The 71863-nt window shown below is 41.6% G+C and overlaps 3 protein-coding genes, 1 non-coding gene and 1 pseudogene across 5 annotated transcripts; 1 reads left to right on the top strand and 4 right to left on the bottom strand.

Annotated features, from left to right (window-relative positions):
• Positions 1-18300: 18300 nt before the first annotated feature.
• LOC110286389 (PRAME family member 12 pseudogene) lies at positions 18301-30177 on the bottom strand (annotated as a pseudogene).
• Positions 25756-25828, bottom strand: Trnak-cuu (transfer RNA lysine (anticodon CUU)). Its single transcript has one exon. It is a non-coding gene; the product is annotated as a tRNA-Lys (tRNA).
• Positions 30178-30954: 777 nt separating the features above from the next.
• Positions 30955-33898, bottom strand: Tceal5 (transcription elongation factor A like 5). The gene is made up of 3 exons (XM_021154020.3): positions 33776-33898; positions 32387-32454; positions 30955-31814 (listed from the first exon to the last, which is right to left on the bottom strand). Exon 3 carries the CDS (start codon positions 31786-31788, stop codon positions 31186-31188), a length of 603 nt encoding a protein of 200 aa, XP_021009679.1. The 5' UTR covers positions 31789-31814; positions 32387-32454; positions 33776-33898; the 3' UTR covers positions 30955-31185.
• Positions 33899-43739: 9841 nt separating this feature from the next.
• On the bottom strand, positions 43740-45262 carry LOC110287249 (protein BEX1). 2 transcript variants are annotated; one of them, XM_085838014.1, is made up of 3 exons: positions 45104-45262; positions 44713-44747; positions 43740-44345 (listed from the first exon to the last, which is right to left on the bottom strand). In XM_085838014.1, the coding sequence occupies exon 3, from the start codon at positions 44338-44340 to the stop codon at positions 43954-43956; it is 387 nt and encodes a 128-aa protein (XP_085694140.1). In that variant the 5' UTR covers positions 44341-44345; positions 44713-44747; positions 45104-45262; the 3' UTR covers positions 43740-43953. The 2 variants fall into 2 exon arrangements, with proteins under 2 accessions (XP_085694140.1, XP_021009562.1); XM_021153903.2 differs by lacking the exon at positions 45104-45262 and having other exon boundaries at positions 44671-44753.
• On the top strand, positions 44690-55450 carry Tceal7 (transcription elongation factor A like 7). Its single transcript, XM_029473347.2, has 3 exons — positions 44690-44770; positions 54313-54383; positions 54663-55450. The coding sequence occupies exon 3, from the start codon at positions 54677-54679 to the stop codon at positions 54971-54973; it is 297 nt and encodes a 98-aa protein (XP_029329207.1). The 5' UTR covers positions 44690-44770; positions 54313-54383; positions 54663-54676; the 3' UTR covers positions 54974-55450.
• Positions 55451-71863: the final 16413 nt, after the last annotated feature.

Below are 71863 nucleotides of genomic sequence, written 5' to 3'. Positions count from 1 at the left end.
ACACTGGACATCTGAGTTAATTGGTATCTGAGTGTGTGTGTGTGTGTGTGTCTGTGTGTGTCTGTGTGCGCACACACGTGTGCACCCAGCCTGCACTGGAGATGCTTCTAAATCCCAAAATGCCCCCTGACTATGAAGGGAGAAGAGGGGGCTGCAGTAGACCATTATTTTCATATACAGGAAGCCCTTAGGTATGGCTATGATATCCATGCTTTTTGGTTTTTTTTTTTTCTAAGTAATTTCTATAGTTTTGTATTCTGAAGCTCTCTGTATGAAAATACATCTTGCACATTTTTCATTGCTGTTTAGGTACTGAAGTGTGGTACTTCATTACATATGTGCATTGTGAAGTGGCCAAATCAGGGTAATTAGCATATCTAGCACCTTAAATATGTATCATTTCTTTTTGGTAAGAACATCAAAAAATCTATTCTAGGCACTTCAAAATTACACAATAAATTATAGTTAATTATACTAATTATAGTTAATTATACTGTACAGAACACTAGAACTTACACTTCCTATCTAACTGTAACTTTGCATCCGTTGAGCAACCTCTCTGCCAAGGACCAGTCTCAGTTTGGAGAGGGGTTCTGAGAGAAGGGATGTCTGGGAACTGCAAAACAAAGGACTCCAAGCCAAATAGCTTTCCAGACTGCTATCTCTGAATTCTGTTCTCTCTGGAGATCTTCAGACAGCTCTCTCTCTTTCAAGCAAGCTTTCTCTTGCTATTCTCTATTTGAGGCAGTTCTCCAAGCAGTTCTTTCTTGCTATTCTAAAAAGAAATCTCTGGGTAGCTCATCTCTTGCAATCTAGTCATTTCCTCCAGATTTCCTTTTGATTATTCTGTGAATCAGCATCCCGTGACTCCAGCCCCTTAATTCTTAGGAGACAGCAAGCACACATTTCTTCGAACATTGCAAAAGAATTCAGAGATCTGCCTGCCTCTGTTAAGCACAAATAGTAAGACAGCTGGGTGGGATTCTGTCCTGAAAGTACCATTTCTACCACACCTGGGCCTAACCCTGCTCTGTCCAGGCAGGCCCTGAACGCAAGAGTCTGCTTTTGTAAGATAAACAAAAAACCTTAGCTGCAATCACCAGTCCCTAAATCCCCTTCCTTAGTAGCTTGTTGACTCACAGCACAGCTGGTTTTGTTCCTTTATATTTGTGAAGCCCCTCATATAATTCATATTGGATCCTTATTTTAAAGAAATGATATATTTCTGAACCTGTGGCTTTTTTGAGTTATTTTCTACAACCTTAAGGGCTGTCCTGAAGGCCCCAGATTTTACCATCCTTCTGAGATACTTTTACCTCCCAAACTCGTGCTGCCTAGAATTATCATGGAGTCATCAACAGGGAAGACATTCTTCTAAGGAGGAACATAAAAATATGTACATTATTATACAAACAAGCCTTACACCCACACCCATACCAACCTGGTGGTCCTGTCCCAGGGACAGGAATCATATCATATCATATCATATCATATCATATCATATCATATCATATCCCTACCAAGTCCATGCTGGACTCAGCATCTCACTGTCTTTTATTTTAACTCAAGTGGGATCTCCAAGTGTGATTGTGGTTATTGAGCACTGGACTTGCTTGATGCAGACTGCAAGGAGAAACAAAACCAGTAAGAATAAACCAGCTGGGGCTGGAGAGATGGCTCAGAGGTTAAGAGCACTGACTGCTCTTCCAGAGGTCCTGAGTTCAATTCCCTGCAACCACATGGTAGCTCACAGCCATCTATAATGAGATCCAATGTCCTCTGCTGGTGTGTCTGAAGACAGCTACAGTGTACTTATATACATAAAATAAATAAAGAATTCAAAAACAAAGACTAAACCTATTGAAATCTTTCCATTTATCAGCAAAGTCATCCAGGAGACTAAGAGGTGAACTCAAGCACAGCAGAGGCAAAAGCTGCAGACACTTCCTCAACAGAAGTGGATCCCACTCTAGAATTACCAATATCCTTGATCTTATGATGTAGGGCACCCATATCTAAAGCTAAATTAGAATTGTCCCAAAGCCCCTTTAAATGAGACTGAATTTTAGACCAGTCATGTTCAGAGGTATTGTACTCCAAGGGGGTTACACAAATCGAACAGAACAGTGAATGACATTGCACTGAGACCCCTATCTTAATATTTTTGAATTTGATTTTACATAAATAGAACTGCTATTCTCTAAAGCATTAAGTCTACCCTGTGAAGTTCCCTGGATCAATATTCTCCTGGATCATGAGTGCTTTTAACACATGTGAGGATAACTGGTCGACATGTTGTACTGTGTGATGTAGTGGATAAGGCAAAACTAGAAATCACACTTATTAAGGCTATGACACATCTTTTAGATCTGTCGAGAGCAAAAGTACTCCTATGCAAAGCTTTTATCAACAAATCTGGCAGAGAAGGGCCAGAGAAATCTCCCCTGAGAAAAATGTGGCTGCACCAGGGCTGAGACCCAGCCCAGAGTATCCCAGGCTTTGGCTGTCTCTAGATGCTGCACACAGAGTGGGTCTCTCCAGGCCAGCCCACTGCAGATGGCTGAGAGTTTCTAGGACCTCCTCTGCTCCATCAAGAGAGTGGCCTTTAATGACTGATCATAATTTCCTTTCCACATAGCAGCAGACCTGTAGAATAGTCACTACAGGCGTGGAGAGAGGGGGTAATGCACATGTTAAGCCTGTAACAGCTTGATTGGCAGCATATTAGTGGTCAGTTGTTATAGGCCTAGAAAGGAGGCAAGGGTATTAAGGGGATCTTGGTCCTGGAAGGAGTCCTTTAAGTGGAAAGTCACCTGTGTTGCATTAAGAAAAGCAGAGGGAAGACTTGGGAATTATTTATTCCATTTGCTTTTGTAGTCAAGAAAGAGGATACCACGTTAATTATGTATCTGGGATAGGCAGTAACAGCTTGTCTGTGAAAAGGACACTGGCTTAAGTGGATAGTATTTTTTATTAATTGATTAAGAAATAATGGTTATTAATGTAGTCAATTTGACCTATGGGAAGTAGATTTGAGTGGATTCCCTGAAGCTTATAAGAATCTTTTAAAGTTTAAAACAGATAAATCACTGTCCTATCTCCATCTAAGTTTTTTTCACATCCTCTAACCTTCACAACTTGCATAACCTATCAGCCTCAATCACTTTCCTCGATTGACCTTCACATACTCTCTCAGCCTGTCACTCACTCTCTCAGACCCTCACTCACTCTCTCAGACCCTCACTCACTCTCTCAGACCCTCATTCACTCTCTCAGACCCTCACTCACTCTCTCAGACCCTCATTCACTCTCTCAGCCTGTCACTCACTCTCTCAGACCCTCACTCACTCTCTCAGACCCTCACTCACTCTCTCAGACCCTCACTCACTCTCTCAGACCCTCACTCACTCTCTCAGACCCTCACTCACTCTCTCAGACCCTCACTCACTCTCTCAGACCCTCACTCACTCTCTCAGACCCTCACACACTTTCTTCCAATATGATTTTCTGAAGCTCAAAAGAATTTTTAAACAAATTGAAAAATATTTAAACAATCTTGGGTTAAAAAGCACGGACATTGTTTCAGGTGTTCCTGTTATGAGGGAAGAACAAGCACTTAAACAAATTTAGACCAAAAAAAAAAAAAAAAAAAAAAAGGTGTGAACTTTTTCAGTTTTGGGTGAGCGAAGTTGTCCCAAGCCTCAGGAGCAAGATCCCACCCACTGTTCTCGGCCTGGCGGGGCCTTTTTTGCTGACTGGTCTTCATTTCTTTCTGGCCTAGGAGAGGAGGAGGGGCCTGCTCGACCCCCACCAGCAGTCTGCCCCAGCCATTTGCAAGTCTGTGCTAGGTCCCTCTTCCCCTGGGCTGCTTGTGACCACACAGCTCGGCGAGTGACAGAAGGAGGGGGTGGCAGTAGGAGGGGGTGCCACTCTCTGCAAACCCTGGAAAGTAGAACAGGAAGAGAAAAGACAGCTGTGCCTAGTGGCACCCCGCCGGTTGGAAACTTCGGTCCTTCCCTACTTTTTCTTTGTTATGGCACAAGCATATCAAAGCCCATCTTTAGCATCTGCTGCAAGACAGGATGTGAAGAAGAAAGGAAAGTGCCAGTTTGATTGAGCAAGTCTCTTCCCCTTAATGGGAAGGGTAGGAAGGGTTTCACAGACGGTTGGATAGTTTCTCTATTTTCTTGTTCCTCCCATTGCAAAATGGCTGTGCTCTGAGCAACACTGGAGGCTTGTCCCACACCACGGAGCGTGGAGGGAGTGGATGTAGTGGGCCAAATCGCAGGGCAGTCTTTGCTAGCTACGCAAGAGACATCTGCTCCCCTATCCAAAAGGTCTTTGATAACGTATCCATTTATTGTTATCTCCTTTAAAAGGTCTGGTTTTCTTTAAAAGGTCTGGTTTTCTTCACTTCTTTCACTCTAAACACTAGATTACTTGAACCAAAGCTTTCCTCTCCTCTGGCCTGAGTTTGTACTGACTGACCCCCAACACATAATGGCAAGGACAACACATGAACAATTCTCTATGCTGCATGAATCTGTACTGTTTTTGAGGGCGGCTGCAACATGATTTTTATTTCTCCTGTGTAGTCAGAATCAATAACTCCTGGGATTACAAGTATCCCTTGTAGGGAGGTAGATTTTTCTACCGAAAATTAGTCCCACTGTGCCTGTGGGCAATGGACCTCGTACCCCTCTGGGCATGGTCACTGGGGAGAGAATCAGGAGTTAATATGACTGAGGAGGTGGAACTGGGGTCCAATCCTGCGTTCCTAAATTTTCTTTTGATATTCTCAATTGGGCTCTACGGTCCAAAAAATGCCCCCGTTCTAGTCAATAGTCAATGTGCAGCCTCCCTATTTTCCTTTCTCCTAAAGAATAACTCTTTTCTGACCTCGTCATAGTCCGTTCTCTGCAACAAAAATTATCCTCCTAAGAGACAAGCCTTTGCTACCTGTTGCCAGTCCCATGGTGTCCAAGTAGTGATTGTCAAGAGAGTGGGGCATGTCTCGTTGTGCTTCTTAACAATCTCCTTTTCTTTTTCTCTGAGATGAGTTTCCTGTAAGCAGCAAAATGTTGGGTCTTGTTTGTGTAGCCAGTTTGTTAGTCTATGTCTTTTTATCGGGGAGTTGAGTCCATTGATATTAAGAGATATTAAGGAAAAGTAATTGTTGTTTCCTGTTATTTTTGTTGTTAAAGTTGGCATTCTGTTCTTGTGGCTGTCTTCTTTTAGGTTTGTTGAGGGATTACCTTCTTGTTGTTTCTAGGGCATGGTTCCTGTCCTTGTATTGGTTTTTTTCTGTTATTATCCTTTGAAGGGCTGGATTCGTGGAGAGATAATGTGTGAATTTGGTTTTGTTGTGGAATACTTTGGTTTCTCCATCTATGTTAATTGAGAGTTTGGCTGGGTATAGTAGCCTGGGCTGGAATTTGTGTTCTTTTAGTGTCTGTATCACATCCGTCCAGGATCTTCTGGCTTTCATAGTCTCTGGTGAAAAATCTGGTGTAATTCTGATAGGCTTGCCTTTATATGTTACTTGGCCTTTTTCTCTTACTGCTTTTAGTATTCTATCTTTATTTAGAGCATTTGTTGTTCTGATTATTATGTGTCGGGAGGTATTTCTTTTCTGGTCCAGTCTATTTGGAGTTATGTAGGCTTCTTGTATGTTCATGGGCATCTCTTTCTTTAGATTTGGGAAGTTTTCTTCTATAATTTTGTTGAAGATGTTTGCTGGTCCTTTGAGTTGAAAATCTTCATTCTCATCCACTCCTATTATTCGTAGGTTTGGTCTTCTCATTGTGTCCTGTATTTCTTGGATGTTTTGAGTTAGGATCTTTTTGCATTTTACATTTTCCTTGATTGTTGTGCCGATGTTCTCTATGGAATCTTCTGCACCTGAGATTCTCTCTTCCATCTCTTGTATTCTGTTGCTGATGCTGGTATCTATGGTTCCAGATTTCTTTCCTAGGGTTTCTATCTCCAGTGTTGCCTCATTTTGGGTTTTCTTTATTGTGTCTACTTCCCTTTTTAGGTCTAGTATGGTTTTGTTCATTTCCATCATCTGTTTGGATGTGTTTTCCTGTTTTTCTTTAAGGACTTCTACCTGTTTGATTGTGTTATCCTGTTTTTCTTTAAGGACTTCTACCTGTTTGATTGTGTTATCCTGTTTTTCTTTAAGGACTTGTAACTCTTTAGCCATGTTCTCCTGTAATTCTTACTTTTCCTTATTATCTCTTAATATCAATTGACTCAACTCCCCGATAAAAAAGACATAGACTAACAAACTGGCTACACAAACAAGACCCAACATTTTGCTGCTTACAGGAAACTTATCTCAGAGAAAAAGATAGACACTACCTCAGAATGAAAGGCTGGAAAACAATTTTCCAAGCAAATGGTATGAAGAAACAAGCTGGAGTAGCCATTCTAATATCTGATAAGATTGACTTCCAACCCAAAGTCATTAAAAAAGACAGGGAGAGACACTTCATACTCATCAAAGGTAAAATCCTCCAAGAGGAAATATCAATCCTGAATATCTATGCTCCAAATACAAAGGCAGCCACATTCATTAAAGAAACTTTAGTAAATCTCAAAGCACACATTGCACCTCATACAATAATAGTGGGAGACTTCAACCCACCACTTTCACCAATGGACAGATCATGGAAACAGAAACTAAACAGGGACACAGAGAAACTAAGAGAAATTATGAATCAAATGGATCTGGCAGATATCTACAGAACATTCTATCCCAAAACAAAAGGATATACCTTCTTCTCAGCACCTCATGGCACCTTCTCCAAAATTGACCACATAATTGGTCACAAAACAGGCCTCAACAGATACAAAAATATTGAAATTGTCCCATGCATCCTATCAGATCACCATGGACTAAAGCTGATCTTCAATAACAAAATAAATAATAGAAAGCCAACCTTCACGTGGAAACTGAACAACACTCTTCTCAATGATACCTTGGTCAAGGAAGGAATAAAGAAAGAAATTAAGGACTTTTTAAGAGTTCAATGAAAATGAAGCCACAACATACCCAAACTTATAGGACGCAATGAAAGCATTTCTAAGAGGAAAACTCATAGCTCTGAGTGCCTCCAAAAGGAAACTAGAGAGAGTACACATTAGCAGCTTGACAACACACCTAAAAGCACTAGAACAAAAGGAAGCAAATTCACCCAAGAGGAGTAGACAGCAGGAAATAATCAAACTAAGGGGTGAAATCAACCAAGTGGAAACAAGAAAAACTATTCAAAGAATCAACCAATCAAGGAGCTGGTTCTTTGAGAAAATCGACAAGATAGATAAACCCTTAGCCAGACTCACTAGAGGGCACAGGGAAAGCATCCTAATTAACAAAATCAGAAATGAAAAAGGAGACATAACAACAGATCCTGAAGACATCCAAAACACCATCAGATCCTTCTACCAAAGGCTATACTCAACAAAACTGGAGAACCTGGATGAAATGGAGAAGTTCCTAGACAGATACCAGGTACCAAAGTTGAATCAAGATCAGGTTAATGATCTAAACAGCCCTATATCCCCCAAAGAAATAGAAGCAGTCATTAATAGTCTCCCAACTAAAAAAAGCCCAGGACCAGATGGGTTTAATGCAGAGTTCTATCAGACCTTCAAAGAAGATCTAATCCCAGTTCTTCACAAACTATTCCACAAAATAGAAACAGAAGGTACTCTACCCAACTCATTCTATGAAGCCACAATTACTCTGATACCTAAACCACAAAAAGACCCAACAAAGATAGAAAACTTCAGACCAATATCCCTTATGAATATTGATGCAAAAATCCTCAATAAAGTTCTTGCTAACCGAATCCAAGAACACATCAAAACAATCATCCATCCTGACCAAGTAGGTTTCATCCCAGGGATGCAGGGATGGTTCAATATACGGAAATCCATCAATGTAATCCAGTATATAAACAAACTCAAAGACAGAAACCACATGGTCATCTCGTTAGATGCGGAAAAAGCATTTGACAAGATCCAACACCCATTCATGATAAAAGTCTTGGAAAGATCAGGAATTCAAGGCCCATACCTAAACATGATAAAAGCAATCTACAGCAAACCAGTAGCCAACATCAAAGTAAATGGTGAGAAGCTTGAAGCAATCCCTCTAAAATCAGGGACTAGACAAGGCTGTCCACTTTCTCCATACCTATTCAACATTGTACTTGAAGTCCTAGCCAGAGCAATTCGACAACAAAAGGAGATCAAAGGGATACAAATTGGAAAAGATGAAGTCAAAATATCACTTTTTGCAGATGATATGATAGTATATATAAGTGACCCTAAAAATTCGACCAGAGAACTCCTAAGCCTGATAAACAGCTTCAGTGAAGTAGCTGGATAAAAATTAACTCAAACAAATCAATGGCCTTTCTCTACACAAAGAATAAACAGGCTGAGAAAGAAATTAGGGAAACAACACCCTTCTCAATAGTCAGAAATAATATAAAATATCTTGGCGTGACTCTAACTAAGGAAGTGAAAGATCTGTATAATAAAAACTTCAAGTCTCTGAAGAAAGAAATTATAGAAGATCTCAGAAGATGGAAAGATCTCCCATGCTCATGGATTGGCAGGATCAACATTGTAAAAATGGCTATCTTGCCAAAAGCAATCTACAAATTCAATGCAATCCCCATCAAAATTCCAAATCAATTCTTCAACGAATTAGAAAGTGCAATCTGCAAATTCATCTGGAATAACAAAAAACCTAGGATAGCAAAAACTCTTCTCAAGGATAAAAGAACCTCTGGTGGAATCACCATGCCGGACCTAAAGCTCTACTACAGAGCAATTGTGATAAAAACTGCATGGTACTGGTATAGTGACAGACAAATAGACCAATGGAATAGAATTGAAGACCCAGAAATGAACCCACACACCTACGGTCACTTGATCTTCGACAAGGGAGCTAAAAACATCCAGTGGAAGAAAGACAGCATTTTCAACAAATGGTGCTGGCACAACTGGTTGTTAACATGTAGAAGAATGCGAATCGATCCATTCCTATCTCCTTGTACTAAGGTCAAGTCTAAGTGGATCAAGGAACTTCACATAAAACCAGAGACACTGAAACTTATAGAGGAGAAAGTGGGGAAAAGCCTTGAAGATATGGGCACAGGGGGAAAATTCCTGAATAGAACAGTAATGGCTTGTGCTGTAAGATCGAGAATTGACAAGTGGGACCTCATGAAACTACAAAGCTTCTGCAAGGCTAAAGACACCATCAATAAGACAAAAAAAAAAAACACCAACAGATTGGGAAAGGATCTTCACCTATCCTAAATCATGTAAGGGACTAATATCCAATATATATAAAGAACTCAAGAAGGTGGACTCCAGAAAGTCAAATAACCCCATTAAAAAATGGGGCTCAGAACTGAACAAAGAATTCTCACCTGAGGAATACCGAATGGCAGAGAAACACCGGAAAAAATGTTCAACATCCTTAATCATCAGGGAAATGCAAATCAAAACAACCCTGAGATTCCACCTCACACCAGTCAGAATGGCTAAGATCAAAAATTCAGGTGACAGCAGATGCTGGCGAGGATGTGGAGAAAGAGGAACACTCCTCCATTGTTGGTGGGATTGCAAGCTTGTACAACCACTCTGGAAATCAGTCTGGCGGTTCCTCAGAAAATTGGACATAGTACTACCGGAGGATCCAGCAATACCTCTCCTGGGCATATATCCAGAAGATGTCCCAACCGGTAAAAAGGACACATGCTCCACTATGTTCATAGCAGCCCTATTTATAATAGCCAGAAGCTGGAAAGAACCCAGATGTCCCTCAACAGAGGAATGGATACAGAAATTATGGTACATTTACACAATGGAGTACTACTCAGCTATTAAAAAGAATGAATTTATGAAATTCCTAGCCAAATGGATGGACCTGGAGGGCATCATCTTGAGTGAAGTAACACAATCACAAAAGAACTCACACAATATGTATTCACTGATAAGTGGATATTAGCCCAAAACTTAGGATACCCAAGATATAAGATACAATTTGCTAAACGCATGAAACTCAAGAAGAATGAAGACCAAAGTGTGGACACTGTGCACCTTCTTAGAATTGGGAACAAAACACCCAGGGAAGGAGTTACAGAGACAAAGTTCGGAGCTGTGATGAAAGGATGGACCATTTAGAGACTGCTGTATCCAGGGATCCATCCCATAATCAGCTTCTAAACGCTGACACCATTGCATACACTAGCAAGATTTTGCTGAAAGGACCCAAATATAGCTGTCTCTTGTGAGATGATGCCGGGGCCTAGCAAACACAGGAGTGGATGTTCACAGTCAGCTATTGGATGTATCACAGGGCTCCCAATGGAGAAGCTAGAGAAAGTACCCAAGGAGCTAAAGGGATCTGCAACCCTATTGTTGGAACAACATGATGTACTAACCAGAACCCCGGAGCTCTTGTCTCTAGCTGCATATGTATCGAAAGATGGCCTAGTCGGCCATCAATGGAAAGAGAGGCCCATTGGACTTGCAAACTTTATATGCCCCAATATAGGGGAATGCCAGGGCCAAAAGAATGGGAATGGGTGGGTAGGGAAGTGGGGGCCGCTATGGGGGACTTTTGGGATAGCATTGGAAATGTAATTGAGGAAAATATGTAATAAAAATATTAAAAATAAAAAAAAAACAATCTCCTTTTCCAAAGAGAAAGCACCTCCGGGATCGGACAGCTCTTCTGATTCAGTTCTCTTTCATAAATAGCAAGATTTGCCTGTTTAAAGCCTTTGGTATAGGGGTGGGTGGTGATGGCGTTGTCCTTAGCAAAGCTGTAGTTTCCCCCAGATTAATCCAATCAGAGCAAGTTGACTCTAAGGAGGCCGAGCTAGAGTGAGGTAGATCATCAACCGCTTCTGTTTTTAAGGTCTGCTTAATTGTGCTCCACAAGAAAAGAGCAAGCCCAGACATACCTTGACCCTCGAGGGTCTGTACCCACTTGTAAAGGTCTTTACTGACCTTACATCATCATCAGGGCTCTGTGACCCTTCTTCTGAGACCCATGCATGGACTAACTTTCTGTATGAACCTGACATCTTGCAAAAGCCTTGCGTCCATATTGACATCTTGCTTACTAGCTGCTTGTTTCAAAACCTACACGCTCATTTCTTTTTTTGATGTTTGTGAGCCACCATGTGGTTGCTGGGATTTGAACTCCGGACCTTTGGAAGAGCAGTCGGGTGCTCTTACTCACTGAGCCATCTCACCAGCCCTCATTTCTTCCATATATGAATTTGCTTGACACATTTTCATTTACCAAATTTTTACCCCATTGACACTTGAGGAGGCTACACTTTCTGGCCGTGTTGCAGGGTCAGGAACCATGTCATTCTGTCCCTACCAAGACCATGCTGAATTGTCATCCTTCTTCCTCTACCATTCAATTTCAAGGGTAAAGATGTTAGAATGAGTAAAAACAGATCCTGGCCTGACATCCACTTAAATTGATTATGCTTTTGCTACTGTATTTCTTGACATAAAAATATGCTCTACAGGATTAACATGGATAAATTTAATAACTTCTGCAAACTATCCAAAACAGCCATTGGCCACAACAACTTAACTTAAAGCAACTTATATAATGTATGTTATTCCTTCTACCCATTTCTTTTGCCTTCTGACCACTGACTGAAGTCACATTGTAAGTGATCCTGGCAAGGAACTTCCAGTTATCCAGCATGTGGACCACTGTAAAGTGCTGTGTCACAGGCACTGACTTTTTTTTTTTAAGATTTATTTATTTATTATATGTAAGTAAGTACACTGTAGCTGTCTTCAGACACTCCAGAAGAGGGAGTCAGATCTTGTTACAGATGGTTGTGAGCCACCATGTGGTTGCTGGGATTTGAACTCTGAACCTTCGGAAGAGCAGCCGGGTGCTCTTACCCACTGAGCCATCTCACCAGCCCGGGCACTGACTTTTCAAAGTCCAGTAAGTCAGTCTGCTTAGAGGTCAGTGGGCAATACTATGCTATGTTCTGGCCCCGTGTTTACTCATTCTGACATCTGTACTCTGCTTTGCCGACTTTCTACTTTGTATCTCTCCCTCATCTGAAAGGGCCATAAAATATAAAGTCAGCTTTTTAAGCACTCCAATGGTAAAATGCCAAGTTAGTAACATAGTTTAAAATTCTATCACTATAAAATGTTTAAATGAATACATATTTAAAATATAGGATATGACATAAAATGGAACAAAATAATATGCATGTAGTAAATTAGATTATATTGAAGTTATATAGGGAGTGAAAAATGACAGAATATTATTTAGAAAATGGTTCCATATATATGTATGTATGTATCTATCTATCTATGAATTCAAATATTTTATTTAAAAGTTCTATTTTTTCTGGTATAAACATAGAGTGATTTTGCTTTTGATAGTAGTTAATGTCAAACATCCACTTTCTTGTGGAATCATGGATTTGTTTTTTTGTTGTTGTTAAAAATATTTTATTTTAATTTATGTGCATTGGTGTGAGAGGGTCAGGAGCTGAAATTACAGACAGTTGTGAGCTGCCATGTGGGTGCTGGGAATTGAACCTGGGACCTTTGGAAGAGCAACCAGTAGCTCTTAACCACTGAGCCATCTCTCCAGCCCATGGGTTTCTTTAGTGACATTTCAGCTTGGCTCTTCAGTCACTTTCATTCATTAAGATTCAGATTCAAGCAACTGGTGGCACAAACTTTTAATCCCAGCACTTAGGAGGCAGAGGCAGGTGAATCTCTGAGTTCAAGGCCAGCCTGGACTATGAAGTGTGTTCCAGGACAGCCAGGGCTATACAGAGAAACCCTGTCTTGAAAATGACCCCCCAAAATGCATTGTCATATTTAGTAGACTTCATTAACAATTTCCATTTCTAGGAGAAGCATGAGGAATTCTCATATGCCCACACCACACCCATCTTTGCTTACTAGTTATGGTACATGTTTATTAAAACCAAGAAATTAATGTTTATGCACTGCTTTTAAGTAAAGGCTAGGCAAACTTTGCAAGATATTCCACTAATATTTTTGTGCTCAAATATTCAACCTAGGACATATGGATTCCTTTAATTTACCAGGCTTTTTAGTCTGCTATATTCCATTTGGTTTCTGTTGTATGTTTGCCCTTTTAAAGTTGCTATTTGTTTCTCTTTTCATACACTCTCTCTTTTTTAAAGATCTATTTATTTTATATGAGTACACTGTAGCTGTCTCTAGACATACCAGAAGAGGGCATTGGATTCTATTACAGGTGGTTCTGATCCAACATGTGGTTGCTGGGATTTGAACTCAGGACCTCTGGAAGAACAGCCAGTGCTATTAACTGCTGAGCCATCACTCCAGCCCCTTTCATACTCTTTTTTTGTAAAAGCAAACTTCTTCCACTGAACTGCATGGCTGGCAAGAAATGAATTTCTATATCTTGTCCATATTGAAGCAGAAGAGAACTAGTATCTACCAAGGATAGGGTAGTGTTAGAGATTTTGTGAATATGTGTTTTAAAAACAGCCAGAGTGATTAGTGAATATTTGAGGACAGATCATTTGAAGTTGCACAAAAATCCTGCAGAGTTTGCATACATAAATTACTAACATATCTTAAAAGTGAACTTTGTTGTTGTTGTTATGTTTAAAAAAAAAAACACGGTCTCACTATGTTGCTTTGGCTATCCTGAGACTCACTCTGTAGCCCAGGTTGGCCTTGAACTCACAGAGATCCACCTGCCTCCACCTCCCAAATGCTAGGATCAAAGGTGTGTGCCACTATACTCTGTTAAGATGAATATTCTAATATTCCATATTCTTTCCACATTTAATATTGCAAATTAGGTCAGGTGTAGAGGCATGCACCTTTATTCCTTGACAGATCTCTTTGAATCTGAAGGCAGCCTGGTGTACATAGTGAGATCCAAGCCATCTACGGTTACATAGTGAGACTCCCATCTCAAAAAATAGATAGATTTAAAAAGAACATTCTAATTACTCTCACCAACACTTTCTTATTTATAGCCTTTTCATTTTTATCAGTCACTCCTAACTCCTATCTACAAATCCCCTTCCCTAATTCATGTAGTTCATGACTTTACAAAACATCATTTTTATTTTGTGACTCAGTGATTTAAACAGGGGTATCTGTGGCTATGGTTTTCAAACACTGCATTGGAGTTTGGTGGGCTCATAATTGCATACATGACTAGTGACAATGATTTCTGCCTCCCAGAATCTATCAGTAGCCAGTACTTCTGCATGGAGGTTAGGGTGCCATGAACTCCCCCACCCCCATCTAACACTGATGGTTGGTAGGGTCAGTCATGTGCAGACAACAGCTTCTGTGAGCTCCTGACTATTGTTTGTGCTCTTCTCCCTTGCCCACTTTCTCCCTTCCCCTCTCCTCTCTCTTTCTATTGAGACAGGGTTTCATTATATAGCTCTGTCCTGTAACTCGCTAAGTAGACCAGGCTGGCCTACTTAGTGGCATAGAGGTCTGCATGCCTCTGCTTCTCAAGTACTGGGATTAAAAGCCTTTGCTACTAGACTGACCTGCCTCTGCAACTGCCCTTTCCTAGCCAGAAGAGGGCATTTTACTGCCTTTCTTACTATTGTCCAGCTCCTTCATCATTTTTTTTCTCTTCCCCCGTGTTCCTTGGGTGTTAGTTAGGTGGTGTAAATAAATGTCTTGTTTAGAATTCAGTTCTCAAATGTCACTTAGTCTCAGCACCTTCATGAGCCACAGGCATTCACTGAAAAGAGGAGCTTCTCTGATTAAGGATGAGATAGAAACATGGGTATTTTGAAGGCAGTTTAGTGCTGTGCCAATTTAATGAAAGAAGAAAAGCAAGTTCCTTTATCAGGACTATGTACATAGTGTCTTCCCCAGCCATGCCTTTCTGACCAGGTTTATAGTGCCAGATATGGGATTCCTCCTGTGGAATGAGTAGGCCTCAAATCTAGCTTAAAAAGCAGTTGGTTGGATCCTCTGGTAGTATTATGTCCAATTTTCTGAGGAACCTGAAAGGACCCAGATATAGCTGTCTCTTGTGAGACTATGCAGGGGCCTAGCAAACACAGAAGTGGATGCTCACAGTCAGCTATTGGATGGATCACAGGGCCCCCAATGGAGAAGCTAGAGAAAGTACCCAAGGAGCTAAAGGGAACTGCAACCCCATAGGTGGATCATTATTATGAACTAACCAGTACCCCAGAGCTCTTGTCTCTAGCTGCATTTGTATCAAAAGATGGCCTAGTAGGCCATCACTGGAAAGAGAGGCCCATTGGACTTGCCAACTTTATATGCCCCAGTACAGGGGAATGCCAGGGCCAAGGGGTGGGGGTGGGTGGGTGGGGGACTGGGGGGGGGAGAGTGTATTGGGGACTTTTTGGATAGCATTGGAAATGTAATTGAGGAAATTACCTAAAAAAAAAAAAAAAAAAAAAGCAGTTGGTTAGCCCCATAACAGGTATGCCATTGCTGCGCAAATGGGCATTCGTACTGAAGCTCAGAGTTCACAGCTGTGTAAGATCCTCAAAGGATTTTCTCCCTACCATCCAACTGGCACCTTGTGGCGTTAGGAAATCTAATCAGCAATGAAGCTTCCAGCTCAGTTCCAACTGGAGTTCTCTGTACTTGACAACCAAGGTATGAAGTATTCAGCAATAGGGGCTTTGATATCAAATTTTGCTGGTGCCATTTGTTGAAGAGGCTGTCTTTTGGTTTTAACCAATGTATATTTTTGTACCTTTGTTGAGAATTGGGTGGTTAGAGCCATGTGAGATTATTTTTGAATCCTCATTTATATTTTACTGTATATATGTCTGGATTTATTTATTTATTCATTCATTCATTCATTCATTTTTTGAGACAAGGTTTTTCTGGGTATCCCTGGCTGTTCTGGAACTCACTCTGTAGACCAGGCTGGCCTTGAACTGAGATATGCCTGCCTTTGCCTCCCAAGTGCTGGGATTAAAGGTATTTGGCACCCAACTGGGCACTGCTTTTATATGATGTTTTTATATCAGTACCAAGCTTATTTTATTTCTATGACTCTGTAACGTAACTTGAGACAATATATTATGATTCTCCAGCGTTGCTCTTTCTGCTTAGTATCAGTTTGTTTAGAAACTTATGTACTTCCATGTGAACCATAGAACTGAAAAATGAAAAATTAAAAATTTTCTAATAGTTCTATGAAGACTATCATTGTATTCTTGATAGTTAGTGCACTGAATCTGTATGAGACTTGTGGTAAAATAGCCATTTTCACAATATAAAACTTTCAATCCATGATTATGGAAGATTTTCCCCCTATTTTAGCATTGTCTTCAATTTCTCTTTTCAGGGTCTTAAAATAGAGGTTTTTCATTTCTCGTTAGATTTTGTTTTGTTTTGTTTTTCGAGACAGGGTTTCTCTGTGTAGCCCTGGCTGTCCTGGAACTCACTCTGTAGATCAGGCTGGCCTCGAACTCAGAAATCCACCTGCCTCTGCTTCCCAAGTGCTGGGATTAAAGGTGTGTGCCATCACTGTCTGGTGGTTAGATTTATTTTTAAGTATTTTTTAAGTTATTGTGAATAATATTTTTTTCTAAATTCTTTCTTGGCAAGTTTGTCATTGGTATATAGAAAAGGTACTTATTATTTATTTATTATTTTTACTTTTTAGTATCACAATACTGATGTGATTTCTTGTTCAGTCTCTCAGGTCTTCAAAGTATAGACAGAAATACAAATGTCCAATTAACATTTAGAAAACTGTTCAACATCCATAGCTATGAGGAAATTAAAATTGCTTTGAGATTCCAGTCAGAACCACTGTCATCAAGAAAGGAAATTACAATAAATTGTAGTGTGGATGGGAGGAAAGTCGATCTCTTATAAAACTGCTGGTGAGAGATGTAAACTCATGTGGCAACTATGAAACTTTGTATGACGGTTGCTCAAAATACTACAAATAGAATTTCCATATTACCTAGCTAAACCCCTCCTGTGTGTCTACACAAAGGATTCTATATCTAACCAAAAAGATCCTTGTACATCCATGTTTATTGCTTCACTGTTCACAGTAGATAAGAAATGGAAGTAGTGTTTCAGATGCTTATCATAAAGTTTCAGATGCTTATCACACACAATGGAATTTTATTAGCCAGAAAAATGAAATTTTGACGTCTTTAAGAAAATGGATGGACAAGGAAGTCCTAAGGATAATACTAAGGATATACTAAGTCCTTAGTATAATACTAAGTAAAATAAGCCAGACTCAGAAAGACAAATGCCATGTTTTCTTTTATATGCAGAATCTAGATTTAAGTGTCCAGTGCTTATGTGTAGATCATGCAGCTACAAGTTATCCATGGATGGGGAAGAAGAGTTAAGGAATATTGTTACTTAAAACCAGAAAAGAAGAGTATTATGAGAAGAAGGCAACCCACAATTGTGGATGGGGTGGCAGTAGAGAGCAGTGGGGTAGGACATAAAAGGAAGTATGTATAATGAAGCCACAACAAAATCCAATAAATTGTTTACTAGTTTAAAAAATTGATATAAAAGGGATCTGATGCTTTCTTGGGTGCACAAGCGGACAGAACACTCCATTATGAATAAACAAACAAATATTCTGTTTAAGAAGAAAATATGGATCAACACAGCACCTTGCCTTTTGTTTGTCTAGGAGTGTGTTTATTTTGTCTTCTTTTGAAAGACAGTTTTGTTAAGTGCAGTTCTTGGTTGAGAGGTTTTTCTTTTTTTTTTTTTTCTTATTCGAAACAGATTTATTAGAACCTATGAGAAATTATAATGGTAACAGTGGTGGTAGAAGATAATATCAGGCTGCTGGACCTCCCCAAGAAAGAGATACAGCTTAATAGTGATAACAGTCTAATACAAAAATACTCCAAGATTAGTCAGATTTATACTTCATAAAAATATATCCATATACTGTAGAACAGTAAGGGGAGAGCCAAAAGGTGAATGCCATCCACAGGGAGAATGAAACAGAGCCCTCCTATTCAAGTCCATTATGCTCTTTATAATGTCCTCTCTCTTTAGCCCCTTCCCTACTTCTAGGGTCCCTCATACTCGGAAAGTGCTGGAATGCCGGCCTACAATTTTCAGATATAGCTGCTGTTCAAGGGTGTGTCTGTACTGTAGACACTAGGCTGAAAATAAGCTCATGGTTTTCCATCTCAACACAACTACCTCAAATCAGAAGAATTTGACTGACATTCAAAGAAAATGAAATAATTATCTTTCCAAAGTACATCCAAAAATGCTTGAATACATATGTTCTATAACACTAATGAGTCTCTTGAGACCATTTATCAGAGCCCAGCAATGACCTCTCCTTCTTAATTGCTCAGAAGATACCATGCCCTCCAAATTATAAATGAGGAATTCATAATTAGGTAAACATGTCGTACTCACAAAATAGACCTGCTTTGGCTGCCTTACACCCTTGAGTGTGTTCATAAGCTCAGAACAAAGTTGTACAAATCTGTCTGGAATAACACCATGATGGTCATCATAGACTTCAACAGGGGCAGGGTACTTCTCCAGGGTCAGCTGTGTGAGGTTGGCAGTATGCTGCTGCAGCTTCTTCAGGCTGCCCATGGAAAATGTGTTCGACACAAATTCAACTTCAGTGAGCTGAGAACACTGTCTCAGCACAGGCAGAAGGTCATGGATTTGGAAGTCCGTGAGGTTAAAGCACTTCAATTTTAATGTCTGCAGAGTAGCTGTCAGTCTTTCTAGTAGGCTTCCTAGAAATCGATGACTTAAAGACTTGAAGGTGGTGTAACTAATGTCCAGGTATTTGAGCTGATGGATGCTTGGACACTGGGACAGATACCTCATGTCTGATTCTGAAAGCCTGCAATAAGTGATAGCAAGGGTCTCTAATGGATGCTCAAAGCACCTGAGCATTAGGTCCAGGCGTTCATTCAGGAAGTAGACATTATTCAAATGGAGATGCTGGAGTTTGGAGAACTCTGAAAAGATCTCTGTAACAATACGGGCTTCCTCTAGGTCCCTAAGGTCAGCAGGTCTCCTGGTGTTCATGAAAATGAGTTTCTGGAGGTTTTTCATCTGGCCCAGGCCATGGGCTAGCAATGCAAGTTTATATATATTCCAGTGTGTGGACTTTATTGCCAATTCCTGGATTGAGGCTACATAAGAAAACTTCAAGAACCACAGTTGGTTACAGGGAAGGCCCGTAAACTCCAGCTTCTCACAGATCACCTGTATCCCATCTTTTCTCTGCTCGGCCCACCAATGCAAATAGTTTAGGTATTCAGAATGACGGCAGTACTTGAGGGAAAGATTCATTTTTATAGTCATGGTCTGTTTCTCCCCTAGGATGTGATGATTTCCCACTGGTTGGTTCTCTTGCCAAAGACATCTTGAGAGCAGACTTCATGAAGTAATCCAGCCCAACCATCCCAGAAGTCCTGGTGGGCATTTCCCAAATCAAGCACTTGTAGGTTCCACCTGCTAGGTCGATCCTTTTGTGACATCAGCAAATCAAGGCCATCTAGTACAGCTTTCAGGGTCTCCAGGAGATTAATCCCACTCAGAGCTCCCACAGGAAGGAGTGGGAAGGGCCATGCTGCCACCATCAGACTCAGGATCTTAGGTTGTTTGCTGGTGAATGCATCCTTGAAGAGTGGTGGGAAGAGTTGCACAGGCAGGTTTGGCAGAGCAGAGATGGTCAAGGCTTCATCTTTCAACAGACTTCTTCTTGCTAGCTGCTGAAGTGTTGGTGGGTCTTTGAAGCTCATCGTAGCTTTCAGGTAGGCAGATGAGTCTGCAGTCCAATTCACAACAATGTTCCAGTAGTAGCTGTGAATGGAAGTCCAAGGATCTAGCAGTTGCTCAGTCCCACATGGCAAGCAGGCAAAAGAGGGAGCGAGAGGTTTTTCTATATGACCATATATATCATCCTTCTTACTTCTGGCATTTATTGTTTGGGAGATAAGCTGGTCGCAAATGTACAGAGGTCTTCCTGTAAGTGGTAAGTTCATTCTCTCTTGCTGCTTTCAACATTTTTCTGATTTGACCTTTGGTAAAGTTTGGGAGTTTTCAGATATTATTTAGATTTCTCTCTTCTCTTTCTGCTCCCTTTGGTACTGTGCTTTATTGGTATAACTTATGGTGTCCCACATTTCTCTGAATTCTGCTCATTTCTCTTTCTTCTTTTATTACTATTATTAATACTTCTTTATCCCAACTGTAGTTTCCCCTCCCTCCTGCCTTCCCAATCTCTCCTCCTCCACACACCTCCTCCCTTTCTCTTCAAAAAACAGCAGGCCACCCATGGGTATCAACCAAACATGGAGTATCAGGTTGCATTAAGACTAGGCACCTCCCCACAGTGTTAAGGCTGGATGAGGCAACACAGTAGGAGGATAAGGGTCCCCAAAACAGGCACAAGAGTCAGAGACACTCCTGCTCCCACTGCTAGGAGTCCCACAAAATGCCAAGCTACACAAACATAACATATATGCAGAGGACTTAGGTCAGACCCTTGCAGGCTCCCTGATCGGCAGTTTAGTTAGTCTCTGTGGGTCCTTATGGGCCCAGGTTAGTTGATTGTTGTAGTCCTTGACTTCTCTGGCTTCCATAATCTTTCCTCACCCTCTATAGCAGGATTCCCCTAGCTCTGCATAATGTTTGGCTGTGGGTCCTATCAGTTGCTGGACATAGCCTCTCTGATGACAATTGGGTTAGGCACTTGTCTTAGTCAGGGTTTCTATTCCCTCACAAACATCATGACCAAGAAGCAAGTTGGGGAGGAAAGAGATTACATTTTCAGCTTGCTGTTCATCACTAAAGGAAGTCAGGACTGGAACTCAAGCAGGTCAGGAAGCAGGAGCTGAAGCAGAGGCCATGGAGGAATGTTGCTTACTGGCTTGCTTTCCCTGGCTTGCTCAGCTTGCTTTCTTATAGAACCCAAGACTACCAGCCTAGGGATGGCACCACCTAAAATGGACCCTCCCCACTTGATCACTAATTGAGAGAATGCCTTACAGCTGGATCTCATGGAGGCATTTCCTCAAGGGAGGCTCCTTTCTTTGTGATAACTTCAGCTTGTTTCAAGTTGACACACAAAACCAGACAGTACAGCACTAATCTATGAGTATAGCAGAATATCATTAAGAATAATTTCATTGACCTCTCTCTCCCTCTATCCCCCTCCTCCCTCTCCCTCTCCCTCCTCCCTCCTCCCTCCTCCCTCTCCCTCTCCCTCTCCCTCTCCCTCTCCCTCTCCCTCTCCCTCCCTCTCTCTTTCTCTCTCTCTCTCTCTCTCTCTCTCTCTCCCCTTCTCCTTCTCTCTCCCTCTCTCTCCTTCCCTCCCCACTCTTTCTTGCTAGGATAAATCCTAAGCCTATCCAATCTCTGTCTTGGGCTATCCAATCTCTGTCTTGTTCTTAGACCTCCAAGCAGAGTCAGGGGTGTGCTCCCTCTTGGGGCACCGGTCTCAAACTTGATCAGTCACTTGTCCACTCACACAATTTCTGCACCACCTTTACAGGAGCACATCTGTAGGCAGGACAAATTGTGAGTAGAAGGTTTCATGGCTGAGTTGATGTCCCAATCCTTCCACTGGAAGTCTTGCCTGGTTACAGGAGATGGCCAGTTCAGGCTCCATATTGCTAGAATTTCTAGCTTGGGCCTCCCTCTGTAGATTCTTGGGAGTTTTCATTGCACTAGGTTTCTAGCTCATCTCTGCCCTCCTAATACAAACGATAAATAGGCTGAGAAAGAAATCAGGGAAACAACACCCTTCACAATAGCCAAGAATAATATAAAATATCTTGGCATAATTCTAATCAAGCAAGTGAAAGACCTGTATGACAAGAACATCAAGTATTTAAAGAAAGAAATTGAAGAAGATGTCAGAAGATAGAAAGATCTCCTATGCTCATGGATCTGTAGTATTAACATAGTAAAGATGGACATTTTACCAAATTCAATGCAATCCCCATAAAAATTTCAACGCAATTCTTCTTTTAGTTTTATATTCTTCAGATTACATAAGCTCTTCCAATCCAAACATTCACTATTCTTTTCTTGCATTAACTCAAATCCAGTTGAACTCTTGTAGACTTTTTAAATTTCAGTGTTCTTACTTTCTAGATTTTCCATTTGGTCTTTTAAAAAATATGATATCAGTCTCATCATAAATAGTTTTCTGTTTGGTGTAACATTGTCATTATACTTGCCTTCATTGCTTTAATAACAGGGTTTAAAAATTGAGACATCTGCAGGATGTGATATTTTATGCCTTTAATCCTGGCATTCAGAGAGACCTATTTGAGTTCAAGGTCAGCTAAGTTTATATAGTGAAGTGCTGTTTCAGAAAGAAGAAAAGATGCACACACCACAAAGGCTCACATACATGCACATGCCCGTGCGCGCACACGCACATACACAAACACACACACACACACACACACACACACACACACACACACACACAGAGAGAGAGAGAGAGAGAGAGAGAGAGAGAGAGAGCTGTATATTGTCTACTTTGAAGACTTTGCTAAATTCAGTGCCTTGTCCCTTTCACAATCTCTCTTGTTTGCAACTTGATTCCTCATGTATGGTCCATACTGTCTGTTTCTTTGCATTTGATTTGAAACAAGAAATTTTAGGCTATGTATTATTCCTTCAGAGGTTTATTATCATTATTTATTCCCCCAGCTTCTGGCAGTCATGTTTATTCCCCCTACCCTCTGGCTGTGTGGAGCGGCTCATGTTATTCCTTACAAGGCTCATTGGGTTTAGACACAGATAATTTGTGTTTTTGTAACCCTGTCTTTGATTTGCTCAGTCTGTGAAACACCTGGCTGCAATGCACCACTAATTGCAGGATAATTTATAGTTTTCAACAGTGCACTTAGGCATGAAGAAGTCTACCGATTTTCAGATTCATGGAATTAATTTTGAACTCTTCCAGAATAGATTTTGAGGTCAGTATTTAAGATCTGTTTTTTTTTTTAATCCAAGAAGGTTATACTTAGTATCTTTTTTATGCTTAGTATCTTTTGTTGGTCTCCATTAATAACACTTACCTTCTATCTTTGACAAATCTACTCCCTCTTACATCTTCTTCAATGCAAACATCATTTCCCCCCAAGAACCTTTAGCCATCAAGTGTAGCATACCAGGGGGCTGGAGAGATGGTTCAGTTGTTAAGAGCACTGACTGCTCTTGTCCTTGCTAGGGGACCCAGGTTCAATTCCCTGTACTCACATGGTGGCTCAGGCTTAGGCTTGTAGCCACCTAAAACTCTAGTTCCTAGAGTATATGATGCCTTCTTAGGATCTTAGGATCTCCACAGGGACTGGGCACACAGGTGGCAAAGAGACATACATGCAGAGGTCTCTGTTTTGTTTGTTAATTTATCTATTTATTCCCTTCTATTAAACACAGATCCTTTTCTCATACAATCTGAATACATTTTCCTCTACCTCTACTCCTCCCAGTTTTTCCCTCCCCTCCCCTCCAGCTCCACTCCCTTTCTGTCTCGCATTAGAAAAGAACAGGCTTCTGAGAGATAACAGAACATAGCAAAATAAAATATAAGCTAAAACAAAACACTGTCACATCGAAGGACAGGAAAAGATAAACCAACAGAAGAAAAAGAGACGAAGAGAAGGCATAAGAATCAGAGGCACACTCGTTCCCACACTCAGGAGTCCCACCAAAGCACTAAACGGAAAACTGTAGTATGTCTGCAGAGGACCTGCTGTAGACACATGTAGGCCCTGTAGTTTCTGCTTCTGTCTCTGTGAGTTCATATGATCTTTGCAACAACAAACTCCCAGATTCTCTGGCTCTTAAAATATTTCTGTCCCATCTTCTCCAACAGTCCCTGAGACTTCATAAAGGAATGTTTTGTGAATGTATCCATTCGGCTGATCTTGCTAACATAACACTTTGATTGGTTGTGGTTTTCTGTAGTGTTGCAAAGATCAGTTTCCTTGAAAGGGTGAAGACTATACTATCTGTGACTATTGGGACAAAAGTTTAAATTGTTCTTTCGAATTATTCTGGTTTAGTAAAGTGGTTATAGGTTCTCCTCCAAGATCCACTATTTCACTAGCATTGAGTAGTTAGCTAGATTTATAGTACCAGGCCTGTTTGTTCTCTTGATGAGCTGCTCTTAAGTCCAATTAGATAGCTGTTGATTACCACCAACGTATGTGTGCCACTCGTTCACCCTTAGAGTTATTGTGTCATGCTGGTCATTTTTGTGGTTCCTGGATGTCATAGCTGGGTAGGACAGTTAGTTGCCTTCCTCTGGAAGCTTGAATGCCACCTTCTGGTACCATAAATCCGAATCCACAAGAAACAGGCATTCTTGTCAATTCCACCTCAGGGGCTCCCTGAGCGTACCTGAAGTATATGGTGTCTTCAGCAATAGAGATGTAGTTTCCACCTTTGAGGGGGGCAGGAAACAAGGTAAATCGTAATAGCCTGGATGTTTTGGGAGTCGCTTGGACATTCCTGACCAACAACTCAAATGAGAGCTTCCCATGCCTGGTGTTGAGGTTTTTGTTAGACGGTCTTTGCCTCTGGAATGGAATATTGGCTTCCCAGATAAAATTTTCTTAAAGTCTATATTTATACACAGATTTCCATTTGTGTTTTAGATATTTTAGGTAGATAGTTAATTATATAATCCCTTATGACCTTTTTCAGACATTATTATTTTACCTTCTTGTTGCTTCTTCTGTATTTACCTCTCTTCTGGTCCTTAGATGGAGTCCCATTCTTCCCTTCTCCCTCTGCCTTATGTATTTACCATACACCTCTAAAGAACCCACATTTCGGGGCTGGTGAGATGGCTCAGTGGGTAAGAGCACCCGACTGCTCTTCCAAAGGTCTGGAGTTCAAATCCCAGCAACCACATGGTGGCTCACAACCATCCGGCTCACAACCATCCGGCTCACAACCATCCGTAACAAGATCTGACTCCCTCATCTGGAGTGTCTGAAGACAGCTACAGCTACAGTGTACTTACATATAATAAATAAATAAATCTTTAAAAAAAAAAAGGAACCCACGTTTCCCTGGTCATATTACTTGTGCCCTGCTATCCCCATCTCTGGTCCCCAAACACTCTACCCTAGTAAAAGCAACCCATGTTGCTTTCCTGGTTTCTGCACTTGTTGCAGGCTATGCACTCATATCACATTGTTCTGCTGAGAAATAACTTGCGATATTCATCTTTCTGGGTCTGCATTACTTCACTCAATGTAATATTTTCTAGTTGCATCTACTTAACCCTCAGATTTCAGGATTTCCCTTTTCTTAACTGCGGAATCCACATTTCACTATACATTTGTTGGTTGAAGGACATTTAAGTTGTTTCTATTCCCAGAAACTCTTTCTCATTTTTATTTTTTTTACACTCGATCCACCCTCCGAAAGTTCCACTCTCCAACAGTTCTGCATCCCTTCCCTGGCCCCACCCCCATCAGTTCCACTGCAGTTCCACATCCCCTCCCAGCCCCGCCCCCATCCACCCTCCAACAGTTCCATATCCCTTCCCTGGTCCCATCCCCATCAGTTCCATGGCAGTTCCACATCCCCTCCTGGCCCCACCCCATCCACCCTCCAACAGTTGCAGACCCTGAAGTCCTCTTCTGTATGTGCGTTGGGGACCTAAACGGACCTAAACGAAAACTAAACCGCCCAACGTGGGGCTCGAACCCACGACCCTAGGATTAAGAGTCCCACGCTCTACCACCTGAGCTAGCTGGGCAGCTTCTGCTAGAAGATCTTCAAGTCACCCTTTGATGCTACGTCCAGGTAACTGCAGGCATAGGAAGCACACAGTTTAACAACTCTCACCACTTCCTCACTGAGCAGTCACAAAAACATTCACTCACTATTGTATCCTATCTAATCCAGTTGTGGATTGCTGTTAAAGTGCCTTTTAAGGTTTGGTAGTGACAGAAACAGTACATTTGGTCATTTTTTTTTGTCTGCTTGTTTGTTTTCGTTTTTAAGACTTTCCTCTTAGGATACAGTACATACAACTTTTTCAAAAACCCTAAAGGCTCAATTAGGCAATAAACTGAAGATTAAATTTAAGAACACTAATTAGGAATTATTAAATTAGGGCTAAATAAACTTAGATTTCAACTTAGGCTCCTTTCCTTACCTGTATGTGACTTTGTGTAAACCATTTATCTTCTTTTGTTATTGTTCATGTAGTCAGTCTTCACAGCAGATGTGCAGAAACTTTTGACTCTTAGTCAGCAAGAAATGAAAACGGGATCCCAAGATGAAGAACTTTCCCTTCACATGTCCTCCTATTTTTCCTGTCTTTTTATCCTGCCTCATAGGGACTCTTACTACCTGATACTATACTAGCATCATAAGCTATGTCCCTGAGATACTAGAGGAAGCTGTGTGTGTGTGTGTGTGCGTCTGAGAGAGAGGGAGAGAGAGAGAGGGAGAGAGAGACAGAGAGAGAGAGACAGACAGAGATAGAGAGACAGAGAGACAGAGAGGATGACACTAGGTATCTACCTTATTTTATTCATATATATATATATTACTATTTTATTTTGTATTTATGATTATGTTTTATTTGTGTATGAGTGTTTTTTCTGCATTACATGTGTTCTTGGTGTCCATAGAGGACAGATGAAGGTGTCATGTTACCTGGCACTGGAGGTAATTTTGATCTGCTTTGTGAGTGATGAAAATTGAATCTGGATCCAATAGAAGAGCACCAAGGGCTCTTAATCAATTAGGAGTCTCCCGAGCCTCCTTTTATTTCGTTCATTCATTCATTCATTCATTCATTTTTTGAGACAGGGTTTCTCTATGTAACCCTAGCTGTATTGGAACTCCGTAGATCAAGCTGGCCTCGAACTCACACAGATTTGATTACCTCTGTGTCCCAAGTACACTGGGATTAAAGGCGTGTGCCACTACTACTTGGTGTATTGTCTTTACCCACACCACATCTATGCAGTACCCACAGAGGCCAGAAGAGGGTGCCCGATCCTCTAGAGTTGGAATTAAAAGGTGGTTGTGCGCCATCCATCATGGGCTCTGGGAACCACAGCTCTGTAAGAGCAGCAAGATCTTCCAACCACTAAGCCATTTCTCCAGTTCTTCCTCTGTATTTTTTGTGACAGGTTCTCTAAGACTGAAGTTCACAGATTAACTAGAACGAATGTCCAGAAAACTCCAGGGATCTACCCATTTCACTCCTACCACCACCCACCCCTGTCTAATTCTAGAGTTGCAGATGTGCACCACCACTCCTGGCATTTATGTTGCTGGGAATCTGAACTCAGGTCTTTATACTTGTCCATCTAGCACTTTAACATTGGAGTTATCTACCCATATCCTTGGTGTCCCCCACATACCCCTTTCTCTCTTAATATTTTATTTTATGTATAAAGGTGTCTTGCCTGCTTGTGTTCAAGTGTATTATGTGTGTGCAGTTCCCTCAGGGACAAGAAGAGGGTGTCAGATCCCCCCACCCCTGGAATTAGAGTTACAGATGGCTCCCAGCATATGGCAGTAGGGAATCCATCCCAGGTCCTTTGGAAGGATAGCCAGTGTTTTCAACCTCCCCAACCATAACTTTTGCTCTTTTTAAGTTGATTTCTCTCAGACATTTATTATGGCACAGGAAAGCTGACTAACACATTTGGTAAGGCAGAATGTACTCCATTATCATATCAGAAGGTCCGCAGAGAATGGCTATACTTAGCAAGTTAAGAAATAATGCTTGCAAATTATTTATCTGATAAGGGAGTTGTCTCCGCTAGACAAGGAGTTATTTCAACTCAACAATAAAAATGACTATCAATCTAATTTTAAAACCTGAAAACTTAGCCATCTGTAGTAGTGCCTGCCTTTAATCCCAGTACTCGGGAGTCAGAAGCCGGTGGATCCACGTTTCTCCTCAGAAGGAATATAAATAATCAATAAAAGTACCACACAATGCTAAAGGCTGTTAGCCATTAGCAAAGTTTAGATTAAAATCTTTATGAGCTGCTGCTTTTTAATGAAATAAGATTGCTATAATAAAATTGTGTCAACAAAGATATTGAGAAATTGGAACCCTAGCGCACTGCCAGTAGGATTGTCTAGTGCCACAGTTGTTTCAGAAAACAATTTGGCAGTTCTTCAAAAAATTATACCAAGTTATTATAGACTTTAAAAATTTGTCTCCTAAGAATATGCCCAAGAAAACAAAAACGAAACAAAAAAAACATTTTGAAGCAAAACCTTAGCCACAGATATTTAGTGATGATAGATGCTGTAACATTATGACAAGCTAAAGAATCCAGATACAACAAGCCCTGTAGTGTGTGATTCTATTTATGTGACTGGACAAATCCGTAGAGACAGAAAAGGGATCACTGCTTACCAGATGCTAGAGACACAGAATAGGCACAGTGTCAACACGTCTAAGGTTTCTTTTGAGGGTGATGAAAAGATCTAATTTAGAACTAGATAATGTGATCGTTTCAGAACTCTGCTAACATAGTAAAAAGTACTTTGTTGTGCACTTCAGTGGATAGATTTGGAGATCTGTGAATAATGTTTCACCGAATCTGTTAAAGTATTAACACACGCACACTAAAACAAATGATGATAGACATCAGAAGCCAAACACGTTTAAAACAGTGGGTATATGAACTGGCAATACAGACTGCAGTGTTTGTTAATAATAAACTCTTTTGCACTGTTGGTGGTTTTGTTTTAGTGTTTGTATCTATTTTATGAAACATGAAAACGAGGGCTGGAGAGATGAGTCAGCAAATAAAGGAGCCTGTTCAATCCCCACTGGTCACATGGTGGAAGGAGAGAGACAACTACTGGAAACTGTCCTCTCACCTCCACAAGTACATCACAGACACACGCACACACCACCCCAAAATGAATGGATTTAATAAAATTCGTTAAAATGAACTAACAGTAGAAGAAATGTCAAATCAGAAGAGATCCTGATAACTTGGGTCTGCTGTGGAAGCCAGGATTCTATATTTTCTGCAAAATATATGGGACTTCCATGTAGACATTCCACTAGTAGCTCTCAAACTTTGAAAGCTACTACCATATCCCACTTGGAAAAGAACTGTACAATATTTTCTCCCCTGCCGTGTTTCTTTTGATTTGGCAAATTTCAGTTGTATAAGAATGAACTTACGTGAGAGAATTGTGTTAGCTAATGCCCGGAATGTCAGCACTTGGGAGATAGAAGCAGGAGGGTCATGAATCTAAGGACAGCTTCAGCTATATAGTGAGGTATAGTCCAGCCACGTCTTCATGAGACCTTGCTTCAACTATAACGACAGTAACAAAGTAATGAGGTTACATATTTAAGAGTGTGCATAAAAGCAGGAGCAGAAATGGTGCAAAAACTGAGGCCTTCTGAGTTGATGGTTAATGTATTCATTTTGTAAGTTTCCATTAAATGTTGTGGGAAATAAAAATTGAGTAAGATAAGTTCTTGGCTTTATAAAGGGAAAGTCTAAGAGATGGGAAGATATCTCCATTAGAAGTGTGTTTGAGTAGAGTGCATGAAGCCCTGAGTTGGATCATTGACTCTTCATAAACCTAGTTTAATGGTGCATGCCTATAATTCCAGCATACCGAGATAGAAACAGGATTTAAAAACAAATATCAGAAGGTCATTCCTTGTCTACATGGCCAAATTCAAGGACAACCTAGGCTTACATGAGACCCTCTCACAAAGTAAATAAATAAATGAGCGATTAATAAAGGGTAAATCTAGTGGATGTAATTTTCAGTTAAACATTTAGAAAGCATTTTTTCACATCTTTTTCTGATTGACAGCTCTTCCAGTAAGAAAAGGGCTCATTGTAAACACATCAGAATGGAACACAATAGATATTCTAGTTAACAGGGGCTTCAGGAAAATAAAAGTGGCATTGTTACCTCAAGGACTTCACTTACCAATAGTAGTGAGTGTCATAAGTGGATGCCCAGCAGATGTGGCATTTGCTCAAGGGGAGGCATTACTCACCTCTCAGCTTCCCACATCTTTTTCTGGGCATAGAAGAGAGTTCCTTCAGTTGTCCCGCAAGTGTCTGATCTGATGTTGTGAGTGCACATCGGCAGTTCTCATTTTCAAATTCACTGTATGCCATAGTTCTGTGATGTAAGCTTTCACTGTCCCCGTTTCACATAGGACAAGGGAGCAGTAGCATTGGCGGGGACTGCAAAACCTCCTCCAACTTTCTGGTCCAGAGGCAGTGCAGTTTTACCTGTGATTCTGTATTCTGACAAGAGTTTTAAGGGTCTTCTTTGCCTTTACAAGCTCAATTTTAGTTATTTTGACTGCTTAATATGATATCCAGAGTCACTCTCTGTTGTCCTGGCTGGCCTTAGTTGATTGACAATAAAGCCTAGGATGGCCTCAAAGTCAGAAATCTGCCTGCCTCTGCCTCTGGAGTGCTATGTCTAAAGGCATGTATCACTGCACCTAGCCTTTTATTTTACCTTTTATTGTTTCTCTTATAACAAAACTAGCGTCAGGCTGGAGAGATAGCTCAGAGGTTAAGAGCACTGACTGCTCTTCCAGAGGTCCTGAGTTCAATTCCCAGCAACCACATGGTTGCTCGCAACCATCTGTAATGGAATCTGATGCCATCTTCTGGTCTGCAGATGTACATGCAGGCAGAACGCTGCATACAAAATGAATAAATAAATATTTAGAAAAGAGTAGGCTCTGTTCTTAGTGGGGCAATGGTTATATGAGAAAATAAAACGTCTCAAATCCTACCACACAGAGAAAACCACTATTTCTTATAGTTCTACGTAGTTTTCCTTGTGTGTATACTCTATATGCTGATTCTGTTTTCAAAAATGGACCGATACTGGATCTGTGGTTCTGCAAACTGTTATCTTTATTATTTTACAGTATACCATGAACATCTCTTCCATGCACATGGGTGAAAGTCCTTTACTAAAAGACATAGTGCTGTCTGCTGGTAACAGGAGTGACACCTAAAGGAAAATCTCGGCACAAGGTTAAAGCACAAAGCCTGGCAAAAGCCTGCCAGGGAAAGCAGGGCTGGTAATATTTCCCATCAAAGAATCCAGAAGGAAAGTCTGAAGGCATTAAACAAATGGAGCATCTTCTAAGTCCTTCTGGCCCCTGCCTCCGCCGCCCCTCACCCCCCTGACTCCCCGCTGGCCCCTGGGGACTAAAGCATCCTGTGAATCTCTTGGCACCCAGTGAAAACCACCCATTTTCTGCCTCTTCCTCAGCTCTTCCTGAGCCCTAGTCATATCTGCGCACTCTCTCATCATCTCCTCACTGCTTACATGCCTGTCCTGTAAGTCCTCCTGGGAGTTCTTGGGAGAATCATCTGTCCCCCTATCTGTTTTTCGTTTTGCTTTCCGGGGCACATAATCTTCAGCGGGGCGCTTTTCTGCAGCCTGCGCCTCGCTGGCTGACTTTGCCTGGGAATCGGGCTTGCTCTCCCCTTGGCGCTTGCCCTCCCCGTCAGACTTTCCCTGCTTCTCGGGCTTCCCCTCACCTTTGTGCTGTGCCTGCTCACCTGGCCCTCCCTCCACCTCTAGCTTGCCCTGGCGTGCTGGCTTTCCCTCTGCATCTGACTTGTCTTCATCTGCTTTTCCTCCCTCTTCTGTACTTCCTTCGTCTTCTGCCCTTCCCTTGTTTTCTGGCTTTCCTTCATTTTCTTTGTAGAACTTTTCCATGTTGCAATTAGTCTTTGTTGCCTGTCCTAGAAGACAAAGAAAAGAACGCTAAGGGCGCAAGGTTTCAATGGTTGCTTTCCTTCTCTCATGGTTTTCCCAAACTACCTTAATCCACCTTCCAGGTGCACTCTTACCCTTAGATTCCTTTCCCCACACACTTACAGGAACCAACCTTGCAGGAAATGTCAAAGGTGTTTCTCCTTACCAATAAAGACATGTGCTAAGAAACAGAGAATAATGGTGTCTCAACTTTGTTCTGGCTCTGCTGTGTAGTTTCAACTTACAAAGAACAACAGGAATTGATGGAGTAGTTTCATTTTTTCTTATCCTTGCATTTATAAAACTTATTTTAAAAACCATATGCAGATTTTAGGGGGTGAGGCTCTGATAGCCTCAGAGAGTATGATGAATGCCACCCTTTCTCCTCCCCTACGTGGCCTCCATGTTGGCATCACCAGCTGCAAAGGATCAAATTCCCTCAGGACCGTGCAATGTGTCTTGAAATTGTAATGAGGAGGATTGGAGGGAAGAGGTGAGCAGTGGCCTCCCTGTCTTTTGCTCTAATTCCAGGGTGGAGCATGTCCCTTCACTCACTAACCTGCACTGATGCTGCAGGTCGTCCCTTTCCTTGGCTGGGTTGCTGCCTACAGCCACAGACTTGAAGACCTGTGGGGAGATGGGAAGCAGATGGCGAAGGATTAGAAGTCGAAAATGACTAACAGGCAGGACCAAGAATCTTCGTCCAAACTTTGCCAGTTTCTCCCTCTCAGCCCATCTTCCTTTCTCTGTGTTCTCCGATTTTCTTCCACGTGTTTCCCTCAACAGTTTACCTTTATTTTTTTTTCTAGTCCTAAGGCTGCAGAAAAGAAAACTGTTTCCCTGTGTCTGATTTCCCTGAACAAATCTGCTCTCACTTCACCGAAATGAGTATAGCTCAGGACTTTGAAAGTCAGAAGTCAGGTCTTGCTGCCCTCAGATCTCTGTACTAGGACCCCCCCACCCAACCCATGCCCCTAGGGGCCCTTGATAATAGCTGAGTACTTTTCTGAAAACGGAGATAGAGGAAGCAGGAGAAGGCAGGGCATTCACCCCTTCCTCCACACAAACCCAGAAAAAAAACCCACCCAGCTTTCTACAGTGAAAGGGACAAATTATTTCTGAACGCTAACAATTTGGGTTTTTAATACCTGCTTTGGAATCCCTCCGAGTTGGGGAGTCACTCCCTAATTAGGAGCTGAGCCTCCTACTAAACCTGTCTCTCTCCTCTGCAGCAACCCCCACCCTTGGTCACCTCGGCCTACCATTTTGGGATCCAAAATGGTTGGGGGGGGGGTTGGAGAAGGGAAAAGGAGAAAAAAAAGGAAAAAGAAAAAGAAAAGGAAAAAGAAAAGAAAAAGAAAAAGAAAAGGAAAGGAAAAGGAGCCTTGGCCTGGGCAGTTCGCCTTCCTCAGCCTGGAGTCAGGACCCCTGCCCCTCTCCTGCTACCTAAAAGGGATTAGGCCATCACCAACCCCCCCCCCCGCTGTCCCCTCCCCCATCCTCCTCCTCTATAAGGCAATGTAGCTCAATCACTGTTCCCATGACATCTCTATTGGTATTCTGTACCCCTGTTCTCCTTCCAGTGACCCGGTCCCCCATCCCCATCCATTTCCTGCACCAAGTCGGTGAGCATCTGGACAGGACTCCAGGATCTGTTTGGAATCAGCTCTGGTCTTAGCCTGCTGTCATTCCTACCCAGCGCTCTGCAGGCACTGAAGGATTTGTAGTTATCCCTGGGAAATGACTCCTTCTCACATTTCCTTCTGCCATTAGCCCACAGTTCTCCGAGAATATCAGAGCGGCTACCCCCAACACTCACACAATCTTCTGCGCCAAAATGAATGGGGGTGGAAAGGGGGCGGTATCTGAAAAGCAGACAGAGTCCTCTCTGCTGGGTAGCCTCTGTCCATTACCACCCCTCCCTCAGGAATCCCTGGCTTGTACCAACCTGCCGGGCTATAGGGCAGTTGCCCCCCCCTCTGTCGTTCAGTTTCAAGTCTGCCTTCCTCCACGGAGATAAGGAGCTGGTAGCTGGTACCTGGAAGAGAGACTTCTGCATACGTCTGCTCCTGATCACGTGACAGGAACGTCACCAGTGGGCTCAGGTCCCTTAGTTCCCCTCCCAAGCACAAGAAAGTGCGTCAGGAGCCAGCCTACTTTCCCCCTCACTACCCCCACCACTCTCTGTCCCTTCCCCCACAGCATGAGGCCTTGTCATTCATTTTGTTACTTGCAAATTCCAGAGGTCAAATATGGTTCGTGATGTGTGTTTAGTCCTGTGTGCTCATTAGGGAGAGGCTGCATCTTTTCCTAATACCGTTTCCTGTTAAGATCTCAGAGGATTTGGGGACCACTTTATCTTTTTTTTTTTTTTAAAGAGCAAATCATATACTTCTTCAATCCACTTCATCTCTTAGCCACCGATGTTCATTCTACACACGGTCTACACCTGCGCATAAAGGGTATGGGCAGATCATTTGGAAGTGAAGCAAGCTGTTGAAATGGAGATTTTCTTTTCTTTTTAATAGTTTCTTTTTTTAAAAAAACTTCATTTATTCTACTGAACATGTGTTATTCTTATGAGCACAAAACTATTTCATTTAAAATAAAGTGTTTAAAATAAAGGAAAAGATCGGTCTCCAATTTTTCGACTCTGAAGACCTGTCACGCTTGTACTTGAATTGGCTACTTACAAAATACCAAATGTTCTCAAACAATTGTTGAACGATAGGTAGAAAACTAATGATTAACAAAATACCAGTTTCGAACATTGGACTGTGGCTATCTCACTCACCCTGCGGAAAGGAAAGAGCTATGTAACCCAGGTGATGCAGAAAGTTTGTATCACCCATACTTTGGGAAGAGAAGAGGAAGCTCTGGCTCCCTCCCCTGCCCATGTTTCAGAGCCTCTCCTCTTTTTCTGCATTTGGATACCCGAATGTATTGACCTTTTCAAAAACCTACATAGTAGGTGACACAGGTAGTCAATTCAATAAATGCTTTTTAACACATTTCTCTCTCTCCTCCAGAGTCCCACCAGAAGAAATCAGCTCCAGCATAGAGGAAAGGAAAAACCGATCCCCTCTATCCTCTTGCAACTTTGGGTTTCAGGAAGCCTGAAGAAGTAATTAGTGCAAGGAGAGCCCTTAGACCTGTTTCCTTCCCGACGTTATTCACAAAACGTGGCAGAAGCTTCCCTAGGCACTGCCTTCTCCCCTCTATATTGCTTGGACAGTATGGCTTGCAAGGTCTCTCAACTCGGCCACCTTCACCACCAAGGCATCCATGAAATGCCTACCCATTCTTCAAGGTTTCTGACTATAATCCATACTCATCTTTTGGTACTTTCTGACTTGGTATCTGACATGCTGATATACTGGTTGATCTAGACCATGTGTTCTGACCTGACCACCCAGGATAATATTGAAGGGATATATGTGCAGGAATTATTGGACTATGTATACTCTGTAGGATGATCTATGCCATAGGAATTTAAAAATAACGCTGATACATAAGCAGGACATAATGAGGAAGCAGGAAGTATGAGCTTGAGAAAAGACACTATGCATGAATGTAATTGAGAGGAGAAACAGATACTCAGTCCTTGAGTTCAAGCATTTTCTTTTCTTTTTAAGTTTAATTATTTTTTTTTACTTGTTCATTTTATATCCCACTTACTCCTTTCCTCCTTCCCCCTCCCCTTCTTCTCTCAGCTGGTAGGACCCCCCTAGGTATCCCTCCACCCTGGCACTTCAAATCTCTGTGAGGCTAGGTGCTTCCTCTCACTCTGAGTCCAGACAAGGCAGCCTGGCTACTAGAACATATCCTACAGACAGGCAACAGCTTTTGGTATAGGCCCCATTCCAGTTGTTTGGAACCCATATGAAGGCCAAACTGCACGTCTGCTATGTATGTGCTGGGAGTCCTAGGTCCAGCCCGTGTATGATCTTTGGTTAGTGGTTCAGACTCTGAGAGCCCCAAGAGTCCAAGTTAGTTGACTCTGTTGGTCTTCCTGTGGAGTTCCTATCCCCTTTAGGCAGCAATCTTTCCTCTTATTCTTCCATAAGAGTTCCCAAACTCCATCCACTGTTTGGCCGTAGATATCTGCATCTGTCTGAGTCAGCTGCTGGGTGGAGCCTTTCACAGGACAGCCATGCTAGACTCCTATTTGAAAGCATAGCAGAGTATCATCAATAGTGTTAGCGATTGGTGCTTGTCCATGGGATGGGTCTCAAGTTGGGCCCCTGCACTAGGTTTCAAAAAGATGCAGCCACTATTGAAATACATGTGGAGAGGTCTCAAGGAGCTACAAATAAATCTGCCATAAACCCCAGCTATACTACTCATTACATATGTCCAAGGGACTAGGCATCCTACTTCACAGACACTTGCTCAGCCATGTACATTGCTTTTGTATTCACTATAGCTAAGAAATGGAAGCAGCCTTAATTGTTTTCAACCAAACCAAACCAAACCAAACCAAAAATCAAATAATGAAAACTGGGTACACATACATGGAATACTCTTCAGTTATAAAGCAAAATGAAGCACTGAAATCTCAAGATAAAATTATATTGTGTAAGGTAACATAGAATCTTTATTTATGAGTACACTGTAGCTTATATGCATATTATATTCTTATATATATGAATATATATGTGTGTATACACACATGTGTATATATATATATATATATATATATATATATATATATGAATGAAAAGGAAGCTGGACCCATGAAATGTTAACCTTATGGCTGCTTAAACAAGACCCCAAAAATGAAAACAGTTGGTATGCCAATATGGATGGGAGAAATCTCAAGAATTCACACTCCTAGACGAAGAACTACAATCAATTAATGATCACTGTGGTGGTTTTAAAAAGAATACCCCCTATAAACTCATATATTTGAATGCTTAGTCATCAGAGAGTTGAACTCCTTGAAAGGATTGGAAGGATTTGGAGGTGTGGCCTTGTTGGTGTCACCATGGAACAGAATGTAGAACTATCAACTGCTTCTCCAGCATCATTCATGCCATGCCTGCTGCCATGTTCCTTGTTGTAATGATAACAAACTAAAACTGTGAAATTATAAGCAAGCCCCCAATTCAATGCTTTCTTTTATAAGAATTTCCTTGGTTATGGTGTCTCTGCGCAGCAATAAAACACTGACTAAGACAGTGCTAAGAGTGGGCAAATCAGTCTTCTCCAGAAACAGTCACATGATAGATTATTTAATCCCAAGACATCAGATCTAAACACATAGATATATTAGTAACATTAAAGGGACTCATCAGATTGTATTTATAAATGTATGTATGTCTGTGAAAATAAAGAATAAGAAGCCATGACTTTGAGAAGGTGTCATAGTTGGGGGACACAGGAGATGTTGGAAGGAGGAGGGGGTGGGGAATGATGTAAATATAGTACTTATACATGAAATTCTTAATAAATAATAAAATTTGAAAATGATATGCCTGTTTTGAAATACTTTGCTATTTTTGGATTGATCCCAGAACTTCAGGCATGCTGTATAAGTGTTTTCCCATGAATTGTTCAAATGGCTTGATTTCCATTTTGGCCATGAGTTACTTAGACATATATTAATTTTTCCTATTTGAAAATTTTGACATTTTCCAGGGATTTATTGTGATTTCTCATTTAATTTCATGGTGCTTTAAAAACCCAGTCTCAAATATCATTTGAATCCTGTTAGCATTATTAAGACTTATTTTTTTTTGCCAGGGAGTAGGGACTGCATTGGTAAATGTACCACGCACATATAAATCAGGCATAGATTCTACTATTGGTTGTAGGAAGTTATATAATTATCAAATAGATTAAGTTGGCTAATCTATTCTTGAAGTCTGTTTTCTATTTTCTTGTTCCCTCAATATTTCAGAGACAATGTTTAATTCCTGACTTTCAAATGCTTTTTTTTCATTGAATTATAATTATTTTGCTTCATGTAGTTTGAAACACTGTAATACGTAAAAATTCACCACTTAAAAATTATGTAATTTAGGGCTGGAGGAAGTTGGGCCGGAGCAAGTGGGACTCGAGCAAGCGAAGGTCCTGAGTTCAATTCCCAGCAACTAGCGCTCTTTTATTGTTTCCCTTTCCCTTTCTCCCTCTTGCTCCAAACCCTGCTTGCTCTATTCTTCTCCTCCCCACCCCTCAGCCCCTGCTCTCTCCAACTTACTTTCTTGTTTTGTTTTGTTTTGTTTTTTAGTATTTATTTCTATGAGTACACTGTCACTGTCTTCAGACACACCAGAAGAGGGCATCAGATCCCATTACAGATGGTTGTGAGCCACCATGTGGTTGGTGGGAATTGAACTCAGGACCTCTGGAAGAGCAGAGAGTGCTATTAACCTCTAAGCCATCTTTTTTTCTTTTATCTTTCAATACCTTTTGGATTGAATTTTTGAAGTGTTAATCTCACTATATGCTTAGCTATCATTTTAATGACTGTCTTAAGGGTTACAGTGTATTTTTTTTAATGTATCAGAATTCACTTTTGAATATAGAATAAAATATTAAAGTATGTAATCCATGTCTCTCTGATCTTTGTTCTATGATTGACATATATTTTACTGATGTGTTATAAATTCTATGTGTCATAAGTTGTAGACAACCATAAAGTCCATATTCTTCCCTTCTCCAAGACTGATGATTTCATGACTTTTGTCCTGGTTTTAGGTTTCATTTGTAAAGCTCGTCCCTGTTACTCTGTTTCCATTGCTGTTACTTCATTTATGGAACTGTAGCCTTATTGTTTCAATGGCAGTTAGTGATAAAAGCTCCACTTGACTTGTATCCAGAGAGTAGTTTTTAAGTTGTCTGTGTTCCTTCTCTCCTCAAAATGAGAAGGTTCATTCTGCAATACTTTCTGTAGCTACACAGCCACCTTACATTCATTTTAGGGTTTTCCTTAGGGATTTGCAAATTTTAAGAAAAATAATTTTATTAAAATGAGTGATTATCTACATTATGTTGCTTCTTTAGATTGTTATATATGCAAGCATCTAAAATGTATACTGATTATTTGTGGAGTACCACTAAATTTATATATTTATCAGTTTTTATATATTTCATAAGTAATTACTGGATGCTTTTGATAGGCTAAGCCTCAATGGCCCAATTTATTCATACATATATAAGACCTCTTTTATTTATTTTTTTTTTAAAGATTTATTTATTTATTTATTTATTTATTTATTATATGTAAGTACACTGTAGCTGTCTTCAGACACTCCAGAAGAGGGAGTCAGATCTCATTATGGATGGTTGTGAGCCACCATGTGGTTCCTGGGATTTGAACTCCAGACCTTTGGAAGAGCAGTCGGGTGCTCTTACCCACTGAGCCATCTCACCAGCCCTCTTTTATTATTTTTTTATTTAAAAAATTTTATTATTATTAATCATTCCATTCATTTACATCTCAAACAATATCCCACTTCCCGGTTACCCCTCCTCCACCCCACCCCCCATCCCACAGCAGCCCTCCTTCCTCCCCTTTGCTCCCCTCCTCCCCAACACTCTCCTGCCCCCAGCTCCAGCATCCCCCTACTCTGGGGCATCAAACCTCCCTGGACCAAGGGCCTCTGCTCACTTTCAGACAAGGCCATCCTCTGCTACAAATGTATCTGGAGCCAAAGATCCCTTTAGGTCCACTCCGTGGTTGGTGGTCTAGACTCTGGGAGAACAAGGCAGTTTATGTAGTTCTTCCAATGGGGTTGCAATCCCCCTCTGCTCCTCTAGTCCTTCCTCCAGCTCCCCCACCAGTTTCCCTGAGTTCTGCCTGATGGTTGGCTCCAAGCATCCACCTCTGATAAAGCCTCTTTTGCCATTAAAATATGCTTTCAGCCCAATATGGCTGTTCATGACTGTAATCCTGGAAATTGTGAGGCTGAGATAGGAGGATCATTGTGAGTTCCTGTCTAGGCTACATAGTGATTTCTAGACTAGCCTGGGGTATAGAGTAAGACCCCATCATAAAACCTGAAACATTCATGATATTTTTTCAAACTATATCAAACTAAAACTCACAAATATTAGTATCTTTCTAATTAAGTAATACTTTCAACTGCACTATAGAAATGCATATTAGAAAAAAAAAACCGACTGACTCAGAATGTTAAATGACAAAATCACAATAATAGTGATCTATATGTTACTGGAACAGGATCAAACCTCTTAGTTTTTTAATTCTTTATTATTATTTTTTTTACAGTCTAGTCTTTATCCCCCTCCCTGTCTGCCCTCTGAGTGTTCCTCCTCATCCCATACCTCCTCCCCCCCCACCCCACTCCCATCTCCAAGAGGATGTCTCTACCCCCACCCCACCAGACCTCACCACTCCCTGGGGCCTCAAGTCTCTCAAGGGTTAGATGCATCTTTTCTGACTGAACCCAGACCCAGCAGTCCTCTGCTGTATATGTGTCAGGGGCCTCATATCAGCTGGCATATGCTGCCTGGTTGGTGGCTCAGTGTCTGAGAGATGTCAGAGGTCCAGGTTAGTTGAGACTTCTGGTCCTCCTACAGGGTCACCCTCCTTCTCAGCTTCTTTCAGTCTTTCCCTGATTCACCCACAGGGGTCAGCAGCTTCTGTCCATTGGATGGGTGTAAATATCTGCTTCTGACTTCAGCTGCTTGTTGGGTCTATCAGAGGGCAGTCATGATAGGCCCCGTTTTGGAATGCTCCATAGCCTCAGTAATGGTGTCAGGTCTTGGAGCCTCCCCTTGAGCTAAATCCCACTTTGGACCTGACGGTGGACCTTCTTTTCCTCTGGCTCCTCTCCATTTCCATCCCTGCAGTTTTTTCAGACAGAAACAATTATGGGTTGGAGTTGGGTGGCAACCCCATCCCTCACTTGATGCCCTGTCTTCCTGCTGGAGGTGGGCTCTATAAGTTCCCTCTCCCCACTGGAGGGCATTTTATCTAAGATCCCTCCCTTTGAGACCTGAGAGTCTCTCACTTTCCAGGTCTTTGTTGTATTCTAGAGGGTCTCGCCACCTTCTACCTCCTACCTCCCTAAGTTGCCTCTTTCCATTCTTTCTGCTGGCACTCAGGGCTTCAGTTCTATTCCCTCACTCCTACTCCCCCAAACCTCTTTTTGAACATTCCTTTTCTCTGTAAACACCCCTAAGCTTACAGCATGTACCTTGCTAGGATTTTGTTGCCTGTCTTTTTTGGTAAAGAGTGGAGAAAAAGAAGCTCATTTACATTAGCTACAGAAATGATACTTAGGAAAATGCATCTAAAACCTTAGACTCTTTCTTTCTATTAACTGTTATCTTCATGGTTTGCCTTATATTTCATGTGCCTGCTAGAGGCCAGGACACTTTGGAGTGAAGCATGTGGTTCATCCTGAGGTTTGTTACTTTTCTGGATGGGTATTTTCACCTGCATTTTGTGTTCAAATTAAAATTCCATATTTTTGTTACAAATATTTTACAACCATTCTTACAGCCCCCCCAAATAAACAATGGGCCAGAATTTGATCATGAATTATTTACTATCCTGTTTCAGAATCTTTTTGTTGTTGTTAATTGTTTTTTTAAAAGAAATACTTTTTTTAAATTTACTTTATACTTATTCACTTTACATCCTGCTCATTGCTCCCTTCCCGGTCACCCTCTCCCACAATCCTTCCCCTATTTCCCCTCCTTTTCTCCTCTGAGTGGGTGGGGGTTCCCTGTATATCTCCCCACCCTGCCACTTCAAATCTCTCTAAGGCTAGGCATTTCCTGTTTCCTCTCCCACTGAAGCCAGACAAGGTAGCCCAGCTAGAACATATCCCACAGACGGACAACAGCTTTGGGGATAGTCCCCACTCCAGTTGTAGGACCCACATGAAGACCAAACTGCACATTGCTGTGGAGAGGACTAGGTCCAGCTCATGTATGCTCTTTGGTTGCTGATTCAGTCTCTGGGAGCCCCAAGGGTCCGGGTTAGTTGACTCTGTTGGTCTTCTGGTGGAGTTAAATTTTAAGTTTATATTTGCAAAGTATTGTGTGCCTGGTATGCACAAGGCTGTGTTCACCACCCAGTACCACAAAAAAAAATCAATTTTCATGAATAAAATGTACTTTTTTTCTATGTAATTAAAACCCTGATACACTGACATGGCCAACTCAGTATGTACAGAACAAAATTCTATACATTCCCGAGTTTCAGGTTAATGCGGGCTGTTTTGAGCAACTGTCTCTTCAGTGAGCTGTTGCCTCATACATCTGCTCAGCTAGAGAGATAATTGCCCCAGATAAGCAATCTTTAGCAAAAAGATAAACAGAAAAGAATCTAGCCGCAGGTGCAGAACAGGGTTCAATACAATGAGCATTCCAGAGTAACCACTTTGGAGCTCTGTGGCTATCTGTCCGGGTCTGGTGTTGGAACCTAAGGGAAAGGATGAGAGAAAGGCACAGTAAAGAAGTATGGACCGATCCTTTGTCCCACAGGACCTTTGAGTAGAGAACTCTTACATGCACCCCTTTAATAACTGAAAGCATTTCAGGGTTTAGATTACTCACATGCCAAAAGAATGAAAAACTCTGAAAAAGCTCTCAAACTTACTACCTTATTTAGCTCATATAGCATCCCTGAGTTGACTATTATTTTACTCTCACTCATAAGCATAAGATATTAGATAGGCTTATCTCTTATTATATTTCTCAGCCACATACCTGATGATAAACTAGAGCTGAGATTATGTCACAAGTCTGAAAAATTCTCCCCTCGTTTTTCATAAGGTTATCATTAAAACTACTTTTGATTTTTAAAGATTTTATGCATTGATGACTGAAACAGATAAAGATACTTACACCCAACCATTGGACTGAAGTCAGAGACCACTATGGAGGAATTAGGGGAAAATTTGAAGGAGCTGAAGGGGAGGGCAACCCTATAGGAAGACCAGCAGTCTCAATTAACTTGGACCCAGGGGGGAAATCCTAGAAACTGAGTCACCAGCCAGGCCGCAAACACCTGGCTGATCCAAGGCCCCAGGCACATGTAGCAGAGGACTGCCTGGTTGGGCCTCAGTGGGAGCAGATGCACCTAATCATGAGACCTGAGGACCTAGGGAGGAGGGGACAGAGAGGGAGCACCCTCTGGAAGGCAAGGGAATGGAGTGATGAACTGTGTGTGGGGGAACCAGGAAGGGGGAGAAAAGCTAGAATGTAAATAAGTAAAATAATTAATTTAAAAAATTAAAAAAGATTTCATGCACAAGTGTTTTGGCTGCATGTGTCTGTGTACCACATGTGTGCCTGGTGCCCAGAAGTTATCAGACTGCCCCAGACTAGTTCCAGATGGTGGGAGCCACCCGTGGGAATTAAGAGCTGCATCCTCTGGTAGAGCTAAGTCATCTCTTTATTATTGGATATTTTTATTTATATTTCAAGTGTTATCCCCTTTCCCACCCACCCCCAGAAGTCCCCTATCCCAACCTCCCTCCCCCTGCTTCTATGAGGATGCTTCCCCTCCCACCTCCACGCCCTTGAATTCCCCTACCCTGAGTCATCAAACCTCCACAGGATCAAGGGCCTCTCCTCCCAGTGATGACCTACAAGGTCATCCTCTGCTACATATGCAGCTGGAGCCATGAGTCCCACCATGTGTACTCTTGGGTTGGTGGTTTAGTCCCAGGGAGCTTTGGGGGTACTGGTTAGTTCATATTGTTGTTCCTCCTATGAGGTAGCAAACCCCTTCAGCTTCTTCAATCCCTTCTCTAACTCCTCCATTGGGGAGTAATCTCTTACGCAAATCATTAAGTAATGTGTTTAACTTCGAAAATAAATATAAGGGAAACGTTTTTCAGATCTTCCCGTGATGAGCACTACTTACTCCACCCATGTGGCTGTTCATATTCTTATATAAAGAAAAGATTAAGTATAGAGAATGCCTTTTAAATCTGCTTTATTAGGTTCACAATATGTAATACGGATCTTCCCATGCAATTGATAAATTCTGCTAACAAAAGAATTCCAGGCCGAGTAAAAAACACAAGTTTCAATTAGTAGCTGGTAACAGGGAAAGATCTACATAAAAAGGAGTAACCTCAAAATTTGTACATCACAAGGCAGGGGTCCCCATGTCATCTTCAGAGAAGAGCTCAGGACTCAGGGCATAAGGCAAAACTCATCATGGTGGTCATGATGAGGCGGGTCAGTGCTAACCGCCCGCAGGCTGTGGCTCAGCTGCCTTTCTCTTAGCTTCTCCATGAGCTGTCTCACATCATCCCCAAACCTCTGTATGTTCTCCTCTCTCATCCTTCCCTGGGGCTCCCCAACCCTCTGCACCAGGTCCCATCTATAGTGAGAGATGGGCTGCCGAACCCGGAACCGCCTGCGACCTCCTCTAGGCGCACAGTTTTTGCCAGCCTCAGAGGTCAGGGCCACAGCTGGCTCCCTTCTGATGGTATCTTGTGGCTTTTCTTCCTTCTCCTCCTTTTTCTGATGGTCATTCTCCATGTTGAGATTTTTCACGCCTTGATCTTTGGACTCCATTACTCCTAAGAAGCAAGAGAAGGAAAAGATTTCTTCCTGGATTGATCACTAACGAGGACAGCAGTCTCTGCTTTGCACCTTTCAAAATTCATTTCCCCATCTGAAAGGTCCGTAGCTCTCTAGAGGGTTGAAATCTGGTCCACCTCTTCCCCAAAGCCCACCGTGTTTCCTGCAGATATATCTGATGCATCTGCGTCATCAAAATGGAAGAATAGGATGGGAGAGATGAATCCGGTAAAGGGGGAGGGGGGCAAGCAGGCCTCTGACCTACCCAGCTCTGCGCACGTTCCCTTTCCCCCTCTCAGTCCCCAGCCCTTCCCCTGCACCTACCTGGGCCTATCCTTGCCTTCTCCTCTTTCTAGAGATGCTCACCACCAGGTGCGCCGCGAAGCTTCTGCTTCTCAGACCTGCGATCAACCCAGAAGGATGGGTGAGTAGGTGGGAGGGAGGACCTGTGGCGCTGTCCCGAGCGCCACCGCCCAGGCTCTTCCCGCCACCTCGGCCGCCCCCACCCCTCCACGCCGACCATCCCTGGGTCCCCCGATGCAGGGATGCCCGGGTCTATGGGAAACTGTCGCGGGGCGCATGCTCCTACTCCCCGAGGGTCTCCGCCCGGGCCCGCCGCCCCGCTCCCTGTCCGGCCGCGCCGCTGCGCACACGGGGACGGCCACCTGCAGCCTCGGCCTGCGCTGCCGACGGCCGGGGTGGCGGCCACAGGACCCCGACGACGGGCTCCGCGGGTCCGGGCCGCTGTCCCCCTCACCTGCGCCGCTCTTCCTCCTCCTGCTGCTTTCCGCGCCGCCCGGGCCCGCGTGCTCTGCGCCACCAGGAGCTGCGCCACCAGGAACAGGTGCCTCCGCTAGGGATGGCGGGCTGGAGAGAGTGAGCGAGGGCAGGTCCGAGACCCAGCGAGGGGTGTGAGCCTGCGTGGGCTAGTCACGTGCCACTTGCGTCAGAAGCCAAAGCTCCGCCCCCGGCCCCAGCCCCTCTTTCCGCCCCCAGTGTCTTGCTGTGCAAAGTTCAGGTCCCTTCTTCACCTCTGGGTCCCTTTAAGGTCTCCAGCTTGGGCCCTGTCTCTCTGAGCCCTGGGCATTTCATGGCCTGACAAAAAGAAGGGCAGTGGGTGCTCTGTGGGCTGCTGGCCATTCCCAGTTCTCTGGGGGATTGCTTTTTTCCCTCTCCCTCTGTTCCCAGGTTGTGCCTCCTTCCTTCTGCTGTCCCCTCAGCTTTTCATTTTTTTACTTCCCTAAAGTATGTGGGAAAAGTTAGTCAAGAAGTGGGCTTGTGTAGATTTTAAAAAGCTGCCTCCCTCTGTCCCTCCCTCCCCCTCCTCTCTTCTCAGTCCCTTCCTCCCCCTCCTCTCTTCTCAGTCCCTTCCTCCCCCTCCTCTCTTCTCAGTCCCTCCCTCCACCTCCCTTGGAGACAGTTTCCTGGCTGTTCTGGAACTCACTCTGAAGTTCAGGCTGAACTGGAATTCAGAGATCCGCCCGCCTCTGCCTCCCGAGTGCTAGGATTAAAGGCATGTGCCATTACCACCTGTCTGATTTTTAAAATTTCTTAATGGATTCCCATAGTAGTGCTCTTTGGAGGATCACGAAAAGCATATATCTTTTATATGCAGTGATAGTAAGGTGGGGGAGAGGCTTTTGATTTGAGAATAGGGCAAGCATGGGAGGAGTTAGAAACAAGGGGCTTGGGAAAGGAAAAGTGATGTAATTATATTTGTGTTAAAATTTTTAAAAAGAAAAGGAATGGTGTCTCTTGTTTGTAAAAATCCAGCACTGGGAGAACTGAGGCAGGAGGATTTCTAGTTAACACTGGCCTAGGCTGGGAAAATCTTGTCTCATTAAAAAAATAGTCTTATTTGAAAAACAGGATTAAAATTGGGGGAAAAAAAGCCAACCATCTGTCTCTCCTGCTAAGTCATTATATAAATATAGACTCCACAGGCAGCAGCTGCTGTTTTTGGACCTTGGAAAAAGGACAGGGCAGCTGATGCTCCCCTTGTGAGGGGCCCCTAGACATGCAAGGCATTTTCATGAGGTGAGCCAGAATTTACTGTGCTATAAAACCTTGTCAGATTTTCACAATGAAAAGAAATGAACAAATCTCTTTCAGAAAGTTCTGCTTTGAGTGGTTCATATGTATTTGCAAGTCAATGAGCATGTATTTAAATAATCTTAAGTTATATACAGTAAATCTATTTCAGGACCAGCTTTGGTGGCTGAGAGGGCAGCAGGAGTAGTGAACAGGGAAAGGCGATCCCCCTGAGAATTGGGAATTCAGTGCAGGAAGGTTTCAGGTACATAATTAACCAACAGAATACACTTTTCTTTGGTATTCTACTCATGAGCAATTGGAAATTGAAACTCAGAAGTATTACATATACACTTCATGAGCTTTAAATGTGAAGGTTTTTTTTTTTTTTCTTTCTCAAGACAGTGTTTCTCTGTGTAACCGTGATTATCCTGGAACTCACTCAATAGATCAGACTGGCCTCGAACTCAGAGATCTGCCTGCCTCTGCCTCCTGAGTGCTAGGAATAAAGATGTGCATTACCACATTCTGGCTAAAGGTGAAATGCTTAGAAGTCAGCTATATATGAAAACTAAAACAAGGATGAGAGCATTCAAGACATACAATAACATGTACACGTTTTCTTTTTGTAGTGTTGGGATAAAACCTGGGGCTTCCTGCATGGTAGGCAAGCATCTTATCATTGACCTGCATCTTCGATCCAAGATAGTCATATTTAAACTGTGTAATTTAATATTTAACACACTTATCAACAGATAAAGGACTATCAGGATAGAGACTGTTTTCCTCTGTGGAAGAAGTTATCTTGTCAGTCATACAAAAGTGGTCATGTGTATATTTTATAGCTTACATTTGCTTATTCTGGATATCATGGAACAAATCATGTAGAACACACTCCTCTTTCCCTGGTAGCTTTCCCTAAGCATATCTTTTGAGATTCATCTTTCATTGCTTGCGTGAGTAGCTTGTTATTTCCTTTGATTAGTAACATTAGTTTCCATATCACAATCCTGCACTTACTATCCTTCTCCCAGAAAGTGTGGTCTGGCTTTATGTTATGATTCCATAGGATGCATACGTAGTGTTCACAAAGGCAACCTCTTGCTATCCAGTCTTGTGCTTAGCTGAGTTATACCCGAATCTCATGAGGACCTGCACAATCTCCAAGTGCCCTTGGGCCTCTGCCATAAATGGTGATATGAGCTAATATAGTCCGTTGGAGTAAAATTTTGTGCCTAATAATATTCTTGTCATGGTAAATTATTAAAGCATAAAAATTTCTTGGCTGCAGGCAGTACTCTTGTTACTGCCTAGCCTGTTGCAGCAGTGTACTCGTTCCAAATGTTTGGCTTTATTAGTTGGTGTCTGTGTTTAACTCAGAGAACAACTTTTGGGAGTCAGTTCTCTTGACCCACCTTGATATCAAATCCACCAGGGTATCAAACTGAGGTCATCAGACTTAGCAGCAATTTCCTTTTTAACCATTGAGCCACCTCACTCAGCCTCAGTCTAGTTTCTTTTAAAAATTTTTCAGCCGGGCGTGGTGGTGCACGCCTTTAATCCCAGCACTTGGGAGGCAGAGGCAGGCAGATTTCCGAGCTCGAGGCCAGCCTGGTCTACAGAGTGAGTTCCAGGACAGCCAGGGCTACACAGAGAAACCGTGTCTGGAAAAAAAATTGTCAAGCTGTCAGAAAGATATAAATTTGTACCTTCTTTTTATAGGACCATATAATGGCCATTTTCTATTCTTATAAATGTTCGAGGTATTTGATATAGTTACTTCAATTTTTTACATCCTATTTACAGAAAAAAATATCTAAATATCTGGAAAGATTTGTGGATACTAATATGAGTTTCAGGGAGACTGGAAATACAGTTCAGATGTTAGAGTGCTTGCCTGCTGTGTACAAAGTCCTGGGCCCAATCTTCAACACCATATAAAACTAATTGTAGTTGCACACATTTAGAACCCCAGCACTCAGGAGATAAATACAGGAAGAATCAAGTATATAAGAATGTCTTTGGCTAGCTGGGCAGTGGTGGCGCATGCCTTTAATCCTAGCACTTGGGAGGCAGAGGCAGGCGAATTTCTGAGTTCAAGGCCAGCCTGGTTTACAGAGTGAGCTCCAGAACAGCCAGGGCTATACAGAGAAACTCTGTCTTGAAAAACCAAAAAAATATAATTTTCTACAAAGCAACAGAAAATATACCATATAGGAGAATTTAATGAAATAGTATTAGGTAAGGAAATATAAGGCAAATTATCACCAGAGATAATTAGCAGCCATGGCTAAAAGTAGTGTTCCCTGAACTCTGCAAAGTTGATGATATAATAAAAACACAAAGTTTTCTCCATTTGTGTTTAATATTGACCAGACGAATAGCAGTGTGGATAAAGTAAATATGATCACTCAATATTTAATGAATAATTATGTCATAGTTTAACTTATATAATTTTGATTATTTTGAGACAAGGTATTATGTGTCCCAGATTGGCCTTGATCTTTCTACATAGCTGAGAATAATCATGAATTTTTTAATCTTCCGATCCTCCTTCCTCTAACTCCTGAGTACTGAGATTACAAGTATGTGCCAGGTTTTATGTACTGCTAAGGAATAAACCCAGGCCATTGTGCATACTAGGTAAGCATTTCACTTATTGAACTACATCCCCAGTATAATTTTGATTATTTCTTTAGTATGAATGTCTCTTAATGTGTGTGGCTTAGTTAGGGGTTTACTGCTGTGAACAGACACCATGACTAAGGCAACTCTTATAAAAACAACATTTAGTTGAGGCTGGCTTACAGGCTCAGAGATTCAGTCCAGTATCATCAAGGTGAGAACATGGCAGCGTCCAGGCAGGCATGGTGCAGGAGGAGCTGAGAATTCATCTGAAGGCTGCTAGCAGAATACTGGCTTCCAGGCAGCTAAGATCAGGGTTTTATAGCCCATACCCATGGTGACACATCTACTCCAACAAGGCCATTTCTACTCCAACAGGGCCACATCTTCTAATAGTGCCACTCCCTGGGCAGAGCATAAAGAAACCATCATAGTGTGTATGACTTCAATGGTGTATGAATATGTTAACAACATTCAGGAATGTTGATGAACTTTGACACCATGACCTGGAAATAAGTGGGGAAAAATCCTCAAAATGACGTCTCAGTTTGGTAGTATATGCCTGTAATCACAGTGCCTGGGAGACAGAGGCAGGAGAGTGAGGATTTTAAGGTCAGTCTTAGCTACATAGGAAGTTTGAAGCCAGCCTTGGCTACATATGATCCTGTCTCCAATAAATCAAAAGTCCTTGGAAGAATGCAGAGGAGAGTTCCTGGGTTTGTGCCATAAAGTATTTACACAAAACCCAATAAACAACCCTAAAGATGGAGTGAAGGAAGCTCTACCTATGCTATAAGGTTCTATGGCTTAGGTTCCTTCCACAGGTCTCTTCCATACATTTCATCCTAAATTTAGGTCCTGCCTACCTTTTGTGATGTGGTCCACATATTTTCTAAAGCTTTTTCTATCTGGGGCCAGCCTAACCATTGGCTTCTCTTATTACCCACTGAGCCAAACAGCCCACTCCTCCTTTTAACCTTTCTCTAAACCACCATCCAGAGAGAATATCTTCTCAGCTGTGTAGAACTTGCCTCTAAGAATGTAGTACTGGGCATCAGGAGATGTCAAAGAGTAACTGTTAACTTATCGTGCATAAAAGGACAATAGCTGTATGTAGAACTTAGACGAGAATGTTGTGGCCAATTGCAACAGACCTCATTTTAAATCCTGAGCTGACTCTTGTGCATAGCACTAACCAGATAAGTGACCTCACACACCTTACATAGATATGTCTGGAGGTGAAAGAGAGAAAATAGAAGAAAGAGTACTAACGAATCACCTGCCCTAACAGTTCACATGTAAGATAAGGACACAAACTGGGAAGGTGTCACACGCAGCTGTTAAAATGAATAGAAGGCATACTGATTATCAGAGGCATGAGAATTAGACAAGGCACATGAAGGGTGACTACAAAAAGTAACCAGACTCACTGGGTTTATTAATGCTAATAGCACAAGATCTAATTTAAAAATGAATGTCAGTATTGACAGAGAATGAAAAGGGAAACATGGTCCCGGTAGACTTATAAACACCGAACAGCATCATCTAGACAAGGGCAAAATATTTGTTATAGGCACAGTTTAAAACCATGTAGGTAAATGTCTATGTGTGTTTTGATTTCAAAAGTGCATTGCATGTGTGCATACGTACACACATGTATATGCTTGTTGACATATATTATATATATATGTATATGCTCACAAGTATATATAAATATATATATATATATATATATATATTCATTCAATATTTCATTCCTGTTTTCCCTCAGTCCATAGATAATACCCATCGAAGATGAACGTGCAACAGAGCTAAGGCGACCAAGAAGATTCTATCTAGCCTATCACTGTCTAAAGTACTTCCAGGGCTGTTTATACCCATCAATTTCCTCAAGTGTGGTTGTGACTGCAAAGGAGCATGACTTTCTTGTGTAATACAATTTTTCACATAATAAGAATGATTTCATGAGGGCATGTGCTTGTTATTACTCATTTGAAATGGCTTTTTTCATATGTGTATAATTTCTTGTATGTGTCCGGGCAGTGGTGATGCACACCTTTAATACCAGCACTTGGGAGGCAGAGGCAGGTGGATTTCTGAGTTGGAGGCCAGCCTGGTCTAAAGAGTGAGTTCCAGGACAGCCAGAGCTACACAGAGAAACCCTGTCTTGAAAAACCAAAAAAAAATTTTCTTGTATGTAAACAACATTTCTACAAGTAAAGAAGTAATAAAAACAAACATACACCCTCATAAAAATCACATCTATTGCATTCAAGTTTAGTAATCACCCAGGCAACGAGCTTTTAGGCATGCCTTCAAGAGCTTATCTAGATTAGGTTTGATTAAGGTGGAAAGACCCACCTTACCTGTAGATAGTACAATTCTATGGGGTTCGATCCTGCACTCTATAAGGAGAAAGCTAACTGACAGCATTTGTCTCCCTTTGTCTGGTCGTTGGAAATGCAATGCATCCAGCTGCCCATCGCTTCTGTTTCCATGACAGACTTTATCCTTAACCAGCTAAAAGAACTCCCTCTCAGCTAGGCATGAGAGTACATGCCCTTCATCTCAGCACTTGGGAGGCAAAGGCAGGAGGATCTCTGTGCATTCAAGGCCAGCATGGTTTATGTAGTGAATTCTAGGACAGCCAGGGCTGTATAGAGAAACTCTGTCTCCACCAAAAAAAAAAAAAAAAAAAAAAAAAAGAAAGAAAGAAAGAAAAGAAAAAGAAAGAAAGAAAAAGAAAGAAAGAAAGAAAAAGAAAGGAAAACAGAAAGAAAGAACAAAACAGAAACCCTTCTCATTAAGTTGTCTTTGTCCCATATTTTGTCACAGTAATAAGCCAAGTAAATACTATATTATTTATTTCTGAATTACAAATTGAATGGTGTATTTATCCATAGTGATGAAAACAACACCCCTTTTCATGTCAATTTCTGAGGGCCTTTGAACTAGACAGTTTAGTTAGGATGGTTTCACTTTAATGTCTCTTACAAGACTGAAATGAAGGTGTTGATAATGGCAGTGTCCTATTAGCATTGAATCACAAGAAGATCCATTTCTTAAATTACAGATGTGTTAGTAGTTTCTAGTGAGTTGTTGGGCTAAGAGCCTCATTTCATCTGTGGCTGGTCACTAGCTGGTTTCTCTTTTAAAGCTAGTCATTCCTTAAAAATGAGTGCGACAAAGCTCGATTTTTCCAAAGATTGATTTTTCTGCCCTCTTAACTTTTTTTTTTCTGGAATCATTTACATCAAGCTTACTCGTAGTGATTACATTCACAACGAGCTATGGAATTCTTAATAAACAAGACCAAAGAACTTTTCGTAGCTCCCCCCCTTGCTTATTTTCATGTAAACAAATCCAATTATATAGGTGATAGACTCCTTAGCAGAAAATGTTTGGTATGGTGGGTGTTGGGTTTTTTTTTTTTGTGACTAGCCGAATAAAAGTCTAGAAAAACCTAGGTGGGACAGAAACGTTTGAGAGAAAAAAACCAAAAATGTTCTCAACTGTGGGTAACCATTTTTAAAAGTACTATGTTCAGGGCACAACCTTCAAGGGAATAAAAAAAAATACAGCATGGCACAAACTGTGAAAATGTGAAATGGATGATAGATAGTAGATATTGTGATTGACTCCTGAGATCTGCATATCTAAGCACAAAATGCTGAAGGATTATAGTCTTAGTTATCCATGGGACAGAAGGACTTCACCTGCTCCAAAGTCTCCGTGAGAGGGCACGCTCCAACTGCTCTGTACATTTTGAGCTTCTAAAACTGTGTCCACCCGAAAGATCTATATTTATATTCTGACTTCATTAGCTGGAACAGGTGCTTGGGTCTTTTTATCTTCCTATTTTAAATCTTTTTTCCAAATATGCTTATCTTTACTATATTTCAAATCATGAGACTTGTGTTTATGGAAAATTGAAAATAGGAAGATATCAGAGAAAAGTAAAAATAAGTAAACCCAATTTTGACCTCATTACCTAGTTTATTTTGTATCTTCCAATGTGGTTTCAAAAATTAGACTATAAGGAAAATGATATTTATGCTGGAGGGAAGCGTGAGTAGAGACAAGACTGCTACTTTCCTGTTCTTGCAACCCAGATGAGGACGAGTAATCTTTTCTCTCAACACAACCCCTAAAAAAAGGAATGATGGTTAATATAACCATGGGAAGATGCAGCCCCTCCCTGGTAATCAGAGAAAGGCACATTCCATCCATAAGGAGAAGGGGCCACTTTTGACCTCTGAAATTAGCAAAGGCAAAAATGAGTGACAGGGCCTGGTGTGGTGGGGGTGGGAGGTTAGTAGACTGGACTACTTCTGCAGTAGTGCTGATGGGAGGGGAAAGTAAGGACCAGAGTTGGAAGATGACATAATCCTCACGTGATTAGAAGCTGACGTGAGCCCAAGGCGTTATATATCCAGGTTTCTTTCTCCTCTGGGTACGAGGTCTTTACTGCCCTGAATACTTGTGGCCAAGGAGAAGAGAAGGTAAATTCCTTAAATCTCAGCGGACTGGTATACAGAAACCACCAGGAACCCTTGGATTGATAGTGGCTGAATGAGAAGAGAATCCATCTAGACTTGTTTCCCCATATGTCTAATTGGGAGATAGCTAATTGCATATGTTTTAATTTTTAATTACATTTATCTGTTTGCATGCATGCTTGTGAGTGCATATTTCACTACATATGTATGGAGAGGTCAGTGCAAAATTATGTAGGAGTTGGTTCTCTCCTATCATGTGGATCCCAGAGACTGAACTAAGGTTTTCAGACTAAGCAGCAAGTGCCTTTAAGCATTCAGCCAGCTTGCTGGTCCAATTGCATATTTGGGGGGAAAAGGCAGCAAACATGGGGAAGGGTTGAGAAACATCTAGCAATCTAGGGGTAGGGCTGCTCTTGTCCTGGGAAACTTTGCCTTCTTATTTGTCTTTCTCCAGTGCATTGGAGAGCATGGTAGCCCTGAAATGTGAGTTAATGTATGGAGAAAGGCTGAAATCATGGGATGGAGTCAAGAAATATTGAGATAATTTTAAAATGGTTTACCTCATCCAATGCTAACCTGCAATGATGGGGTCAAAATAGGGAATGGAAGATTCTGAGTCTTACAAGGGCCAAGTCTGAGAGTGAGGATGGGTGAACAGGCACGCAATTCTAGACTAATGGATAGCTATAGGAAAAGAACCAGGCAGTAGAATACTTAAACTACCATAGTGAGGAGAATCCCAGATTCTGGATAATTATAACATATGTTTGGTCTCAATACTCTGTTCCCTGATCCCTTGTTTTGTTTGTAGGTCCAGAAATCTGTGTTCACAGATACCATCTGACAGGAAAACAAGCAAGAAACTATCCTGCGTTTGTACAGGTTAGTTTGTGGTATTTTAATAGGCTGGGGTTCTGAGGGAGTTGGGAAGGGATAAAGCTGGGTAAAATTTGCAGCTTTGCTTATTTCCTGGCAAAAGAGTGGGATAGGATTGAGGAGTGGGGGAGAGAAAAAGGAGATTTGATGGGAAGCTGAAGAAGAAGCCGAGGTATTTTCAGTTTCTGAAAGCTGGAACAGTGGGTCTGTCAGGTATGGGCAAATGAATTCCAAGAGGAAGGATTCAAAAGTAAGAAGGTAATCTGTCTCTTCATTTTCTCGCAGGAAAAGACAAAATCATGCAAAAGTCCTGCAATGAAAAAGAAGGAAAGCCCAAGTGCAGTGAGCCAAAGAGGGAGGATGAACATCCCCGTGGAGCATTTGAAGGCCAGCGACTGGAAGGCAATTTCAGACAGAGGCTGCTTCAGTCTCTTGAAGAATTTAAAGAAGACATAGACTATAGGCATTTTAAAGGTGAAGAAATGACAGGAGAGGAAGAAGAGATGGAAAGGTGTTTGGAAGAAATAAGAAGTCTGAGAAAAAAATTTAGGGCTCTGCATTCTAACCGTACCCATTCTCGGGACCATCCCTTTTAATGCAGTGGCCTCCGAAATTATTTTCTGTTATTAATGTTCCCATTGCTTTCTGTTTTCACAAATATTTGCTATCATTTCACTTTTATAACTCAGTTTCGGTTACAGCCATGTATAAGCCTCATGCTGTCCATATCTTGCCTTTCAATTTCACCTCACTGACTTAATAAGAAATTTTGTTTGTTTATCTGAAAGGACAATCATTATGTATATGCTGTATGTGTTCACTTATGTATGATACCATGTCAAAGAGCTTAATCTGTGTGATTTGGATTCTCTTTCTTACTTTCCACAAAATGAATATATTCATATCTGTATTTGCACTATTAATTTTGTATCACAAAAGGAAAACAATTAGACATGAATGAAATTGGTTTACCAATCGCGTTAGGAAAGCAGTGAAGCAGCAAACTGTTAATAACAGAAGTATGAGAAAGACATGTCAACTGTAACCTGCCTTTGGATTTCTTAGCCAGAGGAATAAAGTGACCATTATAAAATGTTTAAGACTTGATCATTTCATGAAGAAACTGTTCACTTCACAGATATTTTTGTATAGAATTGCTATGGGACAGTAGCTCTGCACTATGTTGGTGAGTTCTCATTTGTTCATGCACATATAGAAACCCAGCTTGTATAGAGCCATCCATTAGAGAGAGGACATGGAATGTTTCGATTTATGCTCAAGAACACTGCCAGAAGGCAGAGGTGGGGCCTTCCATGCCAGCACTCAGCTTTTGAATCCCTGTGTTTTCTGCACATCCTGCCTTGGTCTTTTGCTCTCTGGTAGCTGCACAGTTGCTGATGCACTGGGGGAGCCTTATGTTTCAAGACTTCACCGAGTTTCCAATGAATTGATCTCTCAGTGTCTTCTTTTTTTAAGATTTATTTATTTAATTTATATGAGTACACTGTAGGTGTCTTCAGATGCACCAGGAGAGGTTATCAGATCCCATTAGAGATGGTTGTGAGCCACCAGGTGGTTGCTGGGACTTGAACTCAGGACCTCTGGAAGAGCAGTCAGTGCTCATGACCGCTGAGCCATCTCTCCAGCCCCCTCTCGGTGTCTTCTTAAACCTCTGCTTTCTAGTGATATTTAAAACAGGTGGCACTGCTGGAACACTGCCAGTTCCACACTGTCCTGGGATATATATTTTTTTTTCCTAGATACATATTAAGAAGTAGAATTGTTGAGTCGTAGGTTAATTTGCTTTAATTCTTACAGGAATTTCTTCTAATCTGCTTTTCAAATATGGCCATTAACAATGCATAAGGTTTCTTATTTCTCTACATCATTGATAATGTGTATGCACTTGTGCAGGCCTGAAGTTGGTGGGTGTCTTCCTTGCTCTCCTTGCACTTGATTTACTGAGGCAGGGTCTCTGGGCAAACCCTACTCACCAATGCAGATACTCTATCTAGTCAGGCTGCCTTAAGGATTTTGTGTCTGAATCCCAAGTGCTAAGATGACAAGCAGCTGCCACACCTGCCAGGCTTTTATGTGGGCTCTGAGGAGCCAAACTATGGTAAGTATGTTCATCCACTGAGCCATCTCCCTAGGCCAACGTGTTTTATTGCCTGAATGTTCTTAGTGTAGTCTCCCTGGTAGAAATGAAGTCATGTCTTTGTGCTTTTCTTCTGGCTTCTCTTTTTTCAACACTCCCACCTTTTATTGTGTTTCTTAATTAAGGAAAGTACATTAATGTAGCAGCCTACTATTTTAAGTGAGCAGCTGGATATTTACCGCTACAAAATACGAAATCTTTTCTTAGGGCAATAATGGACACATTTAACTTTCCCAAATCCAAGAACAATTGAACATTTTATTGCCTATTAAATATAAAACTAGATTATATTACTACTCCTCGTAGCTAAAGAATTTAAGGAACAATAATTTTGTTCTACATATATGATGTGTTGTCTGACGTGAGGAACATTTTCCAACACCCTACACTGATGACTTTCACACTGGAGTCTGGCTATTTTGAGAGTTTTCTGGTATGCAAGGGGATACTGTTAATAATGAGGTGATAACTTTTACTTTGTGATAAATAATTATATACATATTTAATGTTAAACACAGCCCCCATAACTAAAATAATACAGAACCCCAACATACAAAACAAGTTTAGGGAATTGGACTGGCACTCAGGACTGACATGTATTCTCTCAACACCCACACACACACACACACACACACACACACATCCTAGGGATATGTGGCTCCTTCCCTCTCTGTGGACACTAGGGAAATGCTTAGCAAACCATGCTACAACTACATTTGGATCACAATTCAAAGACTGGGCATCCTGCCAGGGACATAAAAAGGTATGGAAGGGACTCTAAGAGTCATCCACGTGGCCACCAGACCTCCGTGCTCTCTTTTTAGATAATTAATAGGCACAGGAAGCATGGCTGGAATTTCATGAATTGACTTCTAGCCCTCTATATCTAGGCTTTTTGAAATGTTTAGTAGCCACAAGTTAATCCTTCAGATTTTGTTAAATGTAGCTCTTAAATTTGCTCTCACGTTCACTTTTAGGACAGCAATATATCTTTCCAAACAGCAAGGGAGTCCTGAATGCTCCAGGTGATGCCCTGGCCCTTAAACTGATTCTCTGCTTCTTTATCTTTTCTCTATTATCTTCCCAGTCAAAGAAGTTACTTTGCCTTGTACTGGGAGTAGAGATCTTCATCCATGAAATGTAGTTTGTCAGCTATTGCTCTTTGTAGGCCGAACACAGTTGAGACGTACTGAATCTGAAAACTACCCCAGGCAGCATGGTTTGTGACACCCATGTTTGTACTGGGTTATCATGTGTATTTTAGATAAAACACTTTCATCTCTCTGGTGTCATATAAACACTCAAAGTTGGCCTGATATCTAGTCACATGGTTGGAGGGGGCACCCACATTACAATCTGACCTCCTGCTGAACAGCAAGAGCTCACACTCAATTGTTATCCTTTGAAATACACTGAAAGAGTCAGTGAAGCCACATTCAAAGAGATAGTAATCTCTTTGAAGTTCCCCTGGGGTACAATTACACTTTGCAAGGGTTCCTGGAAGTATCTTCCTTGGAAAAAGATATCTGCAGGATGTTGTAAATCAGTCTTCTCCCAGCTCTAGAATTATCTGTTAATTCTACTTCTCCTAATGTCATGGTCTGCTGGCATTCAGACTTGGCTTGAGGAATCATTTATGTTTGATTTTACACCTCTCTTCATAGATGATATGAGCTGTTTTTATGGAACTCTTGCCTCCTCCTCTTGTTTCTGGCATTCTTTTTTTAAACCCACAGGTCCAAAAAGCAAAGCACCGACTTTGAACAATGACTTGGGGTTCATCTAAACATCTGAAAGGCAAGCCACATCTTAGGAAACAGTAGTCTACTTCCTCATGAGCATTTTCCCCCAACCACAGGAATAGTAAGAATTTGAGAAACTCACTAGGGGGCTTAGCTGGTTGTACAGAAAACCTCTTTGAACTTCTGAGCCAAGTGGCCTGCTTGTTATTTGAAATGTCTTATTCTAACATTTTAAAATTCTCTCTAGAGTGTCTGCAATGTTTAGTATTAAAAAAAAAATTCTCAAGATGCTGTTATGTTCTGTGTAACACCCAAACAACACAAAGAACCACTCAGGAGCTGTGACACCAAGTCTGAGAGATTCATTAACAAAAGAAGAATTAATTTGCTGCTACTAAAAATCTAGAAAAGTCTAGGCATCCATGTGGTACAGACTCTGCAGGCATAGAGGATGCAAGACTTCCACCACAGTTTCAGAGAGTCGTTGGCACCAAGCAACGTCTAGTAGTGCTGGAGTACCTGTAAGGTGGCCCTGAAGCATACTGCATGAAGATCTGAAGGTGATTCAATGTAGATCCCAGGAAGTTACAGATGTTAGGGCAGTGAGGTGTTCATTTGAGGAAAACAGCAGACACAGATAGTGGAGTTTGCCCCAGATACAGTACATATTGCTCCAAGCAGCAGAACTGGAGGGGTGGGGCTACTCAAGGTCTCTAGAGATCCAGCATGAGCCCTAAATGTTGGCCAATAGAGTTGCAGGATTTGATGCTTGCCTTGCTGCATATTTTAGTTGGTTGGCTCTCATCATTCCTTGTTGTGTGATCCCATTCTTCCTTTTGGGGATTAATGATTATATTTGTTGACACTGTGTCTTAAAACTGTCCATTTTTTTTTTAATATTATAGGAGTCCACTTTTAAGAGACTTCCCTGAGTCTCGAAAGAGACTTCAGACTTTCAAACAGTGTTGGAATTGTTAAGGATTATAGGGACTTTTGAAGTTGGATGGGATACAATTTTTGGCAATGTAAAATAAGACTGTGGGAAGAGGAGGTGGAAATGTACAGTTTAGAAGTGATAGTGTCAGGTTGACAAGGGGTTAAGTTGTGATCTTTAGTGTTATGAACTTGAACAGGATCTAGAATCAGGAAGGAGACAAACCTCCGGGCACATCTGCAAAGGCTGTATAGATTAGGATAGCCTCTAGACATGCATATGAGGAACTATCTTGATTAGGTTTATTGAGGTAAGGCCATCTACTCTGAAAAGGGGCATGGCCATTTTCTGGGCTTAGATCCTGAACTATATAAAATGAGGAAGGTACTTGAACACAAAACTCTGCTTCCTGATTGTGAACACAGTGTGATCAGCTTCCTCTAGCTCCTGCCATTAGGAAGGACTATACGCTGGCGCTATTAGACAAAATAAACTCTCATTTCCTCCCATCACCCTTCCTTTTTTCCTTCCTTCCTTCCTTCTTCCCTTCCTCTACCTTCATTTTTCTTCCTTATGTTGATTTTGTCAGGTTATTTTATCACAACAGATACATAACTAATACAAATGATAATCCTGTTAATATTTTTTAAATAACTATAAGGCCTAGAACAGTGGTTCTCAACCTATGAGTCACGACCCCTTTGGGGGTCACATATCAGATATCCTCCTGACTATCAGATATTTACCTTATAATTAATAACAGTAGTAAAATCACAATTATGAAGTAGCAATGAAATAATTTCATGTCTGGGGGTCAGCACAACATGAGGAACTATAATAAAGGGTCACAGCCTTAGAAATGTTGAGAACTACTGTACAAGGCTGTTTTCTAGATCAACTTAATCATTCCATTCATTTTCCTGAAAATTTCATAATTTCATTTTTTCCTCTCTGGCTGAGAAAAATTCCATTTTATGTATGGCCCACATTTTTCTAATGCACAAATTTGGACATCTATCTGCTTTCTAAATCAAGCAAGCAATAAAATGTAGAATTACAAGCCAAGCACTCACCCACCCACTCTTGCTTCAGCAGCCTAGTGTTCCCCTATCCTGGGTCATCAAGCCTCCACAGAACCAAGAGGCTCCCCTCCCAGAGATGCCAGATAAGGCCATTCTCTGCTACATATCCAGCTGGAACCATGGGTACCCCCTGTGTATTCTTTGGTTGGTGGTTTAGTCCCTGGGAGCTTGGGGGGTGATCTGGTTGGTTGATATTGTTGTTCTTCCTATGAGGTTGCAAACCCCTCCAGCTCCTACAGTCCTTACCCTAACTTCCCCATTGGGGTCCCCACACTCAGTTCAATGTTTGGCTGTGTACATCCACATGTGTATTGGTCTGGCTCTGGCAGAGCTTATCAGGGGACAGCTGTACCATGCTCATGTCAGTAAGTCCTTTTTGGCTTCTGTAATAGTGTCTGGGGTTGGTGTCTGCAGATGGGATGGGTCCCCAGGTGGATCTCTGGATGACCTTTCCTTCAGTTTCTGCTCCACTCTTTGTTCCTGCATTTCCTTTGGATAGGAGCAATTCTGGGTTAATATTTTTGGGATGGGTGGGTGGCCCCATCCCTCAACTGAGGGGCCATGCCTATCCACTGGATATGGTCTCTACAGGTTCTCCCTCCCCTTTGTTGGGCATTTCGGCTAAAGTCCTGCCTGTTGTGTCCTGGGAACCTCTTGGGTCCCTGGCATCTGGGACTTTCCAGTAGTTACCTACAGTTCCCCCACCCCCATTGCTACACACCTACTTTCAAATTCCTGAGCCTCTGTACTTCTCCCCCATCTCCTCCCACATCTGAACTGTTCCCTCCTTTTCCCTCCCCCTCCTCTCTTTCTCCAAGATCCCTCTCTTCCTCTAGTTCCCAGACTATTCTCTTCCCCCTACTCAGTAGTACTGTAGCATGCACACTTTGGTGTGATTCTCTTTCTTCTTGGGTTTCATATGGCCTGTGAGTTGTATCATGGGTATTCTGAGCTTCTTTTTTGGATAACATCTACTTATCAGTGAGTACATAACATGTACGTTCTTAAACATGCGTTATGATGCACTCTGGTCTCTATGGTTTTGAGAATTCAGTGGCTGATAATCCTGTCATGCCTCCATTGTACTTAACAAGACACTTTTATCTCCTTTAAGATTCAGTCTTCGAATTCAGCTCTAAGCAGTGTGAGCATATTACCTCTTAATATAGATCTCTTTTGACTTGTACCATTGGGAGTTTTGGAGCCTCTTGGGTGTATACTTGAACAGTTTTCAACTCCAGTGAATTCGTCATTTCACTTTACAGCTACAAAATTTTGTTTGGTTTCTCTTTTTTAAAAAATAATTTCTTCTTGTTGTTTTGTTCGTATTTCCTTTTTATTTCTTTTCTTTCGCTCAATGACTGCATTTAAGATTTTGAAGACATTTAAAATAGTTATTTGAAAGCATTTACTGAGCCACTTGGAGGATACATGTGTTGGTTGCCAATCAGGACAGGCCTGACTTCTGCCTCTTGGGCAAACATGGAAGGCAAGAACTATTACAAGTTGTTGCCTGATCTCTCCACCTGCTCAGTGACATGTATGTGTGTGTACACATGAATAAATAAACATGTCATAAATTTTTAATGTAAACAAACACAAATCATTCCTTGGTAAGTGCTCTCACAAGGGCTCTAGCTTCATTTTCTTCTCTGAGGGAGATGCACTTTCTTGTTAACTTGTATGCCTTTTGAAAACTGACCATTTGAATAACATGATGTGGCAACTTGTAGCAGTCAGAGTCTCCCTTGTCTCCAACATGTATAGATGTGTGTATGTATGTGTGAGTAGGGGGGGATTGCTGATTAATAGAATTGTCTATTTGTTTAATAAAATTTACAAAATATTTCTAGCTGGTTGATAGCAGTGAAGCATCTTTGCAGCCTTAGACATTTTTCAAAACCTACTTTATTTACGGTTCTTGAACACTTCAACTTCTTTTCTAGCTCATCAAACAGAGGTAGGGGGAAAAGAAAATTAAAAGGAAAAGGGGGTTGTGGACATATTTAGAAGTAATTTGGGGGGGGGCGATTCCACTCTTGGTTGTCAGGATACCAGCAGTCCAATCCAATAACAAACACCAAACACAAATCAGTAGCAGCAGAAACCATAAGGCTCCACTGAATTAGCACGAGTTAACTGAAATGGCAAGAAGCAGTTGGAGTACCACAAAAAGTTCTTCGGTGCATTTCTCTCTACAAAGTAAAGACAAGAGAACACCAGCAAAATGTTGTATGGTGTAGCAATACAAGAGCATCCTCTCGCTGTCTGTGGGGTTATATTTATACTCTTTCTAAACATCTTGTGCTCTCTTAAGCATCCACTCCAGCAAAACATCATATGCTCTCTCACATGTCTGCTTCAGCAAACATCCTCTCACAAGACAGCGTCCAGGAAAACATCATGGGACCCAAATGAGTTTCCAAAGAAACCAGAAATTTCTGCTTCACACCTTTTTTTTTTCTCAGTATGTCCTCAGCTAGTGTTCTAACATAATATTTATCCTAATAATATAAAAACATTTAAATTCAAACCTGAAGCTAAATGCAGAATGCTTCTTTTGTAAGATTTGTGGTAGCTCATAATGACCACTGTTGTAAAAAGTTAAGTAAATGTCAAGATGTTCTTTTCCCAGAATTGGCCTCTGGTCTTTAAGTTTACCCTCTAAGAGATAGTCCTCTGATTGTTTAGAAAAGCCCACACAATATCTCTGGTCCCTAAGTCTGCCCCCTTAATGCAGTTAAAGGTTAACCAGTGATAAACTGCCAGCCTTAAACTGTGACTGAGAACTGCTCTAAAAAAATTTATAAAAGGTATGTGCTTTAGCTACTCAGGGTCACTTCCATCCTGATTTCAGGATGACCCCAGCATGCTGGATCAATAAACCTCTTGTGTTTTGCATCGATCTCCATTTCTGCATCTCTGTTAGTGGGACATCCCGGAAGTAAGGTTTTTCAGGTCTTACACTTTCATTATTTGAAAAACAACTCAGATATGGAATTTGACAGTTTCTTTTTATATTTTTGAGCAATAGAATTTCCCACTAAGCATAGACACAGCTACATCTCCACAGGATTTCATGTGTTCTCTTTTCATAATTACCCCCTTTGAATATATCAACACATTTGAACATCATTACTTTTGTCCACAATTTATTGATAAGTGTGATGTTTTTATTGCTGGTTTTGGCTTTTTGAGGTGCAGGGTAGTCAGGCTAATCTGAAACTCATTATTTAGACCAGGCTGACCTCAAATGGCAATCCTGAATCTGCTTCTAAAATTCTGAGAGTACAAGTATGTGTGACCATATCCAGGAAGAAGTCTATTATTTAATCTGGAAGCTCCTTGGGACTTAACTGCTAACCCCACACAACCTAGAATCACTTGGAAAGAGACTCTTATCTTTTAGAAGAGTTATCTAGAGCAAGCAGTCTGTGATGCATTTTATGGGGCACTGCATTGCTAGTAGATTATGGTGAGAAGAGCCATCCTTGATATGGGCAGCAGCATCTGCTAGAGCTTTAGAGAAAAGAATGTAGAAAGAAAAGTTTCCCTTCTTTGCTGCCTTGGCCTTTGCTCTCAGTGGTGATTTCACCTACCCTCATGCTGCAGCTGCTGATCCCTTTGCTGATAACAGTACCAGGCACCTTCCTGCTTTCAACATGAACTGAAGACCAGTGTCTCCAAGGCATCCTCCAGGCTTTTGGCGCAGATTGGGACTGCTGAGACACGTAGCAGAGCCTTGAGGGGTAAACAACTAGTCGGTTCCCAGACTCCCTTCCACTCACTGTATTGTGCAAACCAACTCAGTAAATATGTCTTTTATGGGCCAGTGAGATAGAGCAGCCAGTAAAATGCTGCCTGTCAAGCCTGATGTCCCAGTGACCTGAGGAACTATGGAATATCTCAGTAATCCACATGGTGAAACTAGAGAACAAATAATTCTGCTCTGCATGGCATCTTCTGACATCTACATACATGCTATGGCTTCTTCTTCTTCTTCTTCTTCTTCTTCTTCTTCTTCTTCTTCTTCTTCTTCTTCTTCTTCTTCTTCTTCTTCTTCCTTCTCCTCCTTCTTCTCCTTCTTTTTCTCCTCCTCCTCCTCCTCTTTCTCCTCCTCCTCCTCCTCTTTCTCCTCCTCCTCTCCTCTTTGACATATGCAATAATAAATGAATGAATATAGACAGTGGAATATCTCATAGGTAAAGCGTCAGGGAAATCTACTAGCTCACTGAATGTCTTACCACCCCTCAAAGTGTTTAATGTGGTTCTCATGCTTCTTTTGTTTAGGTTTTTGGAGACAAGGCCTCCCTATGCAGCCTTGGCCAGCCAGGAACTCTCTGTGTGGACCAGTCTGGCCTTGAATTCATAGAAATCGTCCTGCCTTCAACTCCCAAGTGCTGGAATTAAAGGCATATGCCACCACACCTCTTAGTTCTCATACTTCTTATGGAACTCCAGTTAGTTCACTAAACAGTGAGTTGTTGCTAAAGTGAAAAATAGCTCACCAACATTGTGTTGGTTGCTTCCTGGTTTACACACATGGCTACTCTATTACCTATGTATGTAGTGTGTGTCTCCTGCTATCATTCCATCTGTCCTGAGTCCATTACCAGAGGCAAAATTGATGAGAGAACCTAATCTTGGACTTTATCAAAATGGCACTAAATAAACCTGTTTTTATTCTAAGGTACCTAGGATCAAGAATTTTGTAATAGAAATGCACAATGTTAATAAGAATCAGAAAATAACTTAATATTTTCTTCTTTTAAAAAGATTTAATAATTTTTTACACTCCAGATTTTATTCCCCTTCCTGTCCACAATCTGTTCCACATCCCATACCTTCTCCCCCTACCTTTTTCACAAGGATGTCCCCATACCCCCACCCCCACCCCACCAGACCCTCTCCACTTCCTGGGGTCCCCAGTCTCTTGAGGGTTAGATGCATCTTCTCTGAACACAGACCCAGCAGTCCTCTGCTGTATATGTGTCAGGGGCCTCATATCAGATGGCATATGCTGCCTGGTTGGTGGCTCAGTGTCTGAGAGATGTCAGGGGTCCAGGTTAGTTGAGACTGTTGGTTAGGGTAGCCCTTCTCCTCAGGTTCTTCCAGCTTTTCTCTAATTCAACCACAGGGATCAGCAACTTCTCTGTCCATTGGTTGAGTGCAAATAACTGCATCTGACTCTTTCAGCTGCTTGTTGGGTCTTTCAGAGAGAAGTCATGATAGGCCCCATTTTGTGAGCACTCCATAGCCTCAGTAATGGTGTCAGGTCTTAGAGCCTCCCCTTGAGCTGAATCCCACTTTAGGCCTGACATTGGACCATCTTTTCCTCAGGCTCCTCTCCATTTCCATCCCTGAAATTCTTTCAGACAGGAACAATTATGGGTCAGAGTTGTGACTGTGGGATGGCAAACCCTGTCTTCCTGCTGGAGGTGGGCTCTATAAATTCCCTCTCCCTACTGTCAGGTGTTTCATTGAAGGTCCCTCCCTTTGAGTCCTGTGAGTCTCTCACCTCTCAGGTGTCTTGTACATTCTGGTTCCCCCACCTCCTAATTCCCAAGGTTGCCTGTTTCCGTTCTTTCTGTTGGTCCTCAGGGCTTCAGTCCTTTTCCCCTACCTAATACCTGATCATGGTCCCCTCTACCACTCCCTATCTCCTTTCCCACCCAGGACTCTCCCTCCCCCGTCCTGTGATTGCTTTCTTCTCCCTCCCAAGTGGGATTGAGGCCTCCTCACTTGGACTCTTTAGCTTGTTAGCCTTTTTTTTTTTTTTTTTTGAGTTCTGTTGACTGTTTCCTGGATATTCTCTACTTTTGGGGGGCTAATATCCACTTATTAATGAGTACATACCATGCATGCCCTTTTGGGTCTGAATTACCTGATGCTGGAAACAACCCAGATGTCCCACAGCAGAAGAATGGATACAGAAAATGTGGTTCATTTACACAATGGAATACGACTCAGCTATTAAGAATGAGGACATCCTGAGTTTTGCAGACAAATGGATGGAACTAGAAAATATCATCCCGAGTGAGGTAACTAAGACCCAAAAGAACATTTTCTTCTTAAGATTATTTTTTATTTTTATTTTTTGGTACTAGGTAGGGATCAAATGCCAAGCTTCAGGTACTTTTCCCACTGACCTCTTCTGCTTTTAGGTTGGCCACGCTAACATTATAAAATATATATCTTAAACTTAAAATATTTTGTTTCTTTTCTTAACTTTCACCTTGTTAGATTTTTTTGTAGCTACCTCAGTTTTTCTTTGGAAACTACAGGCCAGTATTTTTTTTTCTAATATGTGACATTCTATTATTCCCAATAGTTATTTTAAAAATGTTACTCTTATAAGCAACATGTGACTTATTATCTTATCTAACCTTATTTGGATTATTCAGCCAACTTAAATTTACTCTGTTGATAATATTTGTGCTATGCCTCTCACTTAATCCCCATGTTCTCTATTCCTACTGATTAAATAAAACTATAAGTGTTTAAGAGAAAATTCCTGGGTCTTCAAAACTTTGGTGCCCAAAGTTTGTCTGTGTATCTATATATCCATTGACTTAAAGAGGAGAAAACAACATATGCCTATGCTTATAATAATTTATAAATTATTCTGGTCAATATTTTCAGTCTCCATATTGTCCTTGACTGATCTCATTAATTTCTGCAGTAGTCACAGAATCTTGGGAATGAGGATACTCAATTCCACACCTATAACCCAGAACTCAAAGCCCTATGAATTTCTACATTGTGTCTAGTGTAACTGCCTTCCACAATATTTCAAAGGCACCTCAGCCTTTTCACATGGAAAAGTAATGACCAGGAGTAAACTGTTTCTCTGGAGATCTTGCTCAGGTATGCTTGAATTGCAGTACTAGATCTGGTCACAAGGTGGCCCTTTATTCTACACTTTAAGTTTTTATAACACGCAACCAAATTTTGATGGGGGGGGGGAATCAATTTTTACAAGTTAGAGAATAACATCTACTAAACGTTACATGTTGATTCTCGAAGATGTGCATGCATCAAATCACCAAAGGATTCTGCCTGCACATTTCCTTTTCCCCTTTTAACCAATACAATCAATCTAACTTCTTGATTGCTAGAGGGTATCCTTTTCTACCAAGTAGCTTTTTGCTTTGTGTTATGACTTCTGCTTTTTCATAGCTTGGACTTACTTTGATGACCTCTTCAGTCATCAACATCAGGAATTTTGATTTTTTTTTAAGTACCCATTTTCCTGTGTGACTCTTGATTGGCTTAACAGACACTGGGGTCCTGAGTGAATCTCAGCTTTGGATGTGTCTATGAGAATGTTTCCAGAGAGGATTCCCTGTCCTGAATACAGGTAGCACAATTGCATAGGCAGGAATCTCAGACAGAATAAAGAGACAAAGGAGACAGTTACCTGACTGCTGGCATTTCCCTTTCTGTGCTTCTTGTTGGATGCTAGCGACAAACCATTAGTCCTACCTCACCATAATGGATTGCCCCCCTCCCAAAGACTTCTTCACTTAAGTTGGTTATTGTAAAAATAGTTGGTCCCAGCATCATGAAAAGTAACTAATACAGAAAATTGATCCTAAGAAGTAGGGTTGTGGCTATGACTACCATATTTTGTAGGGTTTTGGAAAGAAAGTATAAAAGTTTGGAGCCATGAGCTACAGAAGCACTAGCATGGAACAAGAAGAGATTAGTGGGTAGAAGCTCTTCTGCACGGTAAGAAGCTTGGCATGCCAATAGGAAGGTCAATAGGAAGGTCAGTGCTCCCAGTTTCCACAGGAGAATAACCACGCCATCGGAAACCAGACTGGGGGGTATTTATGCTTTCTTTTGGCAAAGAATCTGACTCCACCCTGCCAATTTCCTGAGCAACTGAGTGAGGATGGTTTGTCTGGTGCAGGGAATTTCAAGACAGTGTAACACTCACATGGTGGTATTGACATTGCTCTCTGCATTTAGTCAGACTCAGAGTGAGAAGAAACAGAAAGACATTTAAAAAAATGTGAGGTTCGGTAGGGAGCATGGTGGGAAAAGGGGCATGAACCTGGTTAAAGTCGAAGACAGGGCAGGTGCAGATAAAGGGTCAGTGATTATCAAAGCGATTGCCATTTGTAAGGAGAAACGTCAAAGTTAACACCAGGACAATAGGAACTTGAAGCCATGATTCCACTCATTTAGATCTCCAAAGTTGGCATCTCAGACAGAAAGTAGAACTTTGAATCAATCACTTAATGTTGCTTCTTTGGGCATACAAGATGAAAGAGTTACAGGGTGATGGAGGCTTGCATCAAAGTTTTAGGAATGTGCTGCAGCCAGAAGACATCTAGCAAGACTGGGTTCCCTGAATAGGTCTCCTGAGCAGTCTGTGTGTGAAGCTCTGTGAGTAAAGACAGAGTTGAAGTAGAGAGCCCAGGGTATTCATGCTGGAAATGGGAGTTGTTTTGGTGAGGGAAGCTGAAGGAGCCAAGTAGAACTACCACATGTTCTAAAGGCAATGGGAGCTGGGGATGGGGGTTGCGGGACAGGGCTACTGAAGCCATTTGGATCCCAGATGGTGTGATTAAGTCCTGTCTAACACGTTCTGACTTATCTCTATCTTTTTCTGTCTCTAAGCTTTTTGACAACTCAGTAAGTAAAATATTGAGGGTAATGGAAGTGTTTTTTTTTTTTTTTAATTTTTAAAGACTGGAAGTCTTTTAAAATTGAGACATGCCTGCCTGGCAGTCGTGCACATCTTTAATCCCAGTGCTCAGGAGGCAGAGGCAGGCAGGTCTCCATGAGTTTGAAGCCAGCCTGGTCTAGAGTATGAGTTTTGGGACATCCAGGGCTACTCAAAGAAACCTTGTCTGGCACAGGCCTTTAATCCCAGCACTTGGGAGGCAGAGGCAGGCATATTTCTGAGTTCAAGGCCACCCTAGTCTACAGAGTGAGTTCCAGGACAGCCAGGGCTACAAAGAGAAACCCTGTCTCAAAAAACAAAAACAAAACAACAACAAAAAAATAAAACAAAAAAGGAAACACATCTGTGTTTGCTAGGCCCCGGCATAGTCACAGAAGTGGATGCTCACAGTCAGCTATTGGATGTATCACAGGGCTCCCAATGGAGAAGCTAGAGAAAGTACCCAAGGAGCTAAAGGGATCTGCAACCCTATTGTCGGAACAACATGATGAACTAACCAGTACCCCGGAGCTCTTGTCTCTAGCTGCATATGTATCGAAAGATGGCCCAGTCGGCCATCACTGGAAAGAGAGGCCCATTGGACTTGCAAACTTTATATGCCCCAATATAGGGGAATGCCAGTGCCAAAAGAATGGGCATGGGTGGGTAGGGAAGTGGGGGGGTATGGGGGACTTTTGGGATAGCATTGGAAATGTAATTGAGGAAAATACGTAATTAAAAAATATTAAAAATTTAAAAAAGGAAACAGAACAAATAAACAAACAAACCAGAAAAAAAAAAAAAACAAAAAAGTTTCATCTAAATTATTCAAGTCTCTCTAAAAATCTAAAGTCAATTGTGGACTCCAGTTGTTAGAGAACAAATCTGGTCTGTCCCAGGTCTCTTTAAACTGTCTCAGAAATTTATTATTACAGTGAGTGCTTCAGACATCTAACATCTGTCAAATTGAAAACCAGTTAAGTGCTTCCTTATGCCAATAGGGAAGGACATGGGCCCTGCAACAACCAAAGCAAAGCAAAGACAAACTCCAATACTGTCAATAGGTCAGTGGCCAACATCTGGGATTCACTCACAATCTACTGGGCTTCGAAGGGCTCGGACAGGTCTACTGTCTACAGTACACCCTGTTTGACTCTAAGGCTCAAGCTAGTTTCTCTCCACATCTGCTGTGGTCCTTGGTAATAGCAAACAGTCCCGGCATTTCCAATATGCTCAGGTCTCCATTGAAACTGGGCGGTACTGCACCTTCACTGATGGCCCTTCCTGACCTCTCTTCCAGGACTTAATCCACACAGGGTAAAGCCCCAGCTGTAGTCTGAATGTTGCACCAATACCAGTTCAGGACTGATCTACTACCATCTTGGTCCACAGCAACTTCTAGTGCTACTGGGAGATGTGGAATTTCTCCAGTACTCGTAAGCCTATTGTAGAGTCAAATTGGTTCCCCAAACAGGGTCTGTTTTTAATTTTTAATTATATGTATATGTGTGAGTGTGGCTTTCTCCATGTAGGGACGGTGTCCAGAGAGGCCAGTACAAGGGCCTGGGATCTCTCTGTAGATGGAATTATGGTGTTTCAAAGCCATTGGACATAGATACCGGCAACTAACCTGGCAAGAGCAGGATGCTTCTTACTCACTGAGCATCTCTCCAGCCCTGAAAAGACCTAGTCTTTTGTGAGTGCTTAGTTTGTGGTTTACAGACAGCTATCTTACTGTATTATCACAGGGCAGAGAGAAGAATAAGACAGCAAGCTCTCTCACATCTTTCCTTCTCCCCTCTTCTCTCTCTATCCCTTCTTGCATCATTTTTGCCTCTTTTAAGAGGGGTAATCCCATTCACTGGAGCCTGATCATTCTTGTTCTAATTTCCTTCCATGACTTTATGTTTAGATACCATCATACTGGGGATTAGGCTCCAACATACAACTTTTTATATTCCTTTTCCTTTCACAATTATGAGGTTTGCCTTATTTATCCTCGAATAAAATCATCCAGGAGAATCCAGAATTTACAAAATATATACATGCATGTGCACATGCTTGTGCTCAAGTCTACTTTACCGTTGAACAAATTATTTTCCTTCTGTTTCTTTATGGCTGCTTGTCACCTGGTGCTTCCCACTGTCTGTTCATGTTTAAGCCAAAGAATCAGTGCTGGGAATTCAGGCCTACAAATTTTATTGTAGTAAATCATTGTGATTATCATAAAACATTTTCTAAAGATGAGTACATAGGGATGCATTTACAGTCTCACATGGGGATAAATAGTCTACATTCTTGCTGTCTAGAAAGATAAATGTATTTAGAGTCTGGGATCTGTAAAGTAACTAAACAATTCTTGGTGTAGTAGAGTCTACCATAATGTGCTTGTATTGAGCCTATTTTCAGCCATATCCACTATCAACAGACTTACATACTACTAATAAGGAACGAATGAGCAGCTAGGAGTCATATGATGGGGTCAGATAACCAATGGTAGGGCACAGCACCTGGCAACAATTGGACTAGTTTCCTTTTCTTCTTTTCGTCTATATCCTCCCCACCCTCGGAAACTCCAGTTCACCTCTTTTGACCCGAATCAAGGCTGGATGGCCTCCTCTCCTTTTGCCTTTCTCTCAATGACCTATATGAGGAAGGCTCTTTGTAGCCACACCATGTACGTGACTCCTAGCTCTTAGGTTAGGAGTGGTGTAGATGTGATCCACCTTTAGGAAGACAGTCATCAGAATTACCTGGGAGGCCAACTTCTGGGCACGTCTATTAGGTTGTTGTTTCCAGATATATTTAACTAAGGAGGAAAAGCCACTGAAACGGAGTGGCAGCATTCCATGGGTTAGGATTACAGACTGCAAACAAAGTTGAAAAGCATAGCACC

Source organism: Mus caroli, unplaced genomic scaffold (assembly GCF_978045245.1).
Source record: "Mus caroli unplaced genomic scaffold, Mus_caroli_1 scaffold_5, whole genome shotgun sequence".
NCBI lineage: Eukaryota > Metazoa > Chordata > Mammalia > Rodentia > Muridae > Mus > Mus caroli.
The sequence above is the reverse complement of the archived record's forward strand: the minus strand, read 5'-3'. Positions and strand labels throughout refer to the sequence as shown.

Coding starts and splice junctions, on each gene's coding strand:
- Tceal5 (XM_021154020.3), bottom strand. CDS start 31,788: ATGGAAAAGTTCTACAAAGAAAATGAAGGAAAGCCAGAAAACAAGGGA.
- LOC110287249 (XM_085838014.1), bottom strand. CDS start 44,340: ATGGAGTCCAAAGATCAAGGCGTGAAAAATCTCAACATGGAGAATGAC.
- Tceal7 (XM_029473347.2), top strand. CDS start 54,677: ATGCAAAAGTCCTGCAATGAAAAAGAAGGAAAGCCCAAGTGCAGTGAG.